This window comes from Camelina sativa, chromosome 3 (assembly GCF_000633955.1).
Source record: "Camelina sativa cultivar DH55 chromosome 3, Cs, whole genome shotgun sequence".
NCBI classification, from domain to species: domain Eukaryota; kingdom Viridiplantae; phylum Streptophyta; class Magnoliopsida; order Brassicales; family Brassicaceae; genus Camelina; species Camelina sativa.
Window position 1 is genome coordinate 22,952,546 of NC_025687.1, and position 66,346 is coordinate 23,018,891.

Consider the following 66,346-nt stretch of genomic DNA (forward strand, 5'->3'; position numbering starts at 1 on the left):
GTTTGCTCCCGACTCTCTAAACTCGTTTTATTTCTTTTTGTTTTGTTAGGCCAAGTGCTTCCACATTCAAGTTCAACATGAACCTCTGAATCTAAACTATCAAGCTTCTCTTTGTTCAGATCTATGATAGATCTGTGACTCTAAGCCCAAGTGTTTCATCTTTTTATCCTTAAAAATATATATATATTTTCTCATTTAAGCTTCTTATGAGCTTATGAATCAAGCCATAGTGCTTCTAAAATTATTGATAAAAAAACCCATCTTATTTTTCAGTTTCAAGTCGTAACAAAGCAGTCTATTGGATCCAAAGTCGATTTTTATTCGAAGTCAAACTTCACGAAATCCTCGACCAGCGGGTGATCAAAAGTGGCTCTAGCGGATAACGCGTTTGAGCTATTAAAAGATTGTTCCACGGGGCAACGCTAATGGGGTTTGTCGCCAACATGAGAGGGTTCAAGAGCATGGGATCAAAGTCCTTTAAGCCTTGAGGAACAACCCTCAGATTTCTAGATGAAGCTATAACTGGGAGTCGTAGAGAGTGGGAGTCAAGCCGTAACAAAGCAGGTGGGTCATCCCTCACATGGAAATGGAGGTAAATGAATTCCACACAAAGCTTGTAATCAGCTTGGTCCTGGAAAATGACAGCTGACCCAAGCATTCGATCTAATGGCAGAAGGTGGTACAGGGGATCAAAGTCATGTAAGCCTTGAGGAACAAACCTTAGGATTCTAGATGAAGCTGTAACCGGGAGTCGCAGAGAATAGGAGTCAAACCGTAACAAAGCAGGTGGGTCATCCCTCTCATGGAAATGGAGGTAAATGAATTCCACACAAAGCTTGTAATCGGTTTGGTCCTGGAAAATGTAACCTGACCCAAGCATTCGATCTAATGGCGGTAGATGGTACAGAGGATCAAAGGGTATAGGGATAGGGTTCAAACAAGCTGTCGGATCAGGTTCATAATTAAGGTTATACAAAGCAAGCATCCAGACAAAGTTATTAAACTGACCTCGACAAACAAAACTATCAAGCAAATTTGAAGACACCAATGTTCTGCTACCGAGGTAATCTCGTCTTGACCAAGCAGAAATAAACGGTACTAAAGAAGTTGAACTTGACTTAAAGCTCTCACTAACAGATCTAGGGAGAAATTCTAACACTAGTCATACATTGTTGAAGGTGGGTCAGCAAGTTCACACGCTCATACACCAATGACCAATCAGGTTTTGGCAGCAGGAATTCAAGGTAAAGAAACGGATGATTCCAAAGAGGTACCATTCGTAAGAAAATTGAGTACACAAACCTGAGCCTTAAGTGATGAGAACGTGGATCATTTTTCTTTGTAGTGGGACAAAGGGTGGTTACTGGGCCTGACAAAGGATGCAGGTCCATTAGCGGGAACCCTAGAGTCTCACCAGCTGAGCAGGAGGTGAGGATGGGGTGGCGGTGTACTATCGAGAAGGCGTTCCGACTGGAGCCACTAGACATCGGTGGAGATAGGGTCGGCGAAGGTCGGTAGTACCAAGCCTTTACGGTGGAGGAGGAGTGTTCAAAGAGGAGTCGAAGTAACCTCACCATCTCGATTGCTCGCGGAACTGAGAACGGCACCATCGTGCATCGTCGTCTTACTCACCAAACAAAGAGAATCATGCAAGCGGAGGATTTGCTCAGATCTGTGCCTTTGAAGAGGCGTCAGGTTTACTAGCTTCATTAGAGGGTCTGGGGAGAGGGTATGGGTCGGGTTGAGGGTCGACAGAGAGCTTCCTTGCCGTCTGTCTCCGGAGGGGATCTAACAATAAAGCTTTTCAACGGAGGAGAGAGGGTTTGAGGGTAAACGTACAATTTGATAAATTAAGCTCCTTGCTCATTCGATTTTGGAATCATTTGTGTAACCATTATTCTATTTTTCATGCGATGTGGGACATTGAGTAAATATTTTCTTTATTCATCGACTGAGTAATATATGTCCGTTTAAAACAAGTATATTATATCTTATACGGAAAAAATTACAAAATTTATTAAGTCAATATATTATATAATAATTTAAAATAATAAATATAAGACAAAATAAAAGTGTAAGGAGAATCATATATTATGTTTGAATTAGGTACAAAGATTTCTAGAAATTAGATAAAATTTGAAAACTTTTTTTTCCAAAAACTTATCATATAATTAAATATAACTAAAAAGGTTAGATTGTCAAATGTACTTCAAGAATATTAATATAGAATTGAAGATAATAAATCAGAAAAATAAGGAATTTGTTATTCAAAATTAGATGGGATTCACTTTTTTTTTTATTACATGCTAAGATTAAAATTTTAACCTTATTAAATAATATCAAATCTAAATCTAAAAAAAAATGAAAAATTAACATGTACAGAAAGAAAAAAAAGGATCAAACATGAACATATATTTTTAAATTTAAATATTATATAAAAGAATCTGAGAAATAAATAATTCCTTCCAAATTTCTTGATAAATATCTATAGAAAATAATGTTTATAAGTATATTGATGATGGTGTTACATCACAAAAAAATCTAAAAATATTGATAAATTTTAATTGAAGACTTTTTTGTCGGCGGTTGACACTTGTATCCACGAGAAATTCAGCTCAAGCCCACCATTGGCCTACCTTTGTTAAGTGGTTTGTGTCTTCGATATATTACTTCTATCTATCCCTTAAATTACAACAAAAAAAAACCTAGTGACATTTTGAAACAGTGACGACGATGATCTCTAATCTTCCAAGGGATTTGATAGAAGAGATTCTGTCTAGGGTTCCCTTGAAATCTATGAGAACACTGCGATTAACTTGGAAAAAGTGGGGAACTATTTTAAGAAGTGAGAGCTTTGCGAAATTGCTAGCAACAACAAGAGAAGGGGAGTCTACAATGATCACGTTGATTAATAACCAACTTTATTTAAGGAGCGTCGTGGTCAGAAACGACGTTGACCCATATACAGAGCTTAGAGGTAAACTTATGTCTGAGCGTCAAGTCAAGATATCTCAAGTCTTTTACTGTGAGGGTTTATTGTTGTGCATCTTGAACGAAACTACAGTTACTAGGTTTGTGGTTTGGAATCCGTATATGGGGGCAAACAAGGTGGATCAAACCCCGATATTCTCATCGAAAGGACAAGTATGGTAAGGATAGGTTTAATTACTCTCTCGGATACGTGAGTAAGAAATCATGTCGCAGCCACAAATTCTTGAGATTTATAGATTATCATAGGTATCAATACGTACACCAATTTTTTTGGTATGAAATCTACGATTTTGACGCTGATTTATGGACAACTCTTGACGTCACTCCACACTGGTTTATACCTTACACGAATAGTGGCATTTCCCTCAAGGGAAACACATACTGGGCTGCTGAGAAAAGGAAAAACGATTACAGCAAGTACTTGATCTGTTTTGATTTTACAAGAGAGAGATTTGGACCGCTTCTGCCTTTGCCGTTTAGCGTTAGAGATCATGCATATATGATCTTATCTTGTGTTAAAGAAGAGAAGCTTGCAGCTTTAATTCACCGCCACGAGACACATGTATATGAATTTGAGATATGGATTACAACTAAGCTTGAAGACGAAATGGCGTCGTGGAGCATGTTTTTGAGAATAAACGCATGGGCAATACACGAGAGTTTCGTTATTGACGAGGAGAAGAAAATCACCATGGGATTTAATAAAAGTCTTAGAACAATTAACATCATCGGAGAGGCTGGATACTTTAGAGAATTGGATCTTGGAGAACATGTTGAAAATAACTGTTTGACACATGTGTGCTCTTATGTTCCATGTTCGGTCCAAATCAAGGAACTTGCCCAAGGTAACAGCAAAAAACGTCAAAGTAATCTAGAAAATCGTCGATTTAAGCAAAACATGTCGAGACTTGTCGCATTTGAGAAGCCCAGTATATTCCAAAAGGAGGTAGATATCAGCCTGATTTGTTATGTTACAACTTACTAAACAGAATAACAAAGAAGTCTATTTTTTTTTCTTAGTTTACAAAGCCTAAAAAAGGTTGTCTTATCATCTAATGACTAAAGATATAATTTTGCTGCGCTTTTGTTATTTTTTTCTCTCTAAACGAACTATTCTGTATGGCCATCAACCTCAAGTTTGACACCAAGTTCTGCTAACTTCGCTGTCACGTAACTGAGAATTCGTAATATACAACTTAGGGCTGTACATGTCGCCTACTCTTTTATCATCTTTAGTTTTGATATCAAAAAGTCCTCTCCTCTCCCGGAGTCGTTTTCCTTCGAGACTTTTGTTTGAGTAAATCTGATGTTTCCATTATATGTTCTCCATGTCTTGGAGACAAACTCTCTAGTATGCATGGCCCAGAATGGCATTGTAAGGCTACCTAGAGGCACAAGATAAACATTTCCTTTCACAGCACAATGAATAGTTCTTGTGAAGCATGTCGTAGGATAGGCCACATGGGTCTTGGTTTCTTCTGAAAATCAGTAAAACTGTGGTAGGGCTTTGGTGTTTCTGAGCATGAAGAACTTCTCAAGTTTCAAACTGTGGATACACATAAAATTAATGCTAAAACCCATTAATTAGACTACACCATGCATGAGTCAATTGCCTTGTAACTTAACATTATTATTTTTCTCTCTTTTTTAACTTAAAAGCAAACTTGGCATCCATCATTTGGTTCTCGCCTCTCCAGTTTAGTTGTTGAATTTGTAAATGTTTGTGGTAGGGATGGGTTTTCAAGATGGGGAAATGAGAGGGACAGAAGGTGTACAACGGTAAAACAGGCGAGATGATGCGTTCTATGATAATGCCATAATGGGAGCACATTTTACCAGCAACGTTTTCACCTGGCAGAGGACAAAGACAAGTTTAGGAATACTGGGACCAGACTATCCGTTCACCAAACAACCCAACCAGTCGTGGACAGAAAACGGTTTTGGCGAAATAAAATTTCGAGAGATGGACCGTGATTTCCTTATATCACATGGTGCTTAAGCTAACTTGCATGAGCGACTCTTCACTCTCAGTGATGTGATTCTTGACTGTAGGTAATGTGATAGAGAACAGGGACAGCAACGGTAAAAAGATCAACAGATATGATATGGTTTGGGTCTCTGTGCCGTATGGAGGTAAACTTCTGGTAAAGAACTATTCTGAATGGGCATCAACCTGAAGTCTGACACCAAACTTGACTAGACTCGGAGTCACCTTAACTGAGAATTACTTATGGCTGTGTCGCCTACTCTGACCCATCTTTAGTCTCGGTAGCATTTGATCTTAAACAGAGAGTTTGAAGCATCGCTTTCTCTCAAGACTTTTGTTCGAGTAAGAGATGGAAAACCAAATATCATCTGTAATTTTAGTAAACACAGGAAGTAAATTAGATAAAACGGCTGGTGCAATGGTATTAAGAGTTTTTGGAATCTGAGAGTTTGTGTTGTAACTTGTAATTGAGATGTAGCTACTTGTAAGAAACTCCTTGCTGTTTTTAGATTCTTAAGAAACACTCGTTTTACAGTTGTTCTTCATCAAACTAAACTCAGCTTCAGAGAGTAACCTACTTCAAATCAGATACTATGCTGTGTACGCGTAAGTGGGTAAAAAAAAAACAAATATGAAACAGAACCTTGGATCAAATATCACGTTTGTGAATTCCGAAAATAGAAAGAACAAAAAATAAATCCTCAAAACACTAATCCAGAAGAGAAGACTTTAGAGTCAGATGGAAAAATTGAAGAGATTAAAGAAGAACCTTCTTATCTCTCTAATAACGACCAATACCCCAAACCCTGATAATCCCATCAGTGTAGCCACTGAACAAAGTGTTTCCATCTGCACTCCAGTTCAAGCTCGTGCAGTAGATCACCTGCATTTTGCATTCCACATTAGAACATACACAATCTATCTCAGAACAGAGAGAAACCAACAAGTTGAACCTAGACTGAAACAGTTACTTCAACCCATATGGAATCACTTCAGTAATCACAATCTAAAAGAATCAGTGAGCAGAACTAATCTAAACCATGTTTCTTAATCTAGAGTAAACTATACTCTCTTACCCACTAGGATGACAGTTCATCAATCAAATCAGAAATGCATTCTTAAAACACTAAACTACACATGAGAAAATTAAGAAAAAGATCTCATCTTTTAGAGCAATGGCTAACTCTGTGGAAACTAATTGACAAAAGCTCAGCAACAACAAAACTTAGTGCTAGATAATTCACAATAAGATAATCACCGTTACAAAAAAAACAGAAGAGATATTTATACCTTAGTCTTGTTTCCGATACCAACAGCACCATCAGACTTCTCAGCCTCAACCTTGAGATCAACCTTGAGATCCTCAACAACAGTCTTGCTCTCAAGATCCCAAATCCTAATGCTATTCTCTGTTGCTGCACACAACCAGTACCTATTGGGACTGAAGCAAAGAGAATGAATAACAGAGCCAGCCTCAAGAGAATACAACTTCTTCCCTTCAGCCAAATCCCAAAGCAAGATCACACCATCTTTCCCACCACTGGCACATAGAGAACCATCAGGTGACACAGCCACGGTGTTAAGGTAACCAGAGTGACCAGCAAGAGTGTTCCTAAGCTTACAATTCTGAAGATTCCACACCTTCACAGTCTTATCCCAAGAAGCAGATACAATGGTTGGCACAAGCGTGTTAGGACTAAACCTCACACAGCTAACCCAATCACTGTGACCATCACCTTCAGTGATGGTATACTTGCACTCACCAAGTGTGTTCCAAAGCTTAATCGTACGATCACGAGAAGCAGACACGATCTGACGGTTATCAGTAGAGAAAGCTACAGAGAGAACATCTTTCGTGTGACCAACGAAACGACGAGTTGACTCACCGGTTGCGAGATCCCAGAGACGAAGCTCACCGTCCCAGCTTCCGGAGAGAGCGAATTGTCCATCGGAGGAGAGAACAACGTCTTGAACGAAGTGAGAGTGACCAGTCATCCTACGCTGAGCAACACCGTAAGACTTGTCTTCCTTTGTGAGTTTCCAGAGGATGATTGATTTGTCACGAGACGAAGTGACGATAACGTCGGAGTTGTCGATCGGCGTGGCGATGGCCGTGACCATATCGGTGTGGGCACACATTGTGCCTTTCAACACGAGTCCTTCAGCCATGGTTTAGGGTTTGAAAAGGTGAAATTTAGGGTTCTTTGATTCTTCTTCCGAGAGAGAGAGGCGACAGCAAAATGGAGGTAACAAGAAACGAGATCTTTTTATACCTCTGCACAAAAAAGTAAAATTAGGGTTTCTGATCGGATTTTTCTGAGTCTTCTTACTTGGGCCAACCTTTAAGGCCCAATTAGTGTAAACGGGCTATAAAATAAATGTACTGTAGGTTTTTTTTTTTCTTCTTCTTCTTCTTCTCAGTCTGAATGTATGATGATGATGATGATGAATTGATGATGGTCTTTTACTCTTTTTTAGACACAACATATTTAGATTTGTCATTCTTTATAATCTGATGTGTGTTTTGTTTTGTCTGTGAATGGCCCAATCTTGATACATAATTCTACGGTAATTGGCTAATGGCTTACAAGTCGTTTTAAAAACCCACATGAGAAGTCGACCGACAAGCTTCTGATGAAATAGAATCAAAGTCGGTCGGTACAATTAAAGTAAACAAACCGAGTTTGGGCTATCTCAAGCTGGTTGTAGTAAAAGAACACAACTTCGACTGTCCAATACAAACTTTTTTTACATGTTCGAGTTTCGAAGAAGAAGAATCTCGTTTGGGAAATAAGATGAAGTGATTGACTAGATTGAAACCCTTTTTTTTGATTTTTTTTTTTTTTTTTTTTTTGTCATGTTTTATCCATTGAATCAATCAGCTCTCTTGACTTAAAATTCCATATCTCTCGCCTGCAAAGTTTTCTTCTTTTCAAGCCGAGCGAAAGACCCAAATTCATCTTTCTGCTTGTTTTCTCAGCTATGTATCTCTCGGATTGACTTCACTAAGCTTCACCATCAGCCATGGATTTCGTCAGGTTCTTGATCTCATCATCTTTCTTTATAAACTGTTTTCGTGAAAATTCGAAATTTAGTTACTTGCGTTCACTCTCTATCCCACTAATTTCAATTCCTTAGGAAAGGGTTTTTGGTGAATAAAGTTAGGGCTTTTGTAATTGATTCGATACCTTGTGATAAAAAAAAATAAAAAAAATAGGGGTTTTTGGAGGAAGCATAGAAGGAAGGTTTTGGTGACGGCTGGTTGTTTAGGAAGTGGTTATTTGCTCTACAAACTATACAATTCCCATACTCGTAAGCTTGCTGATTTGGAAAGAGAACTCGCTCACCAGCGTGAAAATGACGAATTCATTAAAAACCAGTTAAGCCTTGTCTTTGACCTTATACAAAAACTCAGCCTTTCAAATTCTGTTCTTATGGATTCTCTTACTGATCTTTCTATGCTTTTTCATTTAGAATGAAGGCACATTTCGAGAATATTCAGTTGATTGTGGATTCGACCACACTGCCTCACGCAATGCAGTATTTGAGTATTCGTATAAGCGAGGAGATTGATGTCTCTGATGTTATGGAGAGACTGGACAAAGGGAAAGGAATGTTGAGTTCTTCCGAGAAGCTTCAGTTCTGGGACGAGCTCAAGATTTTGAGTATGCACTGCACTCACCTACTATACTTGCTCTTATCAAAAAAATTTCTGTTTCTTACCTTTATTAAATGTTATGTGTTTGCTATTTTGCCAGGTTTCACGAGGATGGTTTTGTCTCTGTGGTCTGTGACATTGCTTAGCTTATACATTAGGGTTCAAGTCAACATTTTAGGCAGACATTTGTATGTTGACACCGCACGAGCTCTTGGCAGCTCTCGTTTACTTGTAAGTTAATATCCTTTCCTCTTCTCTGGATTGAGGAAATTACTGTTTATTAATCGATATTCCTGCTCCCATGAGTCAGTGTGCTTGGCTCTCATAACATCTCTTTATATGATCATAGTGTTGAGGCCCTTACCTTAGATTTCCTTTGGGAGAACAAGTATTTTGTCATCTTTTATGTGATTATAGTATGACATGTTACTTATCTCATCACCAACAAGCTATTTCTAGGGAAAACACATTGGTTCATTTTTTGACAACTTGTATAATCACGTCTCTAGTAGCTCTGTCTATCTTTGTTTCCCTTCTGAAGAACTGAAGTGTTATACTCTGTTTAGTCTTTGACATAGTTCTGGTTACCTTATAAAGCAGCTTCCGCTTGTCCTGTGATCTGTTTGCCGTGTGAGCTTTTAACCTTTTTTTCCTATTCCTCTTTGTTTTTTGCAGGAAGATTTAGATCTCATTGATAGAAATGATGAACAGAAGTATTTGTCAAGTGCTGATTTTCTTGTCACCAATGCAATGCCAGGTTTGATTTCAGATATGCAGGATGCAGTCAGGGAAGTTCTTAAAGGGTACGTTCCAAAATGCTTTTGTAGATGGTTCATAAGTTAACTATAATTGAAAGAACTTAATATATAATGTTTTTGTGTGTGTGCTTTTAATAACAGAAAGCAGTTAAAAGATGTAATTACCACAAGAGTTCTTCAAGAAACTGTGATGCGGGTTATGGATGTGTTTATGAGCACTGGAAGTCCACATCACTGGGTTGATTATTTAATGATGCCTCAAGACACAAGTGGCTCTTCGGATGAAGCTATGTCCAAGTTTCAACAACTCATGGTTGAGACCCGAGAAGTACTCATCAGGTAAGATAAACACACAATATTTCATTTCTCTTGTGGATGGTTGCGGAATAAACTTATCTCTTGGTGTCTTTCTTGTTGCAGCACTGAATTCACAGATATAGTGGAAATTTCGCTCAAGTGTTTTACAGACGCGTTGGTAGAGGAAATGGAAACGCAGACTATAGCAGGCGGTTTGGTTACAGGGAAACCATTGGCAAAGGTCTTACCACAGATTGAGAAGACAATGCATGTGATTACAGCTGAACCAAGCAAGAACCGGTTCTTACACCTCATCAAAGATCTGCCTGAAGTTAAACTCTTTTTTACTCTTTTATACGCTAATATGCCGCAATAGCAACTTTTGTTTGTTCTCTTAGCATTCCCCAAAGGGTCTTATTAGCTTGAAAAGAAATGCAGGAATTTTTGTGTGTTTGTTGAGTTTGTAGAATCAAAGTTGACTTCATTGCTTTGTTTTGATTAGAAAGAAAACATATTTTTAACTGGACACTTGGAAACTTTGATTATAAAATAAGTAAAGGAAGTTGCACATTTCAACTTTAATATGTAACATTTAAAGTGTCCCACGATCCCTCCATTGCGGCCGGGACTTGCACACAAGTCAACGGAACTAAGGTTGATTTTTCTAATGTACATCTACAAGTACAAAGGTTTATACATAAATATATCCGTCATTTATGAGATTACTAGAGAACCAAAGTGGTAGAGTTATTACAATTGTCTGGAAAAATGTATATTCAGATGACTGACGGAGTTCCTCCTCCACCGGAGCAAAGTTCGTTAGACCACCGGGTCGGTCAGATCACCCTTTCATTCTCAATCCTTCTTTTTAATTTTGTTTATATACTAATTTGCTTTAGTTATGAAGGTTAATCTTGATCGTTCTTGATTATAACTAGATCGACGACCTTGATAGACAGAAAGAGATCGACGATTGGCTTCCGATAACTTCATCGAGAAACGCGAAATGGTGGTACTCCACGTTTCACAATGTGACTGCCATGGTTGGAGCCGGCGTCCTTGGTCTCCCTTACTCCATGGCCCAGCTCGGATGGTACGCAATGTCGCATTTGCATTTGCATCTCTTGTTATCCACATTTTTAGAAGCAATTAAATATTTTAATGTTTCATCAAACCTTTGCAAAGTTTTATACTATAACAAAATATGTATTTTTGAATATATGTATCTATTTTTCCTTACAAGTTACAACAATCAGTTTACTTATTTTTCCCACTGAACGTATATGTATTTCATGATATATATGATCAAATTGTATATTCAAAGATTTTACATGATCTTGTTGTATATGTTAGGGGACCAGGCATAACAGTGTTGATACTATCATGGGTAATAACACTCTACACATTATGGCAAATGGTGGAGATGCACGAGATGGTTCCTGGAAAGCGCTTTGACCGTTACCACGAACTTGGCCAGTTTGCGTTCGGCGAACGTCTTGGCCTTTATATCATTGTTCCTCAGCAAATCGTTGTCGAAGTAAGCGTTGATTCGAAATTCAATTGTCTACAAAAATGATTGATTTCAAATACTTATCATTTAATGTTTTAAACTATGTAAATCTTGATTTTGGTTACTTGAACAAATTAAGGTTGGAGTGTGCATAGTTTATATGGTAACCGGAGGACAATCATTGAAGAAGTTTCATGAACTCGTCTGTCAAGATTGCTCACCAATCAGACTTTCTTTCTTCGTGATGATATTTGCTTCTTCTCATTTCGTTTTATCTCATCTTCCAAACTTCAATTCCATCTCGGGTATCTCTCTTGTCGCCGCCATCATGTCTCTTAGGTATACTAAACATCTTACTAGAAAAAATCATGAAACATGTTTCTGAAAAAGTGGTATATCGTCAATCGACAATCATCATTTACGTCTTTTTTTAGTTATTCGACAATTGCTTGGACAGCAACAGCCGCCAAGGGCGTTCAAGAAGATGTTCAATATGGTTACAAATCAGGCACGCCCGCATCAACAGTCTTAAGTTTCTTTACGGGGCTTGGGGGCATTGCGTTTGCTTATGCAGGTCACAATGTGGTCCTTGAGATCCAAGCAACGATACCTTCTACTCCAAATAAACCTTCGAAAGGTCCTATGTGGAGAGGGGTCGTGGTGGCTTACGTGGTCGTGGCCTTGTGTTATTTCCCGGTTGCTTTGGTTGGATACGGCGTTTTTGGAAACGCTGTTTTGGATAACGTTTTGATGTCGCTTGAAACGCCCGTTTGGGCCATCGCAGCCGCTAACTTGTTCGTCGTCATGCATGTCATTGGTAGTTACCAGGTCAGTCCAATAACTTTAAATGTTAGTCTAGTTTCTAGCCTCTCTCTAGGTCTTGGTGAACATCTTACATGAGACACATTGCGAAAATTTGATATTTTAATTAGAAATTTTGACTGGCAGATATTCGCAATGCCGGTTTTCGACATGGTGGAGACATTTCTGGTTAAGAAACTGAATTTCAAACCATCTACAATTCTTCGTTTCATTGTACGAAATGTTTATGTTGGTAAGTACTTTGGTCTAATTTACTCTATAGTACGCATCTCTTAATATTTTACCTAATAGATGATTAGATACAACTTATATGAATCTAAACAACATTCTCTACTATGTGAGGACAGCTTTAACGATGTTCATTGCGATAATGATACCGTTCTTTGGTGGCCTTCTCGCTTTCTTTGGAGGATTCGCGTTTGCTCCGACAACGTATTTCGTAAGTGTGTATATATGTATTACTTATTAAATTTTGAACTTTATGCAGATTAGATCTTTATTTTGTAAAAGTAAATTAATATGTAATCAATATTGTACGCTTTACAATTTTGTTTTGCAGCTTCCTTGCATAATGTGGCTGATAATCTATAAACCAAAGAGGTTTAGCCTGTCTTGGTGGACAAATTGGGTAATGTGTCCCTTTTCTTTATTTGTTTTTTTTTCTAACTAGGGTATATCCCGTGCTATAAAGCATGGATCAACATTTTATTCAAAAATATAATATACAAAAAACTCTATAAATTAATAATGTTGTTGACCAAGACATTTTATTAATTTATAGTGATATTAATTTATCTATAAATTAATTATTCTTATTTTATAGTGTAAATTAATAATTATTAATTTATATATATTTTTTAAATAGTTAAAAAAAATTATGAATTGAGACAATTTTAGCAAAATAATATTAGACTTTCGAATTTTGTAAAATTAATGGTATTAGAATTGAATTTGTAATATATAGAGAACACTGTTAACAATAAATTACAAATACAATAGACAAATTCACTTACACATATAACATACATAAATTAAAAATTATGAATAATAATATCAATTGTTGTATTTTAATAGTCAATTAAACTATCAAAATGTAAATGATGGATATCTAGAAATTAAAAACTTAATTTTTTTTGGCTATTTTTATAACGTGTTACAAAATATTTTCTATCATTATAGTTTGAAAATATAACATAACAATTGTTTTATAAATATGAGCTTAGGAGAACTATATTATTATTATATTAGACAACAAATACATTGCCTTCAAGAGTTGTTCAAGAACAATGATGTGTCAAACAAAAGGTTAATAAAAACAAAGAAGAAAAATTTATCAAAAAAAACAAAGATAGTCGAAATTATTTTTTTTGGTGAAAAATATTTCATCATCTCTTTCCTTTTAGGATTAACAAAGTTTTTTTTTAATATAATAAAATTACAATTATCTTATGCATCGTTTTACCAAGCTTGAAAACTGTGATTTATGATCGTTAAAATTGACAGTTGTCACAATATGATGAGTTATTAAGTTTGATATGTGATTTCTGATCGTTAAAATTGACATGTGTCACGATCTGATGAGTTACTAACTTAGATATTTAATTGTAAAACTGACATATATCACAATCTGATGAGTTTTTAACTTTGATCTTTTATCGTTAAAACTAATGCGTGTCACGATCTAGTGAGTTACTAACTTTGAGAACCAAGCTTTATATAATAAGATAATATATAGTTTTTTTAAAAGTTATTTTGTTTGAGACAGTATTTACTTATAATATTGCAATTGTTTGATAAATCTACATATATTTTTTAATACTAATTATTTTAAAATATTTTAATATTTTAATTTGTTTAATGTATATTACTATTTTATATTGTGTGTTGTATTTAATATTTAAGTATTAATTATTATATTCTAATTGTGAGAAAATAAAATTTATTAATTTATCAACCACGTAAATTTAGTTTTACCAACCCGCCCATGTGGAACATTAAAACAAACATTTTTTTCTTCATAGATTGAGTAATATATCTACATTTTTTAAAAATTCAAATCACAACATATGCAGAAAAAATCTACATATATATTTATCATATGTATTATATGATAATTCAAAGCAATTTGTAAATGAAATAAAAGAAAGATGATAGGAAAATCATAATTTAAAATCTTAACAAAATTTTCCAAATATAATTATTAAAATAATATTTTGGATACTTAGATACAAAATCTTACTTATTAAAATTTTTACTGGTTTACAGTTATTTAAAATTAATTAGTAATTTTTTTCCAGAATTAATTAGAGAGAAAATATATTTTTAAAAAAATTAATAATTATTTAAAAGATTTTATTAGTCAAATATTAAAATTAGATTTTTATTCTTATTTAAAAATTAAGCATTTGCCTTGATACCAATGGCATAAAAATGTAATATTTTACACTTTATAAGATTATCTTCATATTTGTACTTCTCAATTAATATAGTTGGATAAAATTTTCATAATGTTAATTAGATACTTTTTCATCTTTCAAAACTACAGATACTTTTGATCAAATCACTAAGATAAAATATTATGATAATACCTAACCTGGGGAATAATATTATTCCTCAAAATCTCAATTTTTTTCTTGCCAATTATAATTAGTCACTACACGTGTTAATATCTTTACGTTATAAACCGGTTTGTGACTTGTTTCTACTTTTGTCATAAATAAAAACATTAGCAAAAATTTATGTAAAAAAATAACCAATTTAATCTTTTACATAAATTTACTGAAACAAACACAAATTTATTATGTGTATAATGTATACACTGCTAGTTGCTTTCTTTTTTTATTGAGTGAGAATTTCGAGAAAATTCATACTCGTCTGAATTCTGATGTATGAATAACTAAAGGAATTATAACCTAAAATAACTAAAGAAATTATATGATGTATAGGAAAAGAAGTAAATTTTTTATGTTGCTATCAGTGTCTGTATGACAGTATGATTCAATGTAGATTGCATACCAAGAACCATACTTAAAAAGATATTTTTATTCATATATAATTGAGACCGTAAGTACAGATATAGATAATGCATTAAGAATGAATTAGTAAGGAGGTTTAGCACTGAGTTCACAACAACAAATACGGCCAAAACTATATACTCGACACCCCCCTCCTCTTGGGTATCCCATAGACATGCATCTTCTATAGCATTCCGGTGTGAGTGTACATACGCCAATGCATTGGTAATATTGCCCTATGTGGTTCATCTTAAACACATTAATAATTTGATTACAAAATAATCAATTTAATATTTTAACACGTCTATGATTCAAACCATTGTTTTCAAATGAAAAATCAAATCATATTTTACAAAATTTTAGGTAATTAAAAAAAAATTTATATCCTTTGTCAAATAAATGAGTTACCTGAAATCATAGGCAAAAGGATGAGAGAAAAAATTAACAACGAAGGTAATAAAACAGATGAAAACTTATTTGTTGCCATTAGTTATTTTTCTCGAGGATGAAACAACTCTGTGTATATATGAATATATCCTGCAAAGCAAATAGAACCTATAGAAAATAAGGTTCATAATATAAAGAAGTTCATGTATAGGAAATATGTAGTTAAAATAAGGGAATTGGGTATTATATAACTCATTTACCTCTTCTTTTTTTTGTTGATATTTGAGTAAAACAAGTTTGAGAACTGATTGTGTTGGTTTTGTGTGTGTTGTTTATATATATATATATATATATATATATATATATATATATAAAAACACACATATAATAAACCTTCCATATTTTTTTTTTTGACCGCATTCCATATTATATTAATTAACATGTAATTCTGGTCAACAATTTTGGTCAATGAGGCTCATTATTTATTATGTTTCACTTTGATATTGCATTTACATGTTAAGTAATATATTTATATTTTGTGGTCAAAGTAATATATTTAAAGTAAACAATTTAATCTAACTTTTATGTGTACACTAGATTTTAACCGGCGTGTTGCGCGGGACTATATACTAACAGTTGAATATAATTATCATGATTCAATATTAAAAAGACAAATCTATATAGATTTCAAATTTCTTTTATTAAGCGATACATAACTTATCTATTTATTTTTAACATTTTTCACAACTAATATTTTCTTTATTTTCTGGTATACACCAAGCATCTCTTGCATCTACTCTCTTTTCACATTTGATTATCTCAATTATAATATATTGATTATAAACACATATCATAACTATTTTTCATATTTTATCATCTTCTAATACTCTTTTGTATTATTGGTTGAGTGATTATTACTTACTAATGTAGACGTAAAACAATTTTAGAGAATATACCCACCTTTTATCGCGAAGTTTAATTGAAGTGTTATACTACACGTAAATTTTGCTTCTAGTAATGAATCTCATAATTGGACTTATTTCTATCCATAAACATCATAGTATAACATCAAATATTACGTTTTATCTTACCTGTTTGACAAAATAAAATTATGTTCACATATATATTTTTTTGGGAGATTTTTTTTACTTTTAAAGATGTTCAGTCTACTATGTTTCTATATAGTTTCTTTTATTTCAATTCTCCTAAATCCAAAAACTCATAAGATTACTCTAACTTTTAAATATGTGTATTTATCCAAAAATATAATTCTTTTTCAATTTTAATTAAAATTCTACTACCACTAATTTTAATTAAAATTCTACTACCACTACTATTATAATTGTTTTTATTACATATATATATATATTATTTGTATTAAATTATAATTGAAAATATAGTATATACCAACTTTTAATCGATAACATGATAGAAATATCTAATTTTATAATTATATTTTAATTTGATATCATTCTTTGGTTGTATTTTTTTTTCATTTTGTTTTTGGTTTATAATTTAGTTTAAATTATTATAAATTATTGTTTTTAATAATAATAAAATATTACCCAAATGAGTGAATTAATTGATGCATTAACTCTTTAATTTTATGCTCCTTTGATTATGTGGATTAATTTGTTAAAATTGAAACTAAAAAGTGATGAGGTGGAGGAAGGAGAAAGAGAAAAGTCAAAAAAAAAAAATTTTGACAACAGCATACAAGGAGCATAAAATCAAATGTATGCTGTTGTCAAAATTCTTTAATATTTTAGAAACAAATTACTTCAAATTAGTGCTTAACTTTCAAAACTGACCTTATACTTTTAATTAGCGTAAACAAGATAAATTCTTAAAGTTGCTCTAAATTAACAAAAATTCTAACATTGGGATTTGGTTATGTATGTAACAGGTATGTATAGTGCTTGGAGTTATTCTGATGATCTTATCATCGATAGGGGGATTAAGGCAAATCATTATTCAATCCAAAGATTACACTTTCTTCTCTTGATTAATTTTTCCCATAATAACACAATCTACAATACAAAAAAAATGGTTTTTCTTTAGCAAATACATAGATTTATCAAATTTTCCATTCATGTTTCGTATGTCGATTGAAAGATACTTTTCCTTGATCAAATACATAAATTTTATCATTTTTTCTTATCATAAAGATAATGAGTAAAAATGTTATTGAGGTATTTATGCCAGGAAAAATATCAGATCACTAGACCTTTTCTTCTTCTTCTTCTTCTTCTTCTTCTTCTTCTTCTTCTTCTTCTTCTTCTTCTTCTTCTAAACTATATAGTATCTCTTTATGCACAAGAAAACAAGACTCAGTACAAGAAAATACAAATAATATAACCATTTTACGTTTTATCACTTTATGGAGAGTTGATGACAATATTAACTTACAAGAATAAAGGTGTGTATGCATATCTGATTTTATCTCTAGTATATAAGACTGCGGTTTTGTTTTACACATTAAAATACAGGAAGATGCGTAATAGATATAACCAACGAGCAATGATTTATCTTGTTGCTAAAACCTCAATCATTTTAAAATAGAAAGATTTGCAAAGAAATGCAAAGAAATGCTTTGTTGGTTAGGACTTGGAATCATACTGAAAGTGAACAAAACCAAGTCTTGTTTTGTGTCTTATGACTCCAATGTTGTAAAGAAATGTTTTGTTGGTTAGGATCATACTCAAGTGATTTACAGTGACATCAAAATTATGTGGCTTTCCTGAACAAAAAACTACACAAGTCTGAAAATCTCTGTTCTGTAGTCTAATAAAAATTGCAAGAAAACCCCAAATACGTCAACAAAGTTTACTTCAGCAGTGACCGCAGTGAACTTCCCCATCTTCTGAAGGACTTCCATATTCTGCCATAGATGAGTAAGAAGCTCTTAACATGTTTTCTCAAGTCAACAGTCAAATACTAACTAAGAGCTAAACTAAACATGTCGCGCGTCTTGCCTGACCCGTTATACGCTTGAGCATGTAAGGCGGCGTCATTATCATGGGAAAACTCATTGCATTGATCTTGCTCGGCTTTTCGAATTTCATCACAAAGTGCAAGCCTTTCATCAATTCAGGTGATAAGTTCAAATCTTCAAATCTACTTGCCGACGTATATGGTGTTTCATTCTACAAAAACAAGAAAAATCAAACCTCCTTTGCATCCGAAAGACCTAGAGCTTGATTGCTCGGTTGATGTACTTTTTTCTTAAAAGAACAAAATTCAAGTGAGGTCAGTAAAACATAATTAGTGTATAATCTTTCTCTAACTCACATTAATCCATCCAGTGATGAATACACACGATGAATAAATTAGACAATTTAGAAGCTACACATTCAAATATTGAAATATCTGGTTAAGTATCTTACATACTTTTAAGATTATATGTATGTATATATGCGTATACAATGATAAAGAAGAAGAATCATAACCTACTTAAACTTAGACAAGAACAGAGAGACATAACAAGACTAGTTCCACGAGCCACTCTTATTTGGCTCTTACTACTCAGTACTCAGCAAGAACCTACAGAGCTATTTTTAGAGAGCAGTGAAGTTACTTCCTGGTTGGGTTCTTGATTTTCCAATCAAACCAAGACCTCAGAATAAAATCATCTGCATATCTGAAAACTTCAACCAAAATCCACCAAGCCCTCTCAACTCAGTATTTTGTCTACAAGAATCTCCTAGTCACGACCCTTTCTGTCATTTAAACCTGAGAGATCATGAGGTTGGTAAGAATCCATACCATCGCAGGTTCAATTATTTTCTCTTTGGTTCTCTCCTATGAACCCTTAACCCCATTTAGCTGATGATGCCCTTGCGGGTTTTTTACTTTTGTTCTTCTTTAACAGCATTGACATGTGGTTAAGATCATTCAGACTCGACTTGGACTCGCCTTGTAACCACAACAAAGCCTCATGAGCTGCATCCTTCTCCGCATTTTTCTTACTACCACATGGCTTTCCCATGAAATCCAATCCGTTGAAGGTAACCATAGCGCGGAACTGGTTGTTCTTAAGCTGTCTTGTCTTGTACACAGGTGTTCCGTGTCCTGCTCGGGCAAGCAATGTCTGAAGTTGGTTCTTGTTGTTTTCACCACCGCTGTTCTGCAGCTGAGTCCCTACTTCTTTTAACTTCTTTGTCGGTGTAGGGCTTAGAGCTTTCCGGCCATAGACGAATCTTCCCTCACATTGGTCCTCCGACACAAGTAATCTAATGGCAGTCATAAGTTTGTCGTATGGTTGAATATCAAGTTTTGGATTCACAAGCTGTAGAAAGACGTGAAACAAAACTTTGTCAACGAGGGTAAAGACAACAAAAGATGTATCCTCAAGACTAGGGTTGGAACTTTACCTTATTCTGAATAAGTTCGTCGAGCTCTCTTTTTAACGATAGGTATGTATATGCTAAAGTAGGTTTCATGAAAAACTCTAGATATCCTCCAAGCATTTTGAGATGACCATCCTTTTGGGGAACACAGAGATGAGATGATGTAAATCAGATGTGAAAATAAGAACAACAAGGAATTTGACAAGATAGGATAGGATTATAGCTTACAAATCCACCGGAAGATATTTTATCTCCAAACAAAAGAAGCACAGAGTCAGATACAGCAGTAGAGTCTCGCAGGAACACAGAATTGACTTTCACTTTGTCGTTGAAGACTAGCCAAGGGAAGGGAATCATTGGTACATTGCCATTCACAGAACTCTGAAAAATATAAAAAGGAGATGTTGGTAAGAAGCTAAAGATCTCGATTCTGAGGGGAATTTGAAGACTGGTAAGCTAAAAACATGGACTCACTGAGTATAGAAGCACTTGTCCATCTTCCATTGTCTTGAGCGTGATTGACTTTTCCTTATTCTGTGGAGGAGAATAGTTATATTGTAGGGTAAAATTACAAAATTTAGGAAAGAGAAAGAGGTGAAAACTAAATGCAAAGGCGACGATGACTCACAACAACAGAACAAATTCCAGGGAACAGGCCAGCACAAATGATTGAGCGGACAAGATGATCATCATGACTCAGCTTACTGCAACCTTCTATGTTATCAATCAGAGAAGCCTCCTTGAGGAGATTGAAAAATTGTTTCCGCATAGAGTCCATGGCCTTAAGAGTTTGAGAAGAGAGAAAGTTCTTCCAGCAGTACTCGTACCCAGACTGTGTTCTTTCAGCAGCTTTCCAACCATTGTATGCTCGAACTAGTGTCAAATGATCACTGTAATCACGGCCAGAGAACTTGGACCTTGCTGTTTCTGCCAGCTGCGATAAAAGAAAACAGGTCAATAATTAGAGGAACTTCTTGGTTTCTGCTGGCCTCCAGTCAATTTAATGAATCACATGAATATTAAATATAAACTTACATCTTTTTTGTCAAATGGCATAAGGAATGGGTCTCTGACACTTAGACCAGCGACAACGGTCATTACTGGATCTAGACAGTTGAAGATAGCCCCTAAAATAAGCATTTTTCCGAGTTTAGGCTCCACCGGAAGCACAGACAGATTTTTCCCTGCATAGAGAATATAATGAGTTCCTGCCAGAATTTGAGAAACCAGATATGTAAGTAACAGAAAAAAGTCCCGTAGAAACACACCTAAAGCTGTTAAATTTTCATCGTCATCAAGAGCCCCAATGATCTTTAGATACTCAACAGCATTTTGGACCTGAAAATCAACATAACGATCAACAATAGATGTTAAACCCCAAAGGAAAACCCAACGAGGAGAGAACAAATAAAACTTTAGTAGAAAAATACAGATAATGCTTCAGGAGGTTGCAACGCCCTGGACAGGAACTCTGAAATGCTTCCAAGTCTTAAGCTTTTAATTTGTAGACATAAAGACTGCAAAGGTGTCCTAAGGAGTTCCGGCTGCTGGTAGTCAGCAAAAGCATCATAGACACATCTAGGATAGAGGTGATAACATTCTCCAGGCATAACACGACCAGCTCTACCTCTTCTCTGTAATAGAGGACACGAAATGTCACAGTTATTTACCGCTACATGTGAAAGTGAATCACAAAAACATTTAAGCAGCAACAATCATCAACTTCTGTCTCTTACTTGGCGAGCAGCAGCCTTCGAAATCCAAGATGGAAGCAGACAAGGGGTATTGTTAAGGGCATCATAAGACGTCTCTTTTGCTTTACCACAATCAATGACATATACGACATCATTGATGGTGATACTTGTCTCAGCCATATTGGTGGCCAGCACTATTTTCCTAATTCCTTCTGGAGGTCTATCAAAAATCAGCCTCTGTAGGAAAGAAAAGGAAAACATCATCAAAGAAATGATAGCAAGAGCAGAATAAAATTATCACATGTTGTACTTGTGTGCATTGATAGGAAACAATGGATACTAGAATTACCTGCTCAGAGCTGGCCATGGATCCATGACAGGCAAGCAACAAAACTTTGTTCGTATCTCCTAGAAGAGAATGAGCTTCGAGCTGATTCTTTAAGGAGTTTATATCATCCCAACCGGTCATGAATACCAAAACAGCACCAGGTCTCTCTCCTTTAACGATGTGACAAAGCACATTCTCAATGAGGTTAAAGCCTATTGAATCAGGACTCCAGCATGACAAAGAATCTCTAGTACGAAAGTTGTATCCTTTGAAGTCTGCAGCTTCAAGAGCATCCTGCTCACAAATTTGGAAGAATCATACTTTTCAGCAAATAACCTGAGAAATTACAAACTCTGTGGTGTAATTTAACAAAAAAATTCGTACCTCAACAGCAGAAGATATCGGGGATTTTCTTTTTTTGAATTGAGCTTGTTTCTGCATCTTCCATGTCTTTTCCTCACCATAATCGTCAATTTGATTATATGCTGTCAGCCTGTACCCAGTCTTCTCAAGGAAATCCTCCAAGAAATGGGCTCGGACAGGGTATGTAAAACCCTGTATGGAAATTTTCACTTTAGTTCAAATACTATTCTATAACATAAGATACATTTCACCAGGTATGGATAAACGAATAATGTTTACCAAAAGAAACAAGTGCATAAACTTACTGGGATATGCATGGCTGGTGCACCACCAAAATAAGAAGAAAAGAGCTCGGCGTTCAAAGTAGCACTCATCAAGATTAGCTTTAGGTCAGGTCGACGAGGTAAGAGATCTTTCAGGACGATAAGCAGAAAATCTGACAAAAACAAAAAAAAAAAAGTGAGAAAGAGTGGAGTTAATATGGTACTGGCAGTATACAGACGGATCGCCTTTGGTAAAATAACATATTAGAATAATACCAAATTTTACCTTCATTCATCCCACGTTCATGAATCTCATCAACTACAACATGAGTCACACCCTTCAGACTACGATCCACAAGTAACCTTCTAAGTAAAACACCAGTTGTACAAAAAAGAAGACGTGTATCTCTCCCTCTCATTCCTTCAAGCCGCACTTTGTAGCCAACCTTCCAAGACGATAGAGTACAAATCAACCTCAAAAAAAGTATTATCACAATATATTTCATCTTAGGTTATAGTGTGAAATCAGATTTGTTCATTCCAACAAATCCTATATAAGTATATTAAATATTCCACAGTGTCAAAATAACTCACAAAAACCGCACAAGAAAGGAGTGTATAACTTACAGATTCTCCTATTTGTTCTCCACGTTCTGCAGCAACTCGTTCAGAAACAGAGATAGCAGATATTCTTCTAGGCTGGGTACATATGATGCTGCATGAAGCTCCACGGGCAGCCTCGATCTCAGATTCTAATATGTACTGGGGAAGTTGAGTTGTTTTACCACATCCAGTTTCTCCAGAAACCACTACGACCTGCAAGATGCACATGATACGCAGGATGCCAAACAGTTAGAGAGATTAGTTGATATATTTACATGAAATAAATGAAAGCTTTGCAGTTCACCTGGTTTGCTGCAATGGCTTTCAGTAGTGCATCTTTCTCTTTGTAAGCAGGAAGGGTTTTGCGAAACTCTACCATTTTCTGGCCTTCTGGAGAATCCTGTCAAAAGACACAGAGATACATTAAACAATATATGAAAAAGGCATCTGATTCACAACATATATGAAAAAAAAAGGCTACAGCTTCTGAGAAACCAACCACCCATTGCTGTTGCTTGCTCCTCAGTTGTAAGCTTCTTGGACGGAGTATTCTTTCCCTTGCAAGACTATTTTGCATCACTGTCTCTGGGTTCTCATATTTTCCATAATCGGATGACAAACTATCATTACTATTTGGCCTAGGCATCTCTGGAATCAATGTTTTTTTCTGATCGAGGAAAGCATGCAGATGGGCATCTACTTCGCTTTGTAGACCAAAAGGCAAGACCACCTTTTATATCCAAGACGCCATGTAAATGAAGACAGCATAAAACATCTAAGAAACTTAACTATTTAAGAAACTCCAATACAAATATCGTAACAGAAATCAGCCGGCTTTGCATATCTCTAATAAGCAAGCTCCCTATCCCGGTAAACAAAAGGTAGACACAGAAGCATATAAAGAACGACAACAAGTTTTAAGAATCACNTCCCTCTCATTCCTTCAAGCCGCACTTTGTAGCCAACCTTCCAAGACGATAGAGTACAAATCAACCTCAAAAAAAGTATTATCACAATATATTTCATCTTANTTGCTAATGACAACAATCTTCGAATACTGACGGCTGCAAAAAAACAGAACATATCTCTATAAACTTGCAAAGAGTAAAACTTAAACCTCAACCTCAAGGACATATTTGGTAACATAACGAAACTCTACCTGTGTAATCCCATTCTGGTAGCCATAGCTGAGATATGGTCAAAATCGCGCCGATCTTTTCTCTCCCTTGACACAACTTCTTGGTCTTCTTTGTTCCGGAGAAGCATAGTTAGTTTAAATCTCCATTGGTCAATGTTATCAAGAGTCGAACCCGCCTATAACAACAACACAGGAAAACAAAACAAAGCCTTCAAATTTACCAAACTGGACAAGTGTTGAAGATACCACCAAAACACCCTCTAACAGATTCTATCCAACTTACCATTTGCTGAGACTGAGAAGACCCAACATCTCTGTCCGACTCATCGCTTGATTCATAGTCATTGTAAGCAATACGTCCATAGCTAGAGCTTTGCCTCTGAAAGTACGGTAAATTAGCTGCTCTCCACTCTACACCAAGAGTCGAAGAAGAAGCATCACCACGACCTGCTTTCACAGACAAGACCCTCGACCTCGNTTTCTCCAGAAACCACTACGACCTGCAAGATGCACATGATACGCAGGATACAGTTAGAGAGATTAGTTGATATATTTACATGGAATAAATGAAAGCTTTGCAGTTCACCTGGTTTGCTGCAATGGCTTTCAGTAGTGCATCTTTCTCTTTGTAAGCAGGGNATGAAGGTCTTAACAACAATTTAGGGGTCCGGTGAAGCTGGACGGAGTTATGTTGAATAAACATGGAGGCAGCACCGACGACGGCGTTAGGTCTGATATGTCCTCGGAAAATTGCAGAGTAATAAGGCATTTTTTTCCGATATCAGAACATCTGAAAAATGCTAAAAAGAGTTGTCTTTTCACGACCATACAACACCCGTCTCTGTTCTTGGGTGAAGTTTAAAACAGAGACTATGGTGTTTGAGTTTTTGATGAAAAGGTGAGGTTTTTGTGAGGCTGCGTAGGTGCCACAACCCTTTCAAATGACGGCCACGACGGAGAAGAAGACGACGCTGAGATTTCTTTATTGGGCTTTTTGTTTGGGCCCGAAGTAGTATTTGGGCCAATCCGATTACACCAAGACTAGTCCTTTATTCTTTAAGTGTTTATGTGATGGTTGGTTGGAATCTCTTGCTTTCACCATATGCTTGCAAATTTTTGGAGAACAACCTCACAATTTGGTTTAGTACACAATTTCCTTTTCATGTCTACTAGTCTATTTATAGATTCAATCCACATCAGTATAATCGGATATATGAGAATATATATATATGTAGTGAAAATATTCCAAACGTAAAGTTAATCATTTGTAAAAAAGTAATAAGACTGATAGATTTAAAGGTCGTTCATCGTTGTGCTTAGCAACTATCTCAGGGAACTAAAACAAAATTAAAAAGATCCTTTGCATGACCTGTGGAGCCTGTGGTTTTGCCAAGTTCTTATATGATATCCATTATCATGGGCCTATGTACAGAGAAGATTGTTTTCTGTTGTATATGTTGTTTGACACTAGAGATTCAGAAACCTTGTTGTGTACTTGTGTTGAACTACTTTAGTTTCATTCCCAAGAAGCTGTCTGGTCAGTGACTCATGATGATCTTCTTCTTGACCCTACTCTTCGTTCACATGTCTTCTCTCCTCAGTTTTACCCCCAAAGAACTAAGTATAATCCCAGCATTATGAACACTTCCACGTATAGGACAGTGAAGAGCTCTTCCAATGATTCCAATCCCCCTCTCTCGTCTCCTACTTCACTTTTTGAATGCCGGTGACCGGAGCACACTCTCAGAAGGTTACAGCCGTACCTACACTTTCAGAAATGCAAAGTGATGCTAAATGGGTAGGCTACCTTAATTGGAGCCATGGCGGTATGCTCACAGCCTTGTTCCTCTTAAGGATGACCTAAGGTGTTAACACTGTCATCTGCCATGGGTCAGCCTTGTTCCTTAGGTTTAATACAATATTCCTTTATGAAAGTCATAACACCTTTATGGCTTTATGAAAACAAAAAGCTCTGTCATCCGGTCTGTAATTGTTGGCCGTGGCTTTAAGATGATATATATATATATATATATATATATATATATATATATATATATCGTAAAAGATAAGAGATTAAATCATATTGATCATCAAGTACAAAGATTGCAAGATTTCTCCAAAGTTTCTAAATTATATTGCTTGTCACACATTTCCGTTATTATAAATTGCAAACATTACCAATAGGCGCACAAACAACTTGAGTACCCTTATTCAAAGCATTTCAACACACAAAAATAAACTATAAGTCCAGAGGAGGATATTTTTTTGCTGTAGAATCGAGCAAGAACCTTATTTTCAAGAACAGCCAAAGCTTCGGAAGATTTGATACACATAGGTGTCTTGTATTGACCAATCGAACCACCTTGGGAGATGAAATACTCCATGAGAGAGTCAAATGTTCCCTGTTGCACCACTCTTATCTCGAGAGCTCCAATTAATCCATCTTTACTTCTAAGTTTTCTATAAAAAACGTCAAATGATTCCTCTAACGCATAGCAACATTCCGCCAATACATTTTCGTCAAGCTGAAAAACATAGTTAACATCTTTAGCTTTGAGTTCCCAGTAAAAAACGTAATGACCTGGAAAAGTGGATATATCAGCATGGCATGTGAATCCCGTCAACATTAAATTTGTAGACTGATCAAGAACAAGGGTGGCACGAGCGGACGCCTTTAAAATATCCTCTTCAGTTGTTTCTTCAATCTCGACGCTTAAAACCATATTCTTTCTGCGTACAAATCTGAACTGAGGTGTGCTATTGTAAAATCCAGTCACCTCTAGAATATCTCCAATAAGATATCTGTGTAGACCAAAGTAATTAGTGATCACAGGTTCATAGTAGCACCCTAACTTGACATCCACAAGATCAACAATGCTGGCCATATCTCCCTCATGATCAACAGGTAGAAACTCAAAGTAGGAGATGTTCGGCAAAAATGTATAGGATACGTCTTGTGGTTTGGATAAAGGATCCATATTTATCCCAAATAAACTTTCAGAAGACCCATATATCGTGGAAACTATAGGAAGTTTGTTGGAATAAAACTCCAATGTTGGAATGTATTGGGCCATTTGTCCGGTAATAATGCATTCAAAATATTTGGCTTTGGGCCAGAGTCGTGTGATGATACCTTCCCAAGACTTGTTGCTGCATTCTTTTTCAATCATATCAGCCAGTTCAGGATTAGGTCCTCCAAGAATGGCTGAGACTGAGTTTCTGCAATTAAGGTCAGTGATCCACTTGCTAACATGACCTGATCTGATATTACTAGACAATTCTTTCCAGTAAATTTGAAGAACATTGATTGCTTGGACCAAAGCATAAGCAAAGGAAGAACCAACTCCCACAACCTCATCTCTTCGGGAAAGCCCACAAAGAAGATGACAATACACACTTTGGTTGTTGTCGGGGCACAATATGACTTGGTCCGGACTTGTGTAATAAGAATTACTTTTTGATGGCGGGTTAGTAAAATAAGGGCTCATTACAAAGCTTGTAGACGCCAGAGCAACCATTAATCCGGAGGGTGTTGTGGATTCCGATCTATTATAAAGAAACAACATTTTCTTTCCTTTCTTGGCATCGTTGTCATTGAAATGCCTATACACCAGACCATTATAAATTCAATATACATCCTGTACAAGGTTTATTATTTCATTGTATCTATATATATATATATGTATGTTATAAAAAATGTACGATGTAGTAAAGTTTATCCATATTTTTTTTTTTGGTCAAAGTTTATCCATATTTTATTTGAAGATTTTTTTGACACCTTCTGAATATAATCTTTATGTATAGCTTCGAATAGATAGTACCATCACATTGTTAGTGGTTATAAATTCTGAGAGTAGATTTTGGTTTCTCCTCTCGAGGGTTTTTTGTTTTGTTTTTAGATTTTGTGGATTAGATTGTGTTTTTTTGTTTTTTGTATAATCTAATCCACAAAATCTAAACCCTCGAGAGGAGAAACCAAAATCTACTCTTAAAATTTATAACCACTAACAATGTAAGTAATAATAAGTTAAAATTTGAGGATACTTTGCCGGTTTGACCCAAAAAAAAAATTGTTGAGATCGAAATCATTTCATTACCAATCCAATTTACTAAATCAAATTAGTTAGAATTCATTCTAGGAAAAAAAAAAAAAACAGATAGCGAAGGAAATTACTTGGAAGTAAGGAGAGAAAATAGAGCCACAAGGTATCGCAGCGTTTCAATGTACTTATCGTTGATTGGAAATATTTTTTCTTTCCCTCCTGTAGTTCCAGAGCTACAACACAACGAGTTCTTAGTCATACTCTTCAGTTGATAACTAGCTGATCCATTAATTAACAATCATGATGATAAATAAGTTATGTACCTTCGGAGGAATCTAGTTATGGGTCCGCCCGAGATCACATCAGAGGGCTCTCCGTTTGCAACACGTTCGATATAAGGCTTGACATCATCGTAGCTCACCACCGGTACGTTCTTCTTGAACAAATCTTTATCAGAGCTTCCATGTAGGAAGCGTTGGAGATACTCTGTGTTGGCGTTAAGTGTGAGTATCTCCTTCAATACATCATCTTGTATTTGCTTTGCGTTCGATGTTAACACGTCCAGATCCTTGATATTAACGCTTAAACTCATACTATTTGGTTTTGATCTCTAGTTCAGTTTGACTAAATATTTTTATTGATATCTCTGGTAAGGGCCGGGGGCTCTTTATGTAGCACTAGTAAATTAATTTATTGATATGTAACTGTAAATGGGAGTGAATGGGAGTGGCGTAACTGTAAAAGACGGGATTGTTTCTTATGGATCCCATCAATATAACTTTTGAAAGATGAAGTGCGTTTTTTCTTCTAGCTTTTTGCTAATAAAAAAGTAATGGTTCAATGTGCAGTTCAATTTTTCAAAAAGAAACTGAAAAATGCGTGCAGCAGTAATAACACTCATAATTCATGTGTTTTTGATTTTTTTATGCGATTTTGTAAACATAGATATGTATAGTATGCTAATATTTTTTTAATATCAGAAATGTGTTTCTCTCACTTTTTTATAAAATCAATTATATTAAAATTGTATTTACAATAATAAAAGATTATTTTGTAAAATTTGATATCCAATTTACTTTACTTTTAAAAATTATACATATTCCTTGAATTATACTTCAATTGTATAATTTTATTGTTCCACATCTTTATCACTTTTTCCTAAATACTATCTAAACAAATATATGTGTATAACCAAATACTAGGTAGTAACCCGTGCTACAGCACGGGACAAAATATTTTCATATAAATTTTGAATTCATAAAATGATTAAAATTATATTAACACAGGTGTTATAGCACATTTGCGTTAATTTTCATTTAAATTAAAAACAAATTCCCGTCTCATCCTCTCATTTAACGTTTCGTCTCATCCTTTCATTTCCCAGTCTCGTCCCATCCTCTCTTTTGCTAACTCATCCCCTCTTGTCCCGTCTCATCCTATCTAATCTCGTCTTGTCTCATCCAGTCTCTTTCCGTCTCGTCCCGTATCCATTAGAATTTTTTGTCTTATGTTCGTTCTCTTTTAAATAATTACTCGTTAGACTATATTTATTAAACGAGACTGGGTAAGAAATTTAGACGGGATACCAGAGTGCTCCGTTGATTTCTTTTATTTAGTTAGTTGAGATTATCAAAAAATATAATTTTTAAAAACTATATAATTTTTCAAAAATACCAAAATATTCAAAGTGTCGTATAGTCAATCTTTATCCAAATTAGTGAAAGCTTGATACTTGATTTTATCTACCTATTGATTGTGTACTTTAATCTAAAAATTATGTTCCCTTTTTTTAAAAAAGTATTCAATATATTGTTTTTCATTATTCGAATTTACCCGTTTCAGTTTACATATACTGGAATTTTCTCAAAATTTAATTATTATCTTTAAAGTATATGTTCTTAATTAGTAAATTAAATTACTTCAAAAAAACACTCGTAAAACATATATTTAGTCAAAAATAAACCCTTTTCGGTTGGAAAATTTTAATTGTATAATAGTAGTATTTTTCCATAAAAATTAGTTGGCAAGTCTTTTATGGTGTTTTGTGAATATTGTGGTGTAAATGTAAAATACCGCAACCCGTACCAAAAATAAACATGATCATCATCTTCATCAGCTGGAAAATATACTATTTTTTGCAATCCATTCATAATAATCAAAGACAGCCCGTGTTTGTTGAAAATATTAAAGTAATTTTGTTACGGGGTGTTAAATCTCGTCCAGTCCCATTCCATCCCGTCCCGATCCATTCCATTAGAAATTTTATGTCCCATAACCATTTTATTTTAAATAATTATCAATATAATAATGCTATTAATAAATTTTGGCTAAGAAATTTAGATGAAATACATGTATTCTCCATTTGTATGTTTAATTTATATCGTTAGTAGAAATTATAATTCTCAAGAACTCTCAAAATATTTTCAAAAATATCCAAAATTCTCAAAATAACCGTCTCAAGGTAGTAACCCATGCTACAGCACGGAACAAAATATTTCATACAAATTTTAAATTATTAAAATGACTAAGAATTATATTAACCTGGGTGCTATAACACAAATGCGTTATTTTCATGTAAATTTTTTTAAAAATTAAACCTAGACGTATTTAATTCGGAAAAGGAAACATGTGCAGTCATGTCCCATCCCCTCACATCCTAACCCATCCCGTTTCATCCCGTATCCATCGAAAACAAACACCTATAATAGTGTAATTATATTTTATACAATATCCTAAAAGATATCGATAATAATATTAGGTAATAAATGCCTGAATTATAGGAGGAAGATGAGAATGTTTTGGGAATTATTTTCTTTTAATAGTAGGGATTTCATTTTTTATTAAATAGAATAAAATAAAAATTAACTTAGAAATGTTTATAAAATAAATATATGTGAAGATGCATGTAGGTGTATCGAACTTGAGACCCCAGGCATAAATCCCTTCCTTTCAACCACTTGACCACGACTTGTTTCTGAGAGTGAGGCGGAAGGAATTGTTTTCATTGGTACCGTAAAACTGGGAAAAAAATTAAAAATAAGATATGACCCAGTAACCCGCGCGTTTATCCGACTAAAATATAGATAATTGATGTTTTTATCCTTAATGAGAATCTATTATTTGGTCATAACTCCAATGGCATATTCTTATAATTTTTTACAAAACAAAGGTTTATTAGTTAAACGACTTTACAAATAATAATAGGGATATTATTAAAAGTAAAATAACATGTTTTTTAAAAAAAACATATAAAACCAAAACATTTTCTTATAAGTAGTATTTTCACCAATCAAACATTATTTTGTATCACTTATTTGTCCTAAACCGCACTTATCCAGTAAATATTTTTCTCCCGCACGTACCGCAGTTGAACCGTACTGCACAATAAAACCATTTTTCCCATACAACTAAATATGTTGTTACCGTTGAGACCCATAATATCAACAACATAGAACTATTAAAAATACGCAAGTGATCAGAACATAAAAGTCGTGCGAATCGATTCTAAAACCAATCAAGGTGTCAAATATATTAGTTTATCTCCGAGTGACTGTGCACATTTTTTTTTTTTTACAACAGAGTAACAAGAACAAGCCAATACAAAATAACATTTTTTACATACGTAACTAAATGCAGAACGTATGAACACATCATTTTAGCTATCAGTTAAATTTATAATTTGATAGTTGGAGATTACTAATTTGGATTGTAAACCGAAAACTTACAAAGTTCCTAACCCGGTATAAGAGCCTCAAACTACTTATGGTTTCATAAATCTCAGCGCTAATCTTGATTGAAAAACCATGTATAGACATTATAGATTTTTTTTTTTTTTTTTGGTGAGAAGTGTATAAATTATAGATATCAGACACAGATTTTCACAAAACTTGATGACACCGTACCAAACCTCAAAATACTTTATAAGAGATATCTAAACAACTAGGAACAAATTTTTGGCGTATCTAAAGAAACAGCTTTCTTGTTCATGAACATTCAATATTATTAGTGATTCTTTAATTTTAGTTTGGGGCCATCATAAATTATTATGGGTATGGCAGGCATAACAAAAAAAAAATGTACCAAAACTTTTATAAAAATAATAATGTCGAAAATAATAATTTTGTTAATTTATAGAGAGTTTATTAATTTTACTACCAAACGTCATTTATTTTGCACGAAGGTAAATCACTTACTTATTTTCCACGATTTTTTTATTCTTTACTAAAAACAATTAAAACACAAATTAAAGAGCTAGCTACAAGTCACAAGAGCAGGGCTTTTTTTTGCTGTAGAATTGAGCAAGAACCTTATTTTCAAGAACTGCCAAGGCTTCAGAAGATTTGATACACAGAGGTGTCTTGTATTGGGTAATTGAACCACCTTGGGAGATGAAATATTCCATGAGAGAATCGAATGTTCCCTGTTGCACCACTCGTATCTCAAGAGCTCCAATTAATCCATCTTTACTTCCAAGTTTATAAGGAGCATCAAATGATTCCTCTAACGCATAGCAACATTCCGCCAATACATTTTCGTCAAGCTCAAAAACATAGTTAACATCTTTAGGTTTGAGTTCCCAATAAAAAACGTAGTGACCTGGAAAAGTGGAGATGTCAGCATAGCATGTGAAGCCCGTCAACATTAAATTTGTGGACTGATCAAGAACAAGGGTCGCACGAGCCATCGCCTTTAAAATGTCCTCTTCCGTTGTTGTTTCAACATTGACGCTTAAAACCATATTTTTCCTGCGTACAAATCTAAACTGAGGTGTGTCATTGTAAAATCCAGTCACCTGTAGAATATCTCCAATAAGACATCTGTGTAGACCAAAATAATTAGTGATCACGGGTTCATAGTAGCACCCTAACTTGACGTCCACAAGATCAACAATGCTGTTCATATCTCCCTCATGATCAACAGGTAGAAACTCCACGTAGGAGATGTTCGGCAAAAATGTGTAGGATACGTCTTGTGGTTTGGATAAAGGATCCATATTTATCCCAAATAAACATTCAGAAGACCCATAAGTCGAGGATACTATAGGAAGTTTGTTGGAATAAAACTCTAATGTTGGAATGTATTGAGTCATTTGGCCTGTAATGGCGCATTGAATATATTTTGCTCTAGGCCAAAGTCGTGTAATGATACCTTCCCATGACGTGTGGCTGCATTCTTGTTCAATAACATCAGCCAATTCAGGATTAGGTCCCCTAAGAATGGACGAGACTGAGTTTCTGCACTCCAAGTCAGTGATCCACTCGCTAACATGGCCTGATCGGATGTTGCTACACAATTCTTTCCAGTAGATTTGTAGAGCATTAATCGCTTGGACCACGACATAAGCAAACGTAGCGTTAACAACCACAACCTTGTCTCTCTGGGAAAGCCCGCATAGAAGATGACAATACACACTTTGGTTGATGTCGGGGCACAATATGACTTGGTCGGGGCTTGTGTACTCTGAATTACATTTTGATGGCCGGTTTTTGAAGTAATCGCTCATGAAAAAGCTTGCAAGTGCTGTACAAACTCGTAATCCGGAGGGAGTTGTGGATTCTGTTCTAATGTAATGTAACCCCATTTTCTTTCCTTTCTCAGCAACGTTGTCACTGAAATGCCTATAAAGTAGAACGAGACCAATTTTAATGATGGAAACTAAGAAAAAGAAATCTACTACATTTTTTTTTTTATGGTTTGGTTGAAACTTTATCAAAAATGAAAATAAAATTTATAAATCAATGAATGAATAATAGGAAATTTAAAATATAGAATCCAATAACTTGATTTTGCGTTAGATATCTAAATCAATTGAAAACTATATATGAACCAATAGTTATAACTTATAAATTTATAATTTGTGTAGCATTATTAAATAGAGAAGGAATTACTTGGAAGTAACGAGAGAAGATAGAGCCATAAGGTATCCCATCATTTCAATGTACTTATCGTTCATTGGAAATATCTTTTGTTTCCCTCCTGTAGTTCCAGAGCTACACATGCACGACGAGTTCATAATTATCATTTTGGAGACCATATAAATATTAGCTAGATCATCATCATACCAAACATCCATTATAGTCATGAGTTGAGAACTAGCCGATCCATTGATTAACAATTATGATGATAAAAATTTATGTACCTTCGGACGAATCTAGTTATGGGTCCGCCCGAGATCACATCCGAGCGCTCTCCGTTCGCAACACGTTCGATATAAGGCCTGACATCATCGTAGCTCACCACCGGTACGTTCTTCTTGAACAAATCTTTATCAGAGCTTCCATGTAGGAAGCGTTGGAGATACTCTGTGTTGGCGTTAAGTGTTAGTATCTCCTTCAACACATCATCTTGTATTTGCTTTGCGTTCGATGTTAACACATCCAGATCCTTGAGATCAAGGCTTAAACTCATACTATTTTGTTTTGATCTCTAGTTTGATCAGTTTAGTGTATTTGTTCTTGATCTCTAGTAAGGGGGGTTACTAGCTATATAGCACTAATAAGAAAAAAAGATTGTGTAGACAATCTCAACCGGACAAAACTGTTTTGTTTGATTTGTATGCATGAATTACACAAGTCAAGACTTAGATACTCGTGTCATTCAATTCGGAAACCAGCTAAGCAGTCAAGTATAATAAAATATCTTCTATGGAGTATATTAGCTTCTCGATCTTATCAGTTATCACTTGTCATGTCTATAACATTTTTTCCGTGGGCCTCAAGCAGCCAAAGAAAAATATAAATTGAATTCTACAAATGTCGTTTTCTTGAACCAAGACAACATGACATGTAATTTCAAAGACTACAGAATCATAATCACCACAAATTATACAAACTCTAACTAACAGCTGCTGAGCTGCATCTACGGGAACAACTCCTCAATCAATTAAAGGTCAAATGTTTGAACCTGATGGCCGGGTAAAGGATAGTGATAGTTTCAACCAATCGAGGTAGGGAAGAAGAAGCATATAAACTTAATGTGGAAGGGAAGAAAGAAACTTTCTTAGCTGATATGTGATTAATAAGTATTTCTAGGCTCCTAGTCATAGATCACTTATTCAGATCCCAAAAGAATCTCTTGTTTTTATCATATTTGGTTTTGATCTCTTGATTCACCTCAAGTGAAGAGTTTCTATATGTAGAGAGCAATACAAGGAAAATAGCTCAACTGGGAAATATGAAATATGAATATATTTGTATCTAAAAAACAACGGTAGAAAATAGCTCAACTAGATTGTTTTGTGTGCACTATGTATGGTACAACTTCATCCCGTTCTTAAAGACAATTTGTTTAAGTAATTTGCTTTAACAAATTTGTTTTTTTGATAAAATTGTTTGAATAGTTGGATTAGGTCTGTGATCTATTATTTGAAACCAGTACTGTAGTTTAAAATGGCCGTTTTGATGAATTCACTCCGATATGATTAATTCCAAATAAACAAAAATTGGATACATCACTATCTACTAGTGTGGTTACTGGTTAGCGTGGTGCTGTCCGTTGGGGTTGTATAATCTCGAAGAAGGTGACGATTGTGAAAAAAGTTTGGCATACTTTTGCTAAAACTTGTACATCAAACTTGTTCATTTACTGCAAAATTATATGAGTGGGTCACTGGTCATCATCATATGGGACGTTTCTATGCCAATCATGCTGCTCCGTCTTTTATCGTTTAATGCCCAATAGCTTTTAAACATTGTCGCAACAGAAACCAAAAATACAAGGCTTAAACAAGCAATCAGTGGTATATTAAATGGTTCACTGTACATAAGTATTGTGGGAGACAAGATACAAAGAGCTATTTACCTCAAATGATTCTACATATATATTCAGTTTGTCAAGTACAGAGACAGATCTGCCAATACGGGTTTAAGGTCTGAGCAGGAGACCTCTAGACCAAAGAATACAACTTCCTACCTGTGAGTTCTCTAACGCAATCGACTCAACTCTGTACAGAATCCTTATATCACCAACAATCATCTATGCATTCACTTGTACTGTATCTATGTATCTACTCTGTTTGCCAACTCAGCTTCTCTGTTCTTCTCTTTTACTCACCATTCCACTCTTCTTTATGCACCTTCACTGCTTTTATCTTCACACTCTGCTACAGTGCTACTTCATTTCTTTGAACGCCTAAAATAAACACGCCACGGCTTATCAGTCGATCTTTTGGCTCCATCCTCTATTCTAATCATCTCCTGCAATAAGGACGCCCATCGGTTCAGTTCATAACCATGCTCAAACCAAACATCTTATAATGAGCTTGAGCAAAATCATCGTCTTTTTGTTTTGACCTCTCTTCTGGCAGCAAGAATCTGGCTTTCCTTTACTTTCGTTTCATGGGCACATTGACGGCACCAGTCTGAGGAGTCCTTCTCATAAGTTTCCATCTCTCTAAACAAAGAGCTGCAATGGGAAAAGCAGAAGAAATTCTGATCTGAAATCCTGAGCAAAGCTTCAAGATTGCTTACCTATTGCAACAAAGAATCATATTGGCCCGATAACAAGATGTTCTTGTGGTATTGGCACCATGGCAGTGGCGGCCACGGTGAAGAATAATAGCTTGACCCGGTATATGAGAGTAACGAAAAATTTCCTGCTTCAGTGAGAAATAGTTGTTTCCTTTATTACTTAAACATTTTGCCATTTACGAAAAACTGGAATGTATTATTTAGGACAACAAATAAAAAAGGTCCTCAAAAGGACACATACCTCATCCTTGAACTTTGTCTTCTTATGTTTTTTGCATCGTGTGCCTCCGAAGATTATTTCCCCTCCCTCAAATTGTTTTTTCAAGCAAACATTCAATGTAATTTCTGAAACATCCATATGTAAGCCTGCATATTTTATAAAATAAAATCAGTGAACTAGTTACTGAGTTGAAACACAGAATAACAAAAAGAAGCATCCATTGCCCAAAGAAATAGTCACTAGTATTCTGTTCCCGGCGATTTTCCCAGAGATTATTCATATATATAAGCACTTTAATCCATCATGAAACAGATCCAATAGATGCCTTTTCCGTGCTATTCTATTTCATCTCTTCCTAAAAATGGACACATTGATATTTTTTCCAAAGAAGAGTAACATAGACACACTGCAAATGTACCTCACATAATCAATTCAACAAATATCGACACACTACAAAAGAGACCCTACTATGGTTTATAGAGAATATTCTTAATTCCTTATACTAAACCAGATTTACGTTTTCTATCAAAGAATTCACTCCGGTTTTCTCTAAGCAGGTTAGGTATCACAGGATATTTTTGCAGTTCAAGAAAGATCGTACGGTCTTGTGAGAATATTTGCAGAATCGTTGTTGCAAAGTTATTAGAGAAAATCAAGGGGACTCACCTATTGCAGGATCCCTGTCTTCGCCAGGTTCAATAAAAAATCCATCGTGAGAGTCAAAACATTACTCCACATACTTCAGGGAAGAATACTGCCAAAACAACAGAGTGAAGTTTAGTGTTTCTGCTAAACCAATAAAAGTCGTTTGGATGCATTTTAGTCAAATATTGACTTGCCTTTGCAAAGAGGAAAGATAAAGTCCTGCATGAGTTTTTTAAGGAAGATATCCAGGCCAAAGTGGTCAAAAACAACACCGTGTTTACTCATGTTGTTGGGTCTCCTGATCGGGAAATTTGTCTCCTGAGCCCACTTTCTGATATTTTCCACCTGATAAAATCAAACAGCAACAAATGAATAATACAAAGAGGTAAAGAGGATAAGTGGTTCAATGATGGGTTATGTTATTACCTCTACTATCACTTTCTCATAGAAGACAGGCTGAAACATTTGAAAGACAAAAACACTGGGGTGCGTTTCAGAAATGATGCGTCTGAAGCTTGCCTCTGACTGTGTTATCGCTGATCGCCTCCAGGAAAGAGGGAAGTAAAAACAATTTGGGATCAATATCATACCACCCCCTGAAAGATGGCTGCAGAAAAGGAAACATTTCAAACTTTGGCATAAAGAAGTCTAAGAAAACAAAATAAAAAGCCTTCTCTCCTGACCTGATACTTGGATATAAACTCCTGCCTACGGTTCTTGTGCCGTTTAGCCTGGAACATTATATAGACATGAAACTATCAAGAATCACACTCTAACTTCAGAAGCAATCTCAATTTCACAGATATGAGTTGTTTATAATCAATCTAAACGTGCTTCATCACCATAAAACCAGATTCTATATGTTCGTTCATAGTAAAAAGCTTAAGATCATTCTCTGATTCGTATTAAGAATCAAATCCGATTCCGATTTCAAAGATTGGGATTAAAAAAGAAAAGAGCCATTTCTTTGGAAAAGTATTTGCGCAAAAGGTCTGACATGAATTTGGCCTTCTCGTTTCTGTTCGCCGTGAACATATCCGGCGGCAAGTACTTCTCTAGCGATCTTAATACGCAAGAACTATACACCAGATTCGGATCGTCGTAGCTATCAGAAACGTACTCGTTATTAGGAACCAGACTCAGCCTCAGGATAGGCGTCTCTTTCTATTTCCCCGCCGTAGTGTTCACCGATGGTTGAGAATCTCTACCTCCATCAGTTCCGTCACCGTCCACCGCCATCACTCTCCGATCGCTTCAAGAAACGAGAAATTGAAGTGAGAATCAAGGTCATCGCCCATCGCATTACGAAAGATACAAAACGACGAATCTATCTTCTTCTTGAAGATCAAAGTGTTACCAACTTCTTCTTCGATTTGGGGATTTCTGATTTTTGGGTTTCCGTTGAGAAGGTAGAAGCTCGACTGAGCAAACACAAAACTGCCACTCGCACGTGTTTTATCCGGCGCATTTCGAACATGCAATATGAATTCGCGGCCCATTAATACGGCCCAAATCTGTTTCGAACCTCGTAGGAGGATATTTCCCGGTTAGTAGAGAGATCAGCAACATAGAAACTAAAAAAAAATGATACATTTTTGAATATTTTGTGGCTGATTATAAAACTCAGTTTTTTTTTTATCTTTTAAGAATATATAATGACTTTATAAGAGTAACACCAACTTATTGGTTTCATATCAAACCATTAAAATTGGTAGATATTTCAAATTTCTAGGGATGGAGTGGCATATCAAATTGTCAATTTTCCGTTGTAAATCATTTTGTCAAGAAATTTTTTTAGAAAGATACCTATAATCTTACAGACCTCTTGTGAAGTAAAACTTGTTTGTCTTTCTTTGACAAGTGAATAATTTAAATGGCAATAAGACAAATTAGCTTTAACAAAAAAAAAATAAGACACATTAGATAAACGAATATTATGTGACCAATTGTTTTTAAATTGTGTCAAAATTTTTTTTTTTTTTTTTATTTTATTTATAAAGTGAAGTGTAATTTTTTAATGACAGTTTATTTTATTTTGAAACACCAATTTTTTTATGTGGATATCTGATTTATTATATAACACCTTAACAAAACGAAATCTTAAATATGAAATCCTTGACCAGTTTAGAAATTTAGCTAAACTTTCATAGAGCAGCAGAACACAAAGGAAAAAAAAAAAGCAATCAGATCTCTATACTTTATGGTTCTATTCATTGTACAGGTAAAAATACATGTACCTAAGTAATGTGAGAGTCGAGAAGATTCAAGATATACAGAGCTATTTACCTCAAATGATTCTACATATATTCAGTTTCTCAAAGTATAGAGTCATACGCCCAAGCATATATTACCTCAGGGCTTGGCCAACTGTAAGCTGTATTATTATGTTTCAGCGAGTATTGGCTCCATCCTCTATTCTGATCATCTCCTGCAATACGGACGCCCATCGGTTCAGTTCATAACCATGTTCAAACCAAACATCTTATAATAAGCTTGAGCAAAATCATCGTCTTTTTGTTTTAACCTCTCTTCTGGCATCAAGAAACTGGCTTTCCTTAAATCTTGTTTCTTGGACACATTGACCGCACACGTCTGAGAAGAAGTCCTTCTGATAAGTTTCCATCTCTCTAAACAAAGAGCTGCAATGGAAAGCAGAAGAAATTGTGATTCAGTTGTGATCTGAAAAACCTGACGCAAGCTTCAAGATTGCAACTTACCTTCTGCAGNTATGAAATCCTTGACCAGTTTAGAAATTTAGCTAAACTTTCATAGAGCAGCAGAACACAAAGGAAAAAAAAAAAGCAATCAGATCTCTATACTTTATGGTTCTATTCATTGTACAGGTAAAAATACATGTACCTAAGTAATGTGAGAGTCGAGAAGATTCAAGATATACAGAGCTATTTACCTCAAATGATTCTACATATATTCAGTTTCTCAAAGTATAGAGTCATACGCCCAAGCATATATTACCTCAGGGCTTGGCCAACTGTAAGCTGTATTATTATGTTTCAGCGAGTATTGGCTCCATCCTCTATTCTGATCATCTCCTGCAATACGGACGCCCATCGGTTCAGTTCATAACCATGTTCAAACCAAACATCTTATAATAAGCTTGAGCAAAATCATCGTCTTTTTGTTTTAACCTCTCTTCTGGCATCAAGAAACTGGCTTTCCTTAAATCTTGTTTCTTGGACACATTGACCGCACACGTCTGAGAAGAAGTCCTTCTGATAAGTTTCCATCTCTCTAAACAAAGAGCTGCAATGGAAAGCAGAAGAAATTGTGATTCAGTTGTGATCTGAAAAACCTGACGCAAGCTTCAAGATTGCAACTTACCTTCTGCAGTAAAGAATCATATTGGCCCGGTAACGAGGTGCTGTTGTGGCTTCAGCACTATGGCGGTGGCGGCCACGGTGAAGTATAGCTTGACCCGGTATGTGAGTGTAATGAAACAATTCCTGTTTCAGTGAGAAATAGTTGTTTCCTGTATTACTCAAAACATTTTGCCATTTACGAAATACTGGAATGTAATAGGACAACAATAAAAAAAAAGGCTCCTCATCAAAAGGACACATACCTCTGCCTTATACTTTGTCCGCAGATGTTTTATGCATCGTGTGCCTCCGAAGACTATTTCCCCTCCCACAAGTTGTTTCTTCAAGCAAACATTCAATGTAATTTCTGAATCATCAATATGTGAGCCTGCATATTTTATAAAAGAAAATCAGTGCACTAGTTACTGATCAGTTGAACACAGAATAAAAAAAGGAAGAATACATTGCCCAAATAAATAGTCACTAGTATTCTGTCCCAGACGATTTTCCCAGAGATTAGTCATATATATAAGCACTTTAATCCATCATGTAACAACCCCAATAGCTGACTTTTCCATGTTATTCTGTTTCCTCTCTTCCTAAAAATGGTACACATTCATATTTTTCCAACTAGAGTGACACAGACACACTGCAAATGTACCTCAGATAATCAATTGAACAAACATAGACACACTTCAAAAGAGAACATTGATATAAAGGTTTATAGAGAAAATCCTTATACTAAACCAGATTCATGTTTGGTATTAAAGAATTCACTCTGGTTTTCTCTAAGAGTTTGTTTGCACTTCAGGAAAGATCGTACATTGCAGAATCATTGTTGCAAAGTAATTGCAGAAAATCAAAGAGACTCACCCAATTCAGCATCCCTCCCATCACCATATTCATCAAAAAAGCCATAGTGAGAGTCAAACATTGTTCCACGCAATTCATGGAAGAATACTGCAAAACAATAGAGTGAAGTTCAGCGTTACTGTGGTTTTTATTAGATTTTCTTAACCAATAAAAGTCACGTTTGAATGCAAATAAGTAAAATATTGACTTGCCTTTGCAAAGAGGAAAGATAAAATCCTGCATGAGTTTGTTAAGCATGATACTCAGGCCAAAGTCGTCAAGCACAACACCGTAATTACTCGTGTTGTTGGGTCTCCTGATCCGGTAATTTTTCTCTTGAGCCCAGTTTCTGAAAGTTTCTGCCTGATAAATAAAAAAAGTAGCAAATAAATAATACAAAAGAGGATAAAGTGGCAGGCAAGAAGATGGGGTTATTATTACCTCAACGATCAATTTCTCAAAGAAGTCAGGCTGAAACATTTGAAAGACAAAAACACTGGGATACGGTTGAGAAATGATGCGTCCGAAGCTAGCCTCTGTGTTAACGCTGATCGCCTCAAGGAAAGAGGGAAGCAAAAACAATTTGGGATCAAAATTATACCACCCCCTGTAACGTGGCTGCAGAAAAGGAAACATTTGCATCAAGAGAAATTCAAGAAAACCAAAAACAAAAGACGAGCAAAGGCTTCTTATCATTACCTCATAACTGGATATTATATTCTCCATATAGTTCTTGCGCATTTCAGCCTGGGACATTATACATTCATGTAACCAGAATTAGCATGAAAGAAACAAGCTAAAGATCATTCTCTGATTCCTATCAGTTTGGTGAACTTCTTAATTACAAGAACCTAATCGCGAACTTTAAGAAGCAAATTCCAATTTTCACAGATATGATTTGTTCATAATCGAAACGTGCTTCTTCATCACCATCACTAACCAGATTCTAAAGACAAATCTAAAGATCAAATCAAGAATCAATTCCGAATCCGATTACAAAGATTGGGATCTAAGAAAAAAGAAAGAAATCAGAAGTTGAAAGAGAGATGCATTAGTTACTTTGTTACAATCTTCGGGTGAAATGTACTTGCGCAAAATGTCTGACATGTATTTGACCTTCTCCTTTCTGTTCATCTCGAGTATCTCCGGCGGCAAGTACTTCTCTAGCGATCTTAGTACGACTGAGCTATATACCAGTTTCGGATCGTCGTAGCTATCAGAAGAAACGTCCTCGTTGTTAGGAACAAGGCTCAGCCTCGGGATAGGCATCTCTTCCGTCGCCGCCGATTGGTTCACCGATGGTTCAGCACCACCGTCCACCATCGTCGCTTTCGCTTACGAATCTCGAATCGAAGCTTCCTCTTTAATTTGGGGATTCTGATTTTGAGTTTCCGTTGCAGTTTTCGTGTTTTCTTTTTCCCCCAATTATTTCTTTTTATAATTAAAAACTGTCCCACACGCACGCGCGGCGTTATATTAGTGTAAATTCTAGGCGCTGGCAAACCAAAAAAAAGTGTCAATTCTAGGCCCAATTCTCGGCCCAACAAATGTTTCGAACCGAATATAAAAATAGCGTAAATTTCAAAGAAAAAATACTCGAGGCCTAATTAACATCATCGTAGGCGCTCACTGGTACGTTCTTCTTGAACAACTCTTAATGAGTGAGAGCTGAGCTTCCATGGAAAAAGCGTTTTGGAGATACTCTGTGTTGGCGTTAAGTGTGAGTCTATGGCCATCAGAACAAGTTATCGATAACTACTCAAAAACATCCACCGATGTCATAAGTTTTCTCTGTATTTATGAATAAATAAAATTACAACGAACCCCATTCAATGCCTAGAGATAGTATCCAACTATCTTTACATATAATATAACATAAAAATATCTCCTGTTAGTAACATGTTCAAATGTTATGAAGACTTTTGTAGAGTGAAAGATTGTGAAATCCGCTTGAGGAGGATGATTGTATTCACGGGCTTTAAATAGTTATAGAGGTTACAACGATGTCCTATATACTTGGGATACATGAAACAATATTAACAATATAAACAACAGAATATCTCTATATTCTATCATCCTCCCTCAGTTGAAGCTGCCGGATTCCGGATGGTTAAACTGGTTGTAAACTCATTGAAAAGGCAGGTTGGTAATCCTTTTGTGAAAATGTCTGCATATTGAAGAGAGCATGGTACATGTATAACTTTAACCTCGCAAGTGGCTATCTTCTCACGGACAAAGTGGATATTGAGCTCTATATGCTTCGTCCTTTGATGTTGAACCGGATTGTTGGCTAAGTAGACATAGCCTATGTTGTCGCAGTACACTAGGGAAGCTTTTCTCAGTGGTAAATGTAGTTCCCGTAGTAGATTGCACAGCCATGTGAGTTCGGCAACAACATTTGCTACTCCTTTGTATTCTGCTTCTGAGCTAGACCGTGAAACTGTTTGTTGCCTTTTGGCTGACCATGAGACAATGTTCGAACCAAGAAAAACGCAGTAACCGGATGTGGAGCGTCTTGTATCGGGACAGCCGGCCCAGTCTGCATCTGTATAATCTGTGAGAGTTGTAATGTCACCTCTTACAAGCTGCAAACCATGTTTCACTGTCCCCTGCAAGTAGCGGATTATACGCTTCAGAACATTCATATGTGGGATGCGTGGATCATGCATGTAGAGGCATATTTGGTGGACTGCATAAGCTATGTCTGGGCGTGTGAATGTGAGGTACTGGAGAGCACCAGCCAAGCTTCTGTAAGTCGTCGGATCTGGTATTGGTTCCCCATCAGCAGCAGAGAGTTTGGACTGAAGATCCACTAGAGTTGCGCATGGTTTACACTCAGTCATTCCTGCACGATTGATAATGTCTTGAGCATAGCTTGGTTGACTTAAAAACACACCTTGTTTGTTGTAGTCAACCTTGATGCCCAGAAAATGTCGTAGCTTTCCCTCATCAGACATTGGGAATTCATCTTTTAGCCTGTTTATGATTCGCTTGAGGAGTGCTTCAGAAGAAGCAGTTAGCATGATATCGTCGACGTAAAGCAGGAGATAGGCAAGGTTTGAACCATTTTTGTAGACAAACAAAAAGTTGTCCGCCTTGCTCATGACAAATCCTATCTTGGTTAGATACATTGTAAACCGCGAGTTCCATGCCCTTGGAGCTTGCTTTAACCCATAAATGGCCTTATTGAGCTTGCAAACAAGATTTGGAAATTCTTTGCTCACAAACCCTGGCGGTTGGTGCATGTAGACTGTCTCATTCAAGTCCCCCTGAAGGAATGCATTCTTTACATCCAGCTGATGCATAGGCCAGTTCAAAGCAACACCAACATCCAACACGGCTCGTATTGTTGCAGGTTTGACAACCGGACTGAAAGTCTCGTCATAATCAACCCCATGTTCCTGTGATTTCCCATTCGCGACAAGTCTTGCCTTTTGGCGAGTTAGAGCTCCAATGGCATCATATTTGTGCTTAAAAATCCACATTGAGCGAACGATATTGATCTTTTTGGGCCTTTCAACCAAGTTCCAACTTCTAATTTTAATCATGGCACCATATTCATCAGTCATAGCAAGATTCCAATTAGGGTCTTGAAGGGCATGGTTGTGACCTTTTGGAAGTGGTGATTTGGTTGTAACGTTAAGAGAAAAAACACACTGCTCCATCGTCTTCTCCTTCTGGGGGAATTTTTATTTTTTTGGAAAAAAATCAGAATGATATCTTTTTGTTCTTTGCATTTACTCAAACCCTAACCCTAGTTTTTTTCTCAAATCGCAGAGAGGTTTCTTCAGAATTTTTCCCAATTCTCTAACTTTTAATTTTAATTTTTGGGAATTAATCGTTTAATTTACAAGATACTGTCGATCAGAAAAGAAGCTAATCGACTCTCTCTAACAAACCCTAATAATAATTTTTGTCCTCCTCTCTTCTCATGACTTCCGCCACTTCCAATAACTCTGCTTCCTCTTCTTCTATGTCTCCTCGTCGTATGACCGAGAATCACGGCATCCCTAACGCTGCTGCTGTTTCACAATCGCCTCGTTGTCCTTCTCGGCAAGTTTCTTCTTTGTGGAGTCATGTCGTCCGTGGCAAATCAGACCCGATCGCTACCGCCGCCGCCGTCGTAGCTGCTCCTTCCTCTCATCAATCCAAGGCTTCAATCGAGCCGGTTGCTTCCGTTTCCGTTTCTGCTCCACCTGATTCTGTTTTGACGGTCGATGATAAATCGGAGGAATCTGCTGTTGTTGGGCAGGGTAATGTAGGAAAGAAGCCAGTTTGGAAAAGGCCGTCTAATGGGTCTTCTTCTGAGGTCGGACCTGTCATGGGAGCTTCTTCGTGGCGTGCTCTTTCTGAGGCTACTACCAAAGCTCCTTCCAACAAGTCTTCTTCTGATTCGTTAAAAAGTCTCGGTGATGTTCCATCTTCTTCACCGTCATCATCATCTGTCCCCGTTTCTCAGAGAATTGCAAATGCTTCTGTTCCTGTTGCACCAAAGCAAGCTGCCCGTGCAAACCCTAGTCCAACTCCAAATCATTCGCACCAGAGATCATTTAAACGGAATGGCGCTTCTGGTTCCGCTAATGATATTGTTTCCCAACCATCAGCACATGGTTCATTTGCCGAATTGCCTTCGCACAACCCTTCTCCTAGAGGCCAAAACAAAGAAATGGCTTTGCATCACAAACCCATGGTAGTGCTGACAACCTACCACAACGAGACTCCTTCAGGAACCAAAATGGTAATCATCACCAAAGTCATGGTGGCAGGCGTAATCAGGAGCATTGGAATCAGAATTGGGCTTATCACAAAACCTTTAATGGGAGAGAAGGAAATGCACAATCACAAAAGCCAGCATTTGTAAGACATACACCACCACTTGTTCAGCCAATTACTCCTCACTTTATGGCAGCTCAGCCTATTCAGCCTTTTGCCAGCCCTGTGCCCTTCTCTCCTGAAATGGCATCGTTGTATTATCCCCGTATGCCTTTTATGACACCTCTTGCACCTGGTTCGGTCTTCTACCATGTTCAAGATCCTCCATTACACATAAAACTACAGAACCAAATACAATATTATTTTAGTGAAGAGAATTTGGTTACTGACTTATACCTTCGCGGTTTCTGTTGCTGGAAATGTATCCTCGACAAAAAGGACATGTCGCGAGATAATGATTCTCTTTGTTTTCAAATCCAGACAGCGATATCCCTTGTGTTGGGTAGGGTAGCCAAGGAAAAGACACGAGGTTGATCTTGGTGAGAGCTTAGAGAGATTGTTATGGTTTAAGGAAGGGAAGCAAAGACACCCAAAAACTCTAAGATGGTCATATGTGGGAGGTTTGTTGTACAGCAAAGTAAAAGGAATTTTGTTCTAAATTGCCGAAGAGGGGAGAATGTTTAACACATGAACAGTGACATTCAAAGCTTCTACCCAATAACATGGTGGTAAGCGAGCCTGAAAGAAGAGTGCTCGAATAACATTATTTATTGTTCTGATCATTCTCTCAGATTTACCGTTTTGTTGAGAGGTATGAGGACAAGAGAACCGAACTTTAATGCCATTTTTCTCAAAAAATTCTTGGAATTGATTGTTATTGTACTCACCACCATTGTCACATTGTAAACTTTGAATGAAAGCATCAAATTGTGTTTTGAGCATATTTGAAAAGTGTTTGAATTTTGTGAAGACATCACTTTTTCTGCGAAGTGGATACACCCAAAGGTGATGAGTGAAAGCATCTAGAAATAAAACATAGTATTTGATCCCACTTATGCTAGAAACAGGGGAGGTCCAGATGTCGGAGTGAATGATCTCAAACGGTCTAGAAACTGTGGAAACAGATTTAGNTCTTGGAATTGATTGTTATTGTACTCACCACCATTGTCACATTGGAAACTTTGAATGAAAGCATCAAATTGTGTTTTGAGCATATTTGAAAAGTGTTTGAATTTTGTGAAGACATCACTTTTTCTGCGAAGTGGATACACCCAAAGGTGATGAGTGAAAGCATCTAGAAATAAAACATAGTATTTGATCCCACTTATGCTAGAAACAGGGGAGGTCCAGATGTTGGAGTGAATGATCTCAAACGGTCTAGAAACTGTGGAAACAGATTTAGCAAAAGGCAATTTTATTTGTTTTCCCAAATGACAAGGTTCACAAGAGTGAGACAACTTTGTTTTATTACAAAAACCGAAAGACTTTGAAAGAAAAGAATCAAGAGAAGCCGATTGAGTATGAGCTAGACGTTTATGCCAAAGAGATGGAGTTGAAGCAAGGAGAGCTGTTGAGTTGGGCACTGTTTTATTGAGGGATGCTGGAAGGGGGTATAGGTCACCTTGGCTATCACAGCGGAGCAGAATCCTCTGTGTTGGAAGGTCCTTCACAGAAAATCCAAAAGGATCAAATTCAACCGTACACCAATTATCAGTGGTAAATTTTCGAACAGAAATTAGGTTTTTGACAATTTGAGGTGTAACTAGCACATTTTTGAGGTTTAGAGGACGGGAAAGGCTTTTGATGGAACCATTGCCTACTATGACTGATTGAGTGATGTTATGACTAATGCTAGAATGGAGGTTACCTGGTGTGGAGGAGAGATGAGCAGTCACACCTGTATCCATGATCCAGGGATAAGCATTCGGGTCCGAGATGCTCGCCGTCATCGGATTCGCTGGTGGGAGTTCAGTAAGGTGAGCTTGCTGGTACGACTGAGCCGAAGAGGATGGGAACGATGGTGTGTATTGTTGTTGTGGCCATTGCCCATAGTAGTTGGGCCAAGACGGGAATGGGCCTTGCCAAAATGGTGGTGTGGCCGAATTAGAAAAATTAGGTCTTGACTGATTGTTGTGTCGACCGCCTCCTCTTGTTCGATTATTCCGGCGATTACCTCTGTTGTTGCCAAAGTGCTGTCGTGGATTTGCTGGAGATGAAGGACGAGGTTCCGAAGGTGGGGCTGTGATGGTGAGAGCCGTTGTTGAGGACGAATGATCAGTATGCGTGGAGACGAGACGTTGGCTTTTTTTTAGACGTGATTCCTCAAGTTCCAGCATCGATTTCGCTATTTCAAAGGTAGGGAACGGGTCCTTGTGTTTGATTACATTGATTATGTAATCAAACTTTTCATTGAGACCATTCAGCATGTACATGACCAAGTGACGTTCATTGACCGGAGCCTCGACATTGGTGAGTAGATCGTCTAAGTGATTTGATTTTCTGACAATACTCCTGAATTGAACGATCGCCAATGACCATGGTGCGAAGCTCGTTGTCCAGCTGAATTGCCCTGGCCTCCTTGTTGTTGCGAAATTGATTTTCAACACGTATCCAAACATCACGAGATGTCCCACCAGTTTTGAAAGAAGAACGAAATAAATCTGGTGCTAGAGTACCGTAGATCCAGAGTTTGACCAAGCCATCACGCTTGTACCAAGCAGCATCGTTTGCATTAGTTGGACGTAGGGTCCCGTCGATGTGCCCAAGGACATCAAACGTTAGGCAATGAGTGAGGAAAAGCTCTCTCCAGGCGTCGTAGTTGTGGTCGTCGAGGTCTAGTATGAGCGGGATGTGAGACTTGATGTTTGTAACACCAAAGGCACGCTCATAGGGACTTTGAGGAGCAGCCATAGTTGATAAGAGGAAGAAAAAAATGAAAGAAAAAACGAGAACGAGAGAGATGGAAAGAGAAGAGAAACGAAAGCAAAAAGGATATCAAGAGCAAACAGGTTCTGATACCATGAAAGATTGTGAAATCCCCTTGAGGAGAATGATTGTATTCACAGGCTTTAAATAGCCATAGAGGTTACAACGATGTCCTATATACTTGGGATACATGAAACAATATTAACAATATAAACAACAGAATATCCCTATATTCTATATTCTATCATAGAGCAACACAACAACAACGCACACGCAGAAAGAAAGAAAAAAGTAATCGGATCTATATTACATGTACATAGTATTCTCAAAGTCAAGAAGATTCAAGATACAAAAACCTATTTTACCTCTAAATGAATCTACATATACTCAGTTTTCTAAGTAAGGAGTCAAACGGCAAACCAAATACACTTCATGGCTTAACAGATTGATTACCAATTGTATGGACGCTGTGTAGCCTGAGTTCTATACTCAACTCGATACCAATTACCAATTGTATGCTTTTCCGTCCAAAACTGCACTGGTTTGACGAGAGACAGACTATTTACACTTATCTACCTGTGACTCTGTGAGTTCTCTAACTGACTCGACTCAACTCTATACAGTATCGCCAACTCAGCTTTCTCTGTTCTACTCTTTTACGCACCTTCCACTCTTCTTTATCTAGCTTCACTTCTTTTATCTTCACACTCTGCTACTTCATTTCTTTGAACGCCTAACGTAGACACGCCACGGCTTATCAGTCGATCTTTTGGCCCCACTCTCTATTCTAATCATCTCCTGCAGTAAGGACCATATGTTCATAACGCACAGATCAAAAACATCTTATATACTTTTGCACAATCATGTCTTTTTGTTTTAACCTTTGTTTTGGAAGCAAGAATCCGGCTTTCCTTTTCTTTTGTTTCATGGGCACATTGACCGCACATATCTGAGAAGTCCTTCTGATACGTTTCCATCTCTCCAAAAAATGAGCTGCAAAGGTAAAAAAAAAAACAGAAGAATATGTAATTCAATTGTGATATGAAGTCCTGAGACAAGCTTCAATATTGCTTACCTTTTGCACCAAAGAAACATATTGACCCGAGAACCAGATGTTGTGGCTCTGGCACCATTGCGGTGGCAGCCACGGTAAAGTATAGCTTGACCAGGTATTTGACGGTAATCAAAGATTTCCTGTTTCAGTGAGAAACAGTTGTTTACTTTAACACTCATCGATTTGCCAATTACAGAATATTGGAATGTAATAGGACATAGAAAAAGGTCCTCAAAAGGACTCAAATACCTCTGGATGTGCATCTTCTCTCGCATGTTTCTTGCATCGTGTGCCTCTGAAACATAATTCCCCTCCCTCAAATTGTTTACCCAAACAAACATTCAATGTTATCTCTGAATCATCTATCTGATAGCCTGCAGATTTAGTAGATCATTACCTAAAATTTAATAGCAAACCAAATTTCTGTTTGCTATATGCTATTAAGGAATTCACTCTGGTTTTCTCAAAGCAGCTTAAGAATCACAGGATATGTTTATATTTCAGGAAATATGGTACGGTCCTGTGAGAAGTTTTTAAGAATCATTGTTGACAAGTAATAGCAGAAAATCAAGGGCACTCACCTAACTCAGCAACATTCCTATTTTCACCATATTCAACAACAAATCCGTGGTGAGAGTCAAACATTTCTCCACACACGTCAGGGAAGAATACTGCAGAACAGCAGAGTGAAGTTTAGTGTTACTGTATTTTATTAGATCTGCTTAACCAATAGTAGTCGTTTGAATGCATTTTAAGTCAAATACAGACTTGCCTTTGCAAAGAGGAAAGATAAAATCCTGCATGAGTTTGTTAAGCATGATACTCAGGCCAAAGTCGTCAAGCACAACACCGTGTATAGTCTTGTAGGTTGGTTTCCTAATCTTTAAATTTTTCATAAATGCCCATATTCTGAAATTATCTACCTGATTAATCAAAAAGCAGCAAATGAACAAACAAACAAACAAAAAAAAAGGTAAGAGCACAGCAGAGAATAAGTGGCAAGATGAGGGGTTATGACCTCTTTTAGCAATCTCTGAATGAAGTCAGGCTGAAACATTTGAAAGACGAAAACACCTGGAAACGGTTCAGATATGATGCGTCTGAAGCTTTCCTCTGTGTTTTCACTGATCGCATTCCGGAAAGAGTAAAGCAAATACATCTTGGGATCAAAATCATACAACTCCCTGAAACGTGGCTGCAGAAAAAGGAAACATTTTTAAACTTTGGCATGAAGAAGAAAACAAAATGTAAATAAAAAAAAGAGCAAAAGACTTCTCTCACATGATAATTGGATTTTATGTTCTGCCTATATTCCTTGCGATTTTTAGCCTGTAGCATTAGATAGACATGAAACTATAGGGTTAACACTAACGTGCTTTCATCAATCACCTAACCAAAATCTAAAGAGCGTTCTCTCATACAAGAACTTGGTAATTTCAAGAACCTAACAAGAATCACCATCTTAAGAACTTCAGAAGCAATCTCAATTTCACAGATAGGCGAAGAAAGAAATCAGAAGTTGAAAAAGGAGCCATTACCATAGTAAGATCTCCGTAGGTAATGTACTTCTCCAAAATATCTGACATGAAAAAGTATTTCAGTATTCTCTCCGCCTTGAGCATTTCCATCGGCAAGTACTTCTCTAACGATCTTAATACGATTGAGCTATATTCCAAATCCAGATCTTCGTAGTTATCAGAAACGTGCTCGCTGTTAGGAAACTGACTCAGCCACATCCTAGGCATCTCCGTCTCCTCCTCCGCCGAAAACTTCACCGGTGGTTGAGTATCTCCATCTCCACCAGTTCCGTCACCGTCCACCGCCATCACTCGCCGATCGCTTCAAGAAACGAGAAATTGGAGTGAGAATCAAGGTCTTCGCACATCGCATTACGAAATATACAAACGAAGAATCTATCCGCCATACGATCAAAGTGTTGTTACCTTCTTCTCTCCGATTTGGGGATTTCTGATTTTGGGTTTCCGTTGAAGTGAGTGAACTGAGGAAAATACAAAACTGCCACTGGCGCGTGTGTTATTGTTGGCACGTTCCGAACACGCGATTGGTGCTGTGAATTCGTGGCCCATTATTAACGGCCCAAATTGTTTCGAACCGGATAATTGAAATTATCGGTATTTTCCGGTTGAGATATTTCCCGGTTAGTAGAGCCATCAAGGATCAAGAATTCAAAAGATCATGAAACAAACGAGCTACACGATGAATATATTTTATTTTACATTTCCAATTTTTTTTCCTGTGGCTGATTGTGCTACAAATGTTGTGGAATCTTTTTCTGAGAAAAGCAACAAAATTGAATTAATTTAAATATTCGTCAAATTTGTGTCAGTGTGTGTGTGCGAGTTCTTCATTTTACAAAATAATTGAAGCTATGAAAATACTATATTTTAAAATATTGTTACATAAAATATCTTATTATATAAAATTGAGTTTTGAAAGTTAGTCATTAACAATATTTTGACATAATAATTATAAAGAGATTATATATATATATATATATTTCATAAAATTCGAAATTATAATATTATTTACTTATTTTTAATTTTAAGTGATTAATTATTAACAAAAAATAGAAAAAGGATTAAGTAAAATATACTTTTAATTATTAATTCTACATTTTGTATTCACTTCTATATAATCAAAGATTGCCTCATATTTAAATAATTTATTCAAAAACATTGCTTTCAACTTTGTTTAATTGAGAATATATTTTAATGGAAAGGTAAATTTTTCTTATTTTCTTAAGCCACAATTTTCTACTACTTTCTCCTTTTTTCAGTTGGGAATAGGTAAGATTAATATGTTGACAAAAAAAAAAGATTAATATATGAGTCTTCTTTAAAAAAAAAAGATTAATATATGAGTCTTCTTTTTCTAATACTATATTTTAAAATTTATTGTAGTATTTTTAGATTGTTTTAATTTATATTTTAATTTTTGAATGATTTGGGATTCATATATTAACATGCTTATAATTTTTTATTGTTTCTTTAATTATGTCAAATTAATTTTCTTTCAATTTTTCAACCTTGATTGGTTGGTCATAAACCCTTTTTTTTTTCAAACATAATTGTTACCATTATCCATTCAATCCCTAAAGGAGATAACAAATAGAAGCTCATCAACCTAATGAATTGATAAAATAGGCTAATCAAACACAAGCGTACAACAAACATAGATAGATAGATTGGAAAAAAATAAATTGTTGTTGATAGATCTATAGGAGCTCAAAGACTCTAACACCCTGGTTTGCGGAAATGTTTTAAAGAATTGATTTAGCCACATACTTTACCAAAATGCACTTATTTTTTCAGTTAAGGGTCTTGAGAGAACTTTATGATGGGTGACCTTTCTGGAAGTAATTGTCGAAATTGTGCGAGTGAGGACAAAACACAAGAAAATATCATTTGTTGATTTGTAAGGTCGGTAATCAAGTTTTTAAAGACTTCCAGACGTAACAAACCGGCCATCGAATATGGATTGGTCGACAAGCCGGAAATAGATAGGGCCCACTTGGGAAGGTGGGCCCATGGACTGAGAGTAGACATGTGCTCACTAAACAATGTGGCGGTTGAAGCGTTACAGCGACAGAGGCTACATCATGGTGTGTCAAAGACACTTCCACGAATACATTGAGAAATTTAGCATTAGTTACTATCAAAAGATTTTGTGACGATTGAAAAAGGTTTTGACGTTTATTGGTCGTCGGAGCAAGCTATTTTGAGATAGCAAAAAGACGTGAACATTTTCTCTTCACACATGATTAGGGCAGAGCCGAGGTTCTCTCTATGGTGGAGAAGGTTGGACACAAGGTTATCTACCCAACAAAAGAAGGTGGAGGAGGTTGGACACAAGGTTATCTGTCCAAGGAAGGAAGACGGAGCCAAGGTTCTCTCCATGATGGAGGAAGTTGGACGCAAGGTTCTCTCCATAAGGGATGAGGGCGAAGCCAAGGTTTTTTCCATGGCGGTCATACATTATTGTGATGATACATCATTGATTAGTATATTATGTTATCTATAAACACATTAAGCTAACTATTTTATTTTCACTTTGGCATAGTTACTATCACGAATACATTGGGAATTTAACATTAGTTACTATCAAAATATTTTTTTCTGAAGTTAGAAAATTGTTTTTACTTTCATTGGTTGTCGGAACAAGCCATTTTGAGATAGTAAAAAGACGTGAACATATTTTCTCCACATAGGAGGAGGGCAGAGCCAAGGTTCTCCCTATGGTAGAGAAGGTTGGACACAAAGTTATCTCCGCAAGGGAGGAAGGTGAAGGATATTGGACGCAAGGTTATCTCTCCAAGGGAGAAAGGTGGAGCTCTCCATGGTGGAGGAGGTTGGACGTAAGGTTCTCTCCATAAGGGATGAAGGCGGAGCCGATGTTTTCTCAATGGTGGTCATACATTATTGTGATGATATATCATTGATTAGTATATTATGTAATATATTTTTTATTCAAAATATTTTTTGAGCCAACAATTTTAGTAATTAAAAAACTATGCAATGAAAGTAATATACTTGACTTAATGTGTTTATATAAACAGTTTCTAGATGATGATAAAGAATATTTTTGTAATATACAAGAGTACATTTAAGTATAAAAAATATACTTTTAAGAGTAACATACATAAAAGATTTGTAAATATATATAAATCAGTGTATTATAACTAAAATAAAATTTATATATAACATACAACAAATTTTAATAAATTTAATTTAATTTATAAAACTTTAAACCCGTACACCAGGCGGGTCCTCATCTAATTATCCATAATTATTACTATTGTATTTAATATAATTAACTCAAGAAAAATAACACTAAAACCCAAAACATTTACCAACAATATAAATAAAAATTTTGGTGCCACAAACTTGATTAATTATAATATTAAGGGGGCCGTTTGACCCCCAAAAAAAGGGCGCCTAAAGCATTTCTTCATAAGGTACTTCCCCCATTACATACGTGTCTTAAAGAGTACTTCAAATGTCTATGGATGGATATAACTGTGCTATATAAGTCATATGCATGCTGGTATCCATGCACATTTAACATGAATAATGAAGATATAATTGTGAGTGAACCTATGCAACCCCCAACAAACAGATCAGAAACTTGATTCTTGGATGAAAGATATCAGACACATCAAAAAGAAAGAAAACACTTTTCTCCGACAAGAGAAAGAAGAGATATTTCAAAGATTTAGAATTTAGTTAATTAGCCTAAGCGTGTACAAAGATGAGAATGCAATATAACCACATAGACATCAGCGTGTATAGGTAATTAAGATGCATAATCACATATATGTAATGTATATAGATACAGATAGTGGAGAGAGTAATAAACCAAGGTGATGACAGAAGCATAGAGAGCACATAGGAGTGGAGATGCAGATGGTCTAGATCTTCTCTCTTTTTATTGTGACTCACCATCAACATTGACGGGTGTTTGCATAGCATCCTCAGTGCTCTCTATCTTCTGTCAATAACCACACTATCACCCTCCACTACACATACATTCTTGTTTTTTTTTTTTTTATACCATCCACTATATATACTTAATAAACAACAAACATGGACTAGGCATATATAAGTATCTATAGACTATAGATATGATGGGAGACCATTATATATGTGTGTGTGGAATGAGAGTGTATAGGCTGGTGTGTAGAGTAAAAACTAAAAGGTGTAATAGAGGATGGTGTGTATATATAGGAAAAAAATTGAGACCATGTTTCTTCTTAAAAGGAATGAAATAGATACCAATAAAGGAACGACATACCAAGTCATTGACTATTTCTTTTAAGTACCGTCCTTCACTCAAACACACATCGAGAGGTACCAATGTATATGTACCATATTATTATTTTTTGGATGCGTAGGTACCATATTAATAATGTTACTTAACCAACAAACCTTAAGAAATATGAACCATATATATAATATTAAAAAGTTTTAATGATGAATTTAAATTCTTGTTCAAGCTTTCTAATCACATTGAGTCATTACGAAGTTTTCGGTACATCAGTTAACATAATCGTACCAAAACCTAAACTAGTCAATTTTTAAGAAAACTTAAATATGGATATCTCATACCAAAACCTATACTAGTCACTTTTTAAGAAAACTTAAATATGGATATCTCATACCAAAACCTATACTAGTCACTTTTTAAGAAAACTTAAATATGGATATCTCATACCAAAACCTATACTAGTCACTTTTTAAGAAAACTTAAATATGGATATCTCATACCAAAACCTATACTAGTCCATATATATCATATTGATTAATCCAAAGAGTATATTTGTTAAATGTATACGCACATAACAATAATTGATATCTAACCCCGGTTAAGAATATATACCACAAAACTAACACATACATAGAGTTAATTGTATATATGGCTCTCTGAATCGTTGGACAAATACATTGTTCGCGGCTACATAAAAATAGTGTAGGACTAGTTGTTAACTGAGCATGAAGACAAGATTTAAGTAGTGGCTTCCTACCATGAAAATAATGGACTTGCATATTAACAAGCAGCTTTTCGTACATCTAGACTTTGATTGGAAGAGAAAAAAGTTGAAATGAATATGAATCTTAAACGAAACCCGAACACGTGATTGATTAGTACGTGTTTAAACGATATATGTCATATTATTACAAGGGAAAGCGATACCATAGCTTAATAAGTCAAAATGAATCATAACAGCCTCTTCTTTATCTTCTGTCAAGTATCATAACAGCTCGATTTTGGGATTTTAATATCATGGCTCAATTATCCTGTGAAATAGGAGTGTGTGAGCGTATCATCGTAACTGATTTTTCAAATGATATTACAACAACGCACAATTTGCTGCACATGCACACGGAAAAAAAGGACAAAAAGAGAGAGAACTTTACCATTTTCATGATATATACTATTTATATTTGTCCTTGTGACACGTTTCGAGTATGTATTGAATAAATGATTGAAATGTGTGGAAAAATGTGGTTGTACAAATGTGTGGTAGGCTTTGAATCATTCAAAGGTATTGTCTCTCTATTCATTTAATCATTTGAAAAGGATGCACTACAAACATGTCCCACCACTCTTGGCATTTTTTTTTGTCAACACTCTTTGCATTTCACTATATTCTTTTTGATTAATTTCATATACATTTTAGGCTAAAAATCATTACTTCCTATAATAAATTTAGAGTGATTGCATGAGATGACGGATTTTTTTAATACAAAAAATTGTTACAACGTAACTTACAAATTTGAGAAAATAATTGTGTTGCTATAGGATACTAAGTTGTAAAGTTGATATATCTGGTAAAACTTTCCATAAGCGTTTGAAGTTGATATGGACGTCGTCTTTAAGTTTGCAGTAAAACTTTCCCTTTTATCTAAGATGACATGTATATTTGTTTGTTGACTATCCCCCTATGGCCCTATCTAAGATTATATTTCTTCGGCCAAAAAAGAACGATCTAAGACTAAATTTCTAACATAAATTACGTGAATATGAGTTATTCTATATTTTATATATTGTTCTAGCTCTTAATTTATGTTAGGAAACTTTTTGTTCTCCTTAGTTATATAAGAATTTGTAACTAATCTATAGTTCAGTTAATGAACCTATTAATATATTTGTCTAATCAATTCTCAAAAAGAAACAAAAGTCCATACTCCATACTTATAGAAACAAAATTGTAGTCAAGTCCATACCCTTGGGCTTTTTATTCGGACATTGCTTGGACTAGTTGAGGAGTTTGTATTCTACAAAACTTGATCTTCCGGACTTAGTCTGTAGTTGTCATGTTTGTCACGATTGTGATGCCAGTACCTTGACTACAATTTTCAATAAAATTTGATTGGTAACACACCTTGATCATATAGTATCTGACAAGTTTTTGTCCCTATGAGGCATGCGTCAACCATTCACAATCCATCCTCTGTAACCAACACATGCAAAAAGACTCAAATAAGACTAGCTAACGAGCTAACAAATTTCAACTCATGCAATATCAAGTTCCAATCACATCGAAAACATTAACGATTATACAAAATAATTCTACTCATAACGCGCTAATACGCCTAAATAATTACTTATGATTTATTGCTCTTTTGATGTTTAGCATACCACACATTTTATAATCATTTTCTCATGTCTATGTCCAACCCTTTTTTTTTTTGAGTTTATATAGTCAATTACCAACATTTTTTTCTCTCTAGAGTTTGACAACATGATGGCGACATATCCATTGGAAAATGAAGGAATTGCAAGGTGATTCTACGAATTTATGCACATATAGATTACTACATGCCAAGATTCATTAGGTCCCAAGATTACATGAACGATTATAATTACAACCTTATTTTTGGTTTGTACCATCTATCTCTCCCAATATCTCTCTGTCCACGAATGGGCGTGTCTTTCTGACTATCCAATTAATGGTTCGGTATAAGAATCTACATGTCTCTTTGGTTATTGAGAGGTTTAACTAGGATTAATTATGTTATCATATCTTAGCTTATTATTATTCACATAATATTATTGTTTTTTGCTTAAAAAAAATATATATTCGAATTGGACTTCTATTATTTTAACAACAACAAAAGTCCAAGTTTGTGTCCAATAGTTCTGTACCTGTAGCGTATAAGTGTTAAACATTGCATTTTTTTTTTTTTTGACATCGATTAAACATGCCAATTGAGTTACCCAAATTTTCATAAAATTCTTTTCTCTGGTAGAAGGTGTTGCAGAACCATATATTTCATTTCTAGTAAGTAGTAACCAACTCAATATATAAATACTACAGAAAAAGTTAGATATGTGCAAGTTGTTTTTCACTTTTATGATTTATCAGTAAAAGTGGTCTAATTAAGTTTCCTGTTTTTTCTTTGTTTGTTTAAACTTAAAACTGAAGTATTCTTTTTTTTTTTTGGTGGGAAAAACTGAAGTATTCTTTGTGGCCACGGTTTTGTAGATTCGAATTTTTATTTATGTATATTATTTTTAAAATTCATGTGGCTTTGAAAGATTCATAAAGATATATATCAATATTGGGATAATAGCGACAGGTCTTAAATGGTGATTTATAAGATACCTATTTGTTTTATGTCAGCTAAGTCGGCAGCGTTTCCACGTAAAACCATCTACAATTTTATATAGTTTTGTATTTATCAAAACAAAATAATATATAGTTTGTAAAGCGACAGAAGTATATAATATATTTGTAGATAAATATAAAACTATTAAATCGTCTTCTTTAAAAATCATTCATCTTTAATCTTTTTTTCTTCAAGAACACGATCTCTCCTCCTTAGACGAATGGAAGCAGAAGAAGAAGAAGACCGAGCAGGAAAACAAATCTCTGTTTTGTCTTCAAAACGATCCAAAACGGCAAACGCAAACGTAGCTGTCACGGCTTCGTCGGAGGTGGCGTTTAACGTTTGTTGCTTATGTGTTTATTGTCCTCTTTGCGTTCTTTGGTGCTGCATCAAACAGCCTTGTACGATTGGATGGAGAGCAATCCTAAACGCCAAACGCAGATTAAGCGGTTGCAGCGGCTGCGGTAGAAGCTTTAGCAGGAGGGTTTTGGCCGCCGATTATTCGTCCTTTTCGGATATTGATTCCGATGATGTGAATTGCAAAGCTCATCATAATTGCTCAAAACGTAACTGGTGATTATACAAATTTGTATTTGTATTTTCCACATGCCTTTTTCTCCGATCTGCGGTTTAATTTGGTTGTCCTAAACGCGGACGCTAAACGCTGGAGTTGACTTCGTAATACTGAGTTGATGAAAAAACCTCGAGATTGAGCTCTTTTATTTCGATGATTTAGAGTTTAAATATGTTGCTGTGATGGATTATATAAAGATGTATATATTTTACTTGGTGAGGAGGAATAAAGTTTTATTTATTTATTATTGTCATCATCAGTAAGGAATAAAGTTGTGTGATGTTGTGCCTTTTTTTCTTCTTCTTCAGTTGTTTGTTTGTATAAATATAGGAAAAAAAAAAAACAAAACCAGGAAATTACCCTTTGCCTAAGAAAATAACAATAATCACATGAAAATGTAAGTATATATTTTACATAGTACATAGTACATGAAAATGTAATTGCCAGAGGTTATTTGATTTTATTGTTACATTGCGTGTCTGGTGTGGTGTTTGCTTTGTTGTTTTTTTGTATTTTAGTTAGTGTTTTTGTTAGTTTGTTCAAAAAAAAAGAAGAAGTTAAAGTGTTTTTGTTATATTCTGCGTTTGGTATGAGATTTTCTTCTCTTTGTAACAACAGGTTTTTTAAAATATATATATACCTTATAAGATAATGTTTTTAAATTTCTTGGCATAATATAAACGTAAAATGTAAACAATAATGTTGTAAAAAAAAAGAACACAGCATAGAAGAGAAGAAGATCGAACCCTTGGCGCTACCAAATGGCTTATTAAAAGGTTTTCTGTTAATAAGATAGAACCAAAAAAAAGAACTTTTTTGGTTTGTTGAAAAGGTGACCTCTACAACCTAAGTTGCATCGGCCCAAAGAAGAAATAGTAAAAAATGTGAGAGAAAAGGAAGAAGAAAAAGGAGAAGCCTCTAATGAAAGGAACCAAGTTTGGAGAATGTTTGAGCCCCATTTTGAACCTTGTCTTGTAAAAGTAGATATCTTGTTTCTCACACAATTTGGAAAGGTTAAAGAATGAGTGTGAGACATTCCCTTATGCATTCTTTGGTGTGTCTCCTTCCAAAGCTCAAAGATTGCTGCTTGCCAGGCATGTCATGAATGATCGTCTAATTGATGAATCCGAAGAAGAAGAAGAGGATAACATGTTGAGAATGAGAGAACAATAACTAGAGACTGGAGTTACAATTTTGTAGAATTATTTGTTAGAGATTAAGATCCCAAATCTGAAACTCAAAAACACGAACAAAATATAGTATTGAAATATAAAAAATAAAAAGCACACGGTTTATAGTGTTTCACCCTAAACGTAGGAGATACATTCACTTTTAGATGTTAGATATTTCACTAAAATCAAAGAAATTCGGAAATTTATAAATTATCTCCATTTCTAGTTTTACCGCTTTCTATTTGTGAAAATGAAGAGAGACGACTACAAAAAGTATACATAGGACAAACAAGTATAGACCTAAAATAACGAAAACACTCTTAATAAAACATCACTTATTAATATTTTGTAAAGCTTGGAGGAAAGTTATGGTTTTTTTCCTAGTAACCAGTAGATCTTGAAGTCATGTCGTCATGTTGAGAAAGAGAAATAAAATTGAATAATTGGTCGTCTGAAAGTTGATGAGGAATGCACCACCAACTTCAAACAATAGCTTATAAACAACAATGTAGTTAGTAAGTTGATGGACAGTCCCAACTCTCATATTCTAGAAGGGACAAGGAAAGCAATTAGAGGCCATGAGGTGTATAAGTATCCCATGTTGAAGCTTTATTACCAGTTTGCGTTCTGATATAGTCTCGAGCTAATGGAACATCATAAATCGTACGAAAAGAACAAGGAAAACTACTTGGTAATTTATTTCCTGAAAATTCTGTTTTGGTATAGGCATATTTGGATAGCCTTAACCACTCAAATGGAACATCTCATCCAAATTAACGTGAAGTCACAAATGATATTTCAAGATTTCTAGTAACGAAGCTCCAAAGAAGCATCCCTCTTCGAAAGAAAGAGAGATCGAGAACATTTACCATGTTACATCGTGAAGCGGATCTGGATTTCTTTTCCACATATAGCAATATAACTCGGGTTACTTAGAATGCCGGTAATGACAGGTTTGAGGTAATTGAACTTGACCGACGTAACTAAAGATCTCATACCTTATTTTACTTATAGCAATAATTTTCTCCGTTGGAATATTACTTCTTCTTCTTTTTCTTTTGTGGCATGGCATTGCATCGAATTATCATTATTGTTTTCTCTTTTGTTCTTCTATTCATCATCACCATATTGACAACACCATATATGCTGAGAATAATTTGGGAAAGGGTTTAAATTCTCGTTTCGTAAATTAGTTATATAAATCCTATTCATAACTTCTTTCTTGTTTAAATTCGTTTCATACTTTTAAACCAAGCAAATGATCTATATGAAAATAATATATAGGTTTCTGATATATAATTCGTAACTATTCCAAATCATTATAATAGACAATCGAACAAAATAAGGTGTCATGTGAGATGTAGAAATCATTAATGGATGTATGACTCCATGAAGTGTGTGATTTAAACCAAGTTCCGTCCAATTAATAACTTGACACACTACAGACCTAAAAAATAATTAAAAAAAGTACATACAAATTAAATGGCAAGCATTAATAAATTACAACTAATTTTTTCTTTTGGTAAGGAGCAATAAATTACAACTGATAACTTGTTACTCCTATTCACTAGACGTGAATCGTGATGATGTCTAAACAAGATTTTATCACAATGTGTTTGGCCCATTTTGGTAGGTATATGTCGTCTAAAGTGCATGCAAACAATACAAAGTGGGTAATCTTAGTGCCATATACCTATTTGTTGTATAAAATTACGAATTTTAATGTCTTATTTGTTGTCTCACTTGTTTGTGTGAGTGAGTGTGAGAGAGAAGAGATGGCACTAAAGAATACTTTAGTTGGTGTAGTGGTACAACTTACAACAATAACCAGTATTTTGACTTTTTACAATAAAAGAAGTGGGGGTTTTAACTTTTAAGAGCTAATGCTGATTATATTATAGAAGCATACATATGTGTATATCAGTAGAAATTACAACCGGAAACTACCAACAACATAAATTACTAACAGGAAACTACCAACAACATACAACATTGAAGCGCACGCTTCTTCTACGCATTAGAGAATGAAAACAAATATCGCTATACGTGGTGAATTGTTTTTTGCCAGATTACTTATTACTCGGAGTAATTTACTCCCTTCATTTCAATTATTCTATACTTTATCTTCATTTTACAAAAAGTCGTTTTACTCTATTTAATGTATTTTCTATTAATTTTTTTTAATAGACTCTTAACCCAAAAACAATTTTTATTATCAAATTTAACTTATTAATTAATTAGTAAACAAAAACGTATAATTCACATAAATACCACATAAATGATTTTCTTTCATAAAATACCACTTTTAGTTTTTTTTTCCCAAAAATACAGCAAAAGTGAACTAAAGTTTTAATATAAAAAATGATCCCTAAATCTTAAAAATTAAACTCTACCCCCTAAAAATATACCCTAAATCTAAAATTGTCTTTAAAAATAATTTACATCCTTAAAAAAAAACTTAAAATGTCATATTTTGAGGAATTCGTCAAAAAAAAATACATATCTAATTTAGCGTTTATTTATTTTGTGTAAAATTTGTTGAAATAATATTTAGGTGAAAAGAAAGAAATACTATCGAATGATCTAGTTTACCAGCGTTTTCTTTTTGTAAATTACTATTGTAGTATAACCCGATAATAATATGAACATATCATAAATCTATACTAAATAAAAGTATGAGCTATAAGCTCCTAAGACCGTCCACATAGGGTTTTAAACAACTAATCAGGATTAGACATGTCACTAATTAACAATTTTTAAATCTCTAGAATTTTTTATATTAAGAAAATTTTTAAACAACCAATCACGATCAGACAACTCAATATTTAACATTTTGGAAATTCTGTTAAATTTCTATATTAAAATACTTATAAATAAGTGTATTTACAATGTCCCACATCGGCTAGAAAGATTTAGACAATGGTTAGGAACCATTATAAATAAGACTAATATGCTTCCAACTACGAATGAGCAGGAAGCTTGATTTATCAGGCGTCCAAATTTAAAAAAATTTAAAAGTTTAAAATATTATAATTATTCAAACTTTTATAAAGGTCAAATATTTGAACTTTATAGGATGTTTAAAAATATTATAAATACCTCCATAGAAAGTTTAAAATATTATAAATATTTAAACTCTATAAGAAGTTTAAGTATTATTAATATTTAACTCTAAAATTTTTAAGAAGTTCAAATATTATAAATATTTAAACTTTATGGAATGTTTAAAATATTATAAATATTTAAAACATTCAATCGGGATTCGACATGTCATATTAACATTTTTAAAATTTCAAACGACCAATTGAGATTAGACAACTCAATATTTAACATTTTCAAAATTATGTTAAATTTCTATATTAAAAATACTTATAAATAAGTGTATTTACAATATCCCACATCAACTAGAAAATTTTAGACAATGGCTGAGAACTATTATAAATAAGACTAATATGCTTACAACTATGAATGAGCAGAAAGCTTAATTTATCAGGTGTCCAAATTTGAAAATTTTAAAATATTATAATTATTAAAACTTTTTAAAATTTCAAATATTAGAAATATTTAAACTTTATAGGATGTTTAAAAATATTGTAAATACCTCCATAGAAAGTTTAAAATATTATAAATATTTAAACTCTATAAGAAGTTTAAGTATTATTAATATTTAAGTCTAAAAAATTTAAAACATGTTTTTATGTATGAAATTATAGATGATTTGATATTGTTTCTGTAAAATTATCTTTTGGGTCAAAGAAAGAAGGGCTGACATCGCAAGATCTTGATTTGATGTTGTTTGAGTTAATTTTTGAGGTTTAAAGAAGAAGGATCGATGACAAGCACAAATATTTTATTAGCTATACATGTGTTTATATTACTTTCTCTACAAGTAATTTTCAATTTTGTAGTATTAAGGATTTTGGTTTGAAAAGTTTCAATATGTGTGGATCTAAAACCGAGTAAGTATACAGGTGAAAGTATCAATAATTGGTTGCATGTAGTGACTATGCTAGTATGTAAAATTGCACAAATTTTACGAGACAAGAGGCAATGAGCACAAATTTTACGAGACAAGAGGCAATGATTTTGGTATTTGAGTTTGATGGGTTAACAAGTTGTGTGGTAGTCTAAAAAAGATTTTAAATGATTATCCAATGGAAGAATGTGAGGAAGCTGATGAGAAAGAGGAAGAAGAAGAGTATAATGAAGAACCAGACGGTAAAAGTAACGATGACATTTATCATGAAAATTTGACAATGAAAATGTTGAGAAAGAATATGAAGAGTAAGAAAACAGTGAAAAATAAATTACGAAGACATAGATAATGGTGGTCAATTAAATATGAGAAAACAAGATTAAATTATGATTATAAAAATGTTTTGTTTGTCTGATGGTCAAAGAAACGGTTTAGGATATTCTAGGTCACCAGTTCGATCCGCCTCACCTGGACGTCCAATTAATTTCATTATTCTTTTGATCAAATTTGAATTTTTAACACAAGTGACTTTTATATTTTTAAAATATAAAATTTTCACCAATCAATTGTATTTTAAAATTTTATATAAGCTAATATTTCATAACTGTCATCAATCATATATATTTTTTAACAAAATATATCAAACAAATCCACGCTACGCAAAACCTAGGATTTTAAACAACCAATCGGAATTCAATATGTCACTAATTTACATTTTTTTTCTTTATTAACATTTTAAAATTTTAAATATTAATTTTCTATAATAAGATATTAATAAAAAGAAAAAATAATATATATAGAAAAAATAAATGTAAATTTTCTTTTGTCAAACATGGAATATATAAAACTTACATTCTTATTTTACAACAAAAGAATATTAACATAAAAATATTCGATTAACCCTATATCTTTTTCCTATATAAATAATAAATGGAGGCCATGCGACGGGGCAATCTGTTAATTATAACGAGAATGTGGTCGGGGTTGGTGATTTTAGCGATGGGAGGAATCTTGATGAATTGATAGAAGAGACGGTAACAATTGTGTATTGCCTATGATCAAAGAGATGATGAATGGTACAACGAGGATGATGA

At 35.0% G+C, this 66,346-nt stretch overlaps 10 protein-coding genes, 3 long non-coding RNA genes and 3 pseudogenes across 18 annotated transcripts; 5 read left to right on the plus strand and 11 right to left on the minus strand.

Moving 5' to 3' along the window:
* Positions 2,734–5,168, plus strand: LOC109130749 (annotated as a pseudogene).
* LOC104777784 (receptor for activated C kinase 1B) lies at positions 5,594–7,226 on the minus strand. The gene is made up of 2 exons (XM_010502099.2): positions 6,269–7,226; positions 5,594–5,861 (listed from the first exon to the last, which is right to left on the minus strand). The coding sequence occupies exons 1-2, from the start codon at positions 7,145–7,147 to the stop codon at positions 5,760–5,762; spliced, it is 981 nt and encodes a 326-aa protein (XP_010500401.1). The 5' UTR covers positions 7,148–7,226; the 3' UTR covers positions 5,594–5,759.
* On the plus strand, positions 8,003–10,219 carry LOC104777786 (peroxisome biogenesis protein 3-2-like). The gene is made up of 7 exons (XM_010502100.2): positions 8,003–8,016; positions 8,196–8,357; positions 8,453–8,643; positions 8,737–8,867; positions 9,312–9,439; positions 9,536–9,733; positions 9,815–10,219. The coding sequence occupies exons 1-7, from the start codon at positions 8,003–8,005 to the stop codon at positions 10,065–10,067; spliced, it is 1,077 nt and encodes a 358-aa protein (XP_010500402.1). The 3' UTR covers positions 10,068–10,219.
* Positions 10,398–17,448, plus strand: LOC104777788 (lysine histidine transporter-like 1). Its single transcript, XM_010502101.2, has 9 exons — positions 10,398–10,522; positions 10,630–10,784; positions 11,045–11,228; positions 11,341–11,540; positions 11,636–12,029; positions 12,150–12,255; positions 12,371–12,462; positions 12,583–12,651; positions 17,331–17,448. Exons 1-9 carry the CDS (start codon positions 10,460–10,462, stop codon positions 17,427–17,429), a joined length of 1,362 nt encoding a protein of 453 aa, XP_010500403.1. The 5' UTR covers positions 10,398–10,459; the 3' UTR covers positions 17,430–17,448.
* Positions 15,092–15,737, minus strand: LOC104777787. The gene is made up of 3 exons (XR_766332.1): positions 15,685–15,737; positions 15,446–15,574; positions 15,092–15,273 (listed from the first exon to the last, which is right to left on the minus strand). It is a non-coding gene; the product is annotated as an uncharacterized LOC104777787 (long non-coding RNA).
* On the minus strand, positions 18,754–23,774 carry LOC104777789 (DExH-box ATP-dependent RNA helicase DExH3-like). The gene is made up of 16 exons (XM_010502103.2): positions 23,524–23,774; positions 23,329–23,424; positions 23,049–23,237; positions 22,708–22,867; positions 22,464–22,594; positions 22,180–22,350; positions 21,817–22,089; positions 21,510–21,704; positions 21,204–21,407; positions 21,042–21,111; positions 20,809–20,957; positions 20,402–20,707; positions 20,248–20,307; positions 20,002–20,154; positions 19,798–19,908; positions 18,754–19,712 (listed from the first exon to the last, which is right to left on the minus strand). The coding sequence occupies exons 1-16, from the start codon at positions 23,668–23,670 to the stop codon at positions 19,236–19,238; spliced, it is 2,892 nt and encodes a 963-aa protein (XP_010500405.1). The 5' UTR covers positions 23,671–23,774; the 3' UTR covers positions 18,754–19,235.
* LOC104779222 lies at positions 24,056–24,633 on the minus strand. The gene is made up of 3 exons (XR_002037556.1): positions 24,446–24,633; positions 24,184–24,338; positions 24,056–24,088 (listed from the first exon to the last, which is right to left on the minus strand). It is a non-coding gene; the product is annotated as an uncharacterized LOC104779222 (long non-coding RNA).
* LOC104779223 (4-substituted benzoates-glutamate ligase GH3.12-like) lies at positions 26,370–28,807 on the minus strand. Its single transcript, XM_019240722.1, has 3 exons — positions 28,529–28,807; positions 28,337–28,438; positions 26,370–27,765 (listed from the first exon to the last, which is right to left on the minus strand). The coding sequence occupies exons 1-3, from the start codon at positions 28,795–28,797 to the stop codon at positions 26,370–26,372; spliced, it is 1,767 nt and encodes a 588-aa protein (XP_019096267.1). The 5' UTR covers positions 28,798–28,807.
* LOC104777790 (4-substituted benzoates-glutamate ligase GH3.12-like) lies at positions 32,320–34,685 on the minus strand. Of its 4 annotated transcripts, none has more exons than XM_010502106.2 (4): positions 34,345–34,685; positions 34,094–34,195; positions 33,068–33,823; positions 32,320–32,962 (listed from the first exon to the last, which is right to left on the minus strand). In XM_010502106.2, the coding sequence occupies exons 1-4, from the start codon at positions 34,611–34,613 to the stop codon at positions 32,461–32,463; spliced, it is 1,629 nt and encodes a 542-aa protein (XP_010500408.1). In that variant the 5' UTR covers positions 34,614–34,685; the 3' UTR covers positions 32,320–32,460. The 4 variants fall into 4 exon arrangements, with proteins under 4 accessions (XP_010500408.1, XP_010500407.1, XP_010500406.1 ...); XM_010502105.2 differs by having other exon boundaries at positions 32,320–32,705; positions 32,802–33,823; XM_010502107.2 differs by having other exon boundaries at positions 32,837–32,962; positions 33,354–33,823; positions 34,345–34,683.
* On the minus strand, positions 35,926–38,980 carry LOC104779224 (annotated as a pseudogene).
* Positions 39,709–40,173, minus strand: LOC109132289. The gene is made up of 2 exons (XR_002037557.1): positions 40,063–40,173; positions 39,709–39,966 (listed from the first exon to the last, which is right to left on the minus strand). It is a non-coding gene; the product is annotated as an uncharacterized LOC109132289 (long non-coding RNA).
* LOC104777791 (uncharacterized PKHD-type hydroxylase At1g22950-like) lies at positions 40,331–43,116 on the minus strand. Its single transcript, XM_010502108.2, has 9 exons — positions 42,767–43,116; positions 42,407–42,454; positions 42,149–42,325; positions 41,920–42,070; positions 41,729–41,815; positions 41,119–41,243; positions 40,878–40,999; positions 40,685–40,799; positions 40,331–40,588 (listed from the first exon to the last, which is right to left on the minus strand). The coding sequence occupies exons 1-9, from the start codon at positions 43,028–43,030 to the stop codon at positions 40,550–40,552; spliced, it is 1,128 nt and encodes a 375-aa protein (XP_010500410.1). The 5' UTR covers positions 43,031–43,116; the 3' UTR covers positions 40,331–40,549.
* LOC104779226 lies at positions 45,588–46,954 on the plus strand (annotated as a pseudogene).
* LOC104779227 lies at positions 48,866–49,330 on the minus strand. The gene has a single exon (XM_010503597.1). The coding sequence runs from the start codon at positions 49,328–49,330 to the stop codon at positions 48,866–48,868; it is 465 nt and encodes a 154-aa protein (XP_010501899.1).
* Positions 49,626–52,778, minus strand: LOC104777792 (uncharacterized PKHD-type hydroxylase At1g22950-like). 3 transcript variants are annotated; one of them, XM_010502111.2, is made up of 10 exons: positions 52,343–52,774; positions 51,938–52,238; positions 51,681–51,728; positions 51,418–51,594; positions 51,172–51,322; positions 50,981–51,070; positions 50,649–50,773; positions 50,421–50,539; positions 50,227–50,338; positions 49,626–50,143 (listed from the first exon to the last, which is right to left on the minus strand). In XM_010502111.2, the coding sequence occupies exons 2-10, from the start codon at positions 52,223–52,225 to the stop codon at positions 50,063–50,065; spliced, it is 1,191 nt and encodes a 396-aa protein (XP_010500413.1). In that variant the 5' UTR covers positions 52,226–52,238; positions 52,343–52,774; the 3' UTR covers positions 49,626–50,062. The 3 variants fall into 3 exon arrangements, with proteins under 3 accessions (XP_010500413.1, XP_010500411.1, XP_010500414.1); XM_010502109.2 differs by having other exon boundaries at positions 51,938–52,774; XM_010502112.2 differs by lacking the exon at positions 51,681–51,728 and having other exon boundaries at positions 51,938–52,778.
* LOC104777793 lies at positions 59,679–60,397 on the plus strand (the record flags this gene model as incomplete). The annotated part of the gene is made up of 1 exon (XM_010502113.2): positions 59,679–60,397. A coding segment is annotated over one exon (429 nt), but the record flags the coding sequence as incomplete, so codon positions are not given.

What these genes read in the sequence shown, in the direction of transcription:
- LOC104777784 (XM_010502099.2), bottom strand. Translation starts at nt 7,147, where the DNA reads ATGGCTGAAGGACTCGTGTTGAAAGGCACAATGTGTGCCCACACCGAT. An exon ending in GTATCGGAAACAAGACTAAG is followed by an intron (nt 5,862 to 6,268) that starts GTATAAATATCT and finishes TGCAAAATGCAG; the next exon opens with GTGATCTACTGCACGAGCTT.
- LOC104777786 (XM_010502100.2), top strand. An exon ending in GACGAATTCATTAAAAACCA is followed by an intron (nt 8,358 to 8,452) that starts GTTAAGCCTTGT and finishes TTTTTCATTTAG; the next exon opens with AATGAAGGCACATTTCGAGA. An exon ending in TTGGCAGCTCTCGTTTACTT is followed by an intron (nt 8,868 to 9,311) that starts GTAAGTTAATAT and finishes TGTTTTTTGCAG; the next exon opens with GAAGATTTAGATCTCATTGA.
- LOC104777788 (XM_010502101.2), top strand. Translation starts at nt 10,460, where the DNA reads ATGTATATTCAGATGACTGACGGAGTTCCTCCTCCACCGGAGCAAAGT. An exon ending in TCCATGGCCCAGCTCGGATG is followed by an intron (nt 10,785 to 11,044) that starts GTACGCAATGTC and finishes TGTATATGTTAG; the next exon opens with GGGACCAGGCATAACAGTGT. An exon ending in ATGTCATTGGTAGTTACCAG is followed by an intron (nt 12,030 to 12,149) that starts GTCAGTCCAATA and finishes TTTGACTGGCAG; the next exon opens with ATATTCGCAATGCCGGTTTT.
- LOC104777789 (XM_010502103.2), bottom strand. Translation starts at nt 23,670, where the DNA reads ATGCCTAGGCCAAATAGTAATGATAGTTTGTCATCCGATTATGGAAAA. An exon ending in CACCAGCCATGCATATCCCA is followed by an intron (nt 22,351 to 22,463) that starts GTAAGTTTATGC and finishes ATTTCCATACAG; the next exon opens with GGTTTTACATACCCTGTCCG. An exon ending in TGAAAATTTAACAGCTTTAG is followed by an intron (nt 20,958 to 21,041) that starts GTGTGTTTCTAC and finishes TTCTCTATGCAG; the next exon opens with GGAAAAATCTGTCTGTGCTT.
- LOC104779223 (XM_019240722.1), bottom strand. Translation starts at nt 28,797, where the DNA reads ATGAGTTTAAGCGTTAATATCAAGGATCTGGACGTGTTAACATCGAAC. An exon ending in ATAACTAGATTCCTCCGAAG is followed by an intron (nt 28,439 to 28,528) that starts GTACATAACTTA and finishes GTTGTGTTGTAG; the next exon opens with CTCTGGAACTACAGGAGGGA. An exon ending in TTTTCTCTCCTTACTTCCAA is followed by an intron (nt 27,766 to 28,336) that starts GTAATTTCCTTC and finishes TCTGGTGTATAG; the next exon opens with GCATTTCAATGACAACGATG.
- LOC104777790 (XM_010502104.2), bottom strand. Translation starts at nt 34,613, where the DNA reads ATGAGTTTAAGCCTTGATCTCAAGGATCTGGATGTGTTAACATCGAAC. An exon ending in ATAACTAGATTCGTCCGAAG is followed by an intron (nt 34,196 to 34,344) that starts GTACATAAATTT and finishes GTGCATGTGTAG; the next exon opens with CTCTGGAACTACAGGAGGGA. An exon ending in TCTTCTCTCGTTACTTCCAA is followed by an intron (nt 33,824 to 34,093) that starts GTAATTCCTTCT and finishes TCTACTTTATAG; the next exon opens with GCATTTCAGTGACAACGTTG.
- LOC104777791 (XM_010502108.2), bottom strand. Translation starts at nt 43,030, where the DNA reads ATGGTGGACGGTGGTGCTGAACCATCGGTGAACCAATCGGCGGCGACG. An exon ending in GGACAAAGTATAAGGCAGAG is followed by an intron (nt 41,000 to 41,118) that starts GTATGTGTCCTT and finishes TCACTGAAACAG; the next exon opens with GAATTGTTTCATTACACTCA. An exon ending in ATGATTCTTTACTGCAGAAG is followed by an intron (nt 40,800 to 40,877) that starts GTAAGTTGCAAT and finishes TTTCCATTGCAG; the next exon opens with CTCTTTGTTTAGAGAGATGG.
- LOC104779227 (XM_010503597.1), bottom strand. Translation starts at nt 49,330, where the DNA reads ATGGCTGCTCCTCAAAGTCCCTATGAGCGTGCCTTTGGTGTTACAAAC.
- LOC104777792 (XM_010502111.2), bottom strand. Translation starts at nt 52,225, where the DNA reads ATGGCGGTGGACGGTGACGGAACTGGTGGAGATGGAGATACTCAACCA. An exon ending in CCTACGGAGATCTTACTATG is followed by an intron (nt 51,729 to 51,937) that starts GTAATGGCTCCT and finishes CTAATGCTACAG; the next exon opens with GCTAAAAATCGCAAGGAATA. An exon ending in TTCTTGCTTCCAAAACAAAG is followed by an intron (nt 50,144 to 50,226) that starts GTTAAAACAAAA and finishes TCCTTACTGCAG; the next exon opens with GAGATGATTAGAATAGAGAG.